Consider the following 71,193-nt stretch of genomic DNA (forward strand, 5'->3'; position numbering starts at 1 on the left):
GATATTTGTCCCCACCCAAATCTCATGGAAATATAATCCCCAGTGTTGCAGGTGGGGCCTGGTGGGGTGTTTGGGTTATGGGGCAGATCCCTCATGGCTTGGTGCTGTCCTCTCCATAGTGAGTGCTTACAGAGCTGGTTGTTGTAAAGTGTGGCATCTCCTCCCTGCACTCACTATCTTGCTCACTCTGTGATGTGGGATGCCTGCTCCTGCTTCACCTTCTGCCATGAGTAAAAGCTCCTTGAGGTCTCTCAAAAGATGAACAATGTCAGATGTCTTGCTTGTATAGCCTGCAGAACTGTGAACCAATTAAACCTCTTTTCTTATATATTACCCAGTCTCAGGTATTTCATAATAGCAATGCAAGAACGACCTAATATAGGAGTGAACCATGAACTGGTCATTCCCTGGTAGACAAAACAAAGGCATGCTAGTGAAGGCAGAAACTAATATTATTCATCTGCTATCCAAACTCCAAAGAGGTTAATTCAGTAACAAAAATTTCTCAAAACTCACAGCTATTTAGTATTCACTACACTTAGCCTCATACTTGAATGCTGTTACTATTTTTTTTTTTTGAGATAGCATCTCCCTCTGTTGCCCAGGATGGAGTGCAGTGGCATAATTTCGGCTCACTGCAACCTCTGCCTCCTGGGTTCAAGCAATTCTCCTGCCTAAGCCTCCCGAGTAGCTGGGACTACAGGCACGCACCAACATGCCTGGCGTTTTTTTTTTTTATTTTTTTATTTTTAGTAGAGATGGGGTTTCACCATATTGGCCAGGTTGGTTTTGAACTCCTGACCTTGTGACCCACCCACCTTGGCCTCCCAAAGTGTTGGGATAACAGGTGTGAGCCACTGCGCATGGCCGAATGCTGATACTATTTATTGACATCAAAACAAAACAAGCTGAGACTAAAAGTTGCTATTTAACAGCAACAGACATCGGTACAGTTTCCTTCCTGGAGAGGGTAGGCACTCAGATCATGAGCCCTGAGATAAAACAAACTGGATTGTCAATAGTCAAACAAGGACTACATTTTACCTCTTAACAGAAAAAATCCTGGAGATAAAATGAGATATTTCACAATATTTTTATCCTAAGCTCATGTAAGTAAACAAAAAACTAAAACTAATCCAGAAACTTTAGGACATTGGACACAGAAGTACCATGACTATTTACATGTTTGTAGCAGGCAGGCACGGTGGCTCACGCCTGTAATCTCAGCATTTTGGGAGACCTAGGCGGGCGGATCACCTAAGGTCAGGAGTTTGAGACCAGCCTGGCCAACATGGTGAAACCCCAACTCTACTAAAAATACAAAAATTATCTGGGTATGGTGGCAGGTGCCTGTAATCCCAGTTACTTGGGAGACTGAGACAGGAGAATTGCTTGAACCCGGGAGGCAGAGGTTGCAGTGAGCCGAGATTGCACCACTGCACTCCAGCCTGGGTGACAAGAATGAAACTCCATCTCAATATAAATGAATGAATGAATGAATGAATGTTTGCCTTAACAAAAATTTGTTCTATCCTTCACCATACTTGTACTACAATGACATGCTTGTTGCTTCTACACTAAACAAAGTCAACAGTTATCATCAACAATGCAATATAAGAAGATTGGAACAAGGCTTCAAAGTGACTCTACTCCACCCAAATTTAGAAAATTCAATTCAGGATGAACAAGAGCTTTTGATTTTAGAACCAGCTCTTACTTTTCTCTCGGTCATATGTGATGAAGTCCTCACTTGACATTTCCCCCTGCAAATTGCAATGCATGTCCTCACCATCAGCTTTTTCTGACACTTTAAATTGTAGACCGGCTGGGATCAGTGGCTCATGCCTGTAATCCCGGCACTTTGGGAGGCTGAGGCGGGCAGATCATCTGAGGTTGGGAGTCCGAGACCAGCCTGACCAACATGGAGAAACCTCATCTCTACTAAAAAATACAAAATTAGCCAGGCGTGGTGGTGCATGCCTGTAATCCCAGCTACTCAGAAGGCTGAGACAGGAGAATCGCTTGAACCCAGGAGGCAGAGGTTGCGGTGAGCTGAGATCATGCCATTGCACTCCAGCCTGGGCAGCAAGAGCAAAACTGCCTCAAAATAAATAAATAAATAAATAAATAAATAAATAAATAAATAAATAAATAAATAAATATTAAATTGTAAAATTGCAAAAACAATGAAATAGTACTTCCAATTCTGAACCTCTGATCAGATTCCCGCTTTGACACAAAACTTCTCTGCAGTATACCCCACCAGCACAGCCTTTATCTCTATTCCTTTGCCCTCTGGATTGCTTAACATGCTCTTTGGCTGTCTAGACAGTCAGGACACCTAAGGCCATCTGGACTTATCACTCTTCTCCTCCTTCTTTTCTAAGATTAATACCACTTTCCTGGTTTCTTTCTACTGCTGAATCTCTAGACTTGTCAACAGGGTGCCAGAGTCGACCTTGGCCTCGAGCTCCTGGATGGTAACGCTGCATCCATGGACAATCCTGAAGTACAATGAAATATGTTACTGTTACAACAATGCTACTAAGCTTTTACATGAGATTTTCAGGTTATACCTTATATATTAATATATACTAAAGCCCAGTCATTTAAGACCAAATATATGAGTGCATGGTAAATGACAACTTGCCCACCACTTCTCTCCATCTCCAAAGAAAAGCAACCATTTCATAATTATTATTTTATATGGTTTCTTTGGAGATAGGGTCTCACTGTGTCAGCCAGGCTGCAGTGCAAGTGGCATGATCCAGCCTCGACATTCCAGACTCAAGGAATCCTACCACCTCAGCTCCCTAGTAGCTGGGATTGCAGGCCTGTGCTGCCACATTGGGTTAAGTTTTTAAATTTTGGCTGAGACGGGGTTGCCCTATGTTGCCCAGGCTGTTCTCAAACTCCTGAAGTTAAGTGATCCTCCTACCTTGGCCTCCCAAATGCTAGGGTTACCTGCAGGAGCCATCACGCCTGGCCCACTTCTTTTCTTTTTTTTTGAGACAGAGTCTCGCTCTGTTGCCCAGGCTGGAGTGCAGTGGCACCATCTCGGCTCACTGCAAGCTCTGCCTCCCAGGTTCATTCCATTCTCCTGCCTCAGCCTCCCGAGTGGCTGGGACTACAGGCGCCCGCCACCACGCCCGGCTAATTTTTTGTATTTTTAGTAGAGACGGGGTTTCACTGTGTTAGCCAGGATGGTCTCGATCTCCTGACCTCGTGATCCGCCCGTCTCGGCCTCCCAAAGTGCTGGGATTACAGGCGTGAGCCACCACGCCCAGCCTTATTTTTTTTTTCTTGTCTGAGATAGAGTCTTGCTTTGTCCACCAGACTGGAGTACAGTGGTGTGATCTCAGCTCGCTGCAACTTCTGCTTCCCCAGTTCAAGTGATTCTCCTGCCTCAGCCTCCCAAGTAGCTGGGACTACAGGCATGCACCACCATACCTGGCTAATTTTTGTATTTTTAGTTGAGACAGGGTTTTACCATGTTTTTCAGGCTGATCTCACACTCCTGACCTCAAGTGATCTGCTCACATTGACCTCCCAAAGTGCTGGGATTATAGGCATGAGCTACCAACACTAGCCCCAGGCTTGTCTTGAATTCCTGGCCTCAAAGTGATCCTCTCGTCTTGGCTTCCCAAAGTGCTAGGATTACAAGCATGAGTCACGGTGCCTGGTCTATAGTTATTAAGGACATGAAATTACACTTTATGATGAACTGGTCCTCACCCTCGCTCCCTACAACACAAGAAAGGAGAGGAAGGGGGCAAACTAGAAGAAGAAAGGTGGTATTGGGGGAAAGGATATCAATTAAAGATGGATTTTAAAAATTGCTTAACATGAGGGAGGGCCCTCCTGTGGTTTCACCAGTTGATCTGGCTGAGGGATTTTCTCCAGCAACACTTGCAGCTTAGGGGCAGGAGGCTCCCACAACACTCTGTGCTACTACAACCCTTCTGACATTGTGCATCATGATCTGATTATGGCTATTTGTCTCTTGCCAATACGGAACCATGAGTTCAACACAGACAAGGACTTATTTGAATCCTTGACCCCAGGGCCTGGCGCACAGTCAGTGATTGGTACATGTTTGCTAAATGAATGAGCAAATGGAAGAAATTTAAGAGGGTGGAGTGGGGATGGGTGGTTTATCCAGAGCTGGACAGGCAAGGCAAGTAGAACAAAAGAGGGAGGTGCTGATATGAAAACGCCCTTGAGATGGCTGGCAACAGGCTAGACAAAGAGGCAAGGGATGTCAACTCATGCCTGGTGGTTCAGGAGCGTTGCTTCTCCTAGGGCCAACTCCTCTAACTTCTACCTTGGCTTCCATTTACACCTGCCTTTGCAAGAAGCCTACAGTATTCGTTGTCTCTTTCTCTTGTGTGTTCATCCTTCTAGAGCTTTCCTTTTGGCTTTTAAACATACTTTCTCATATTTAAAATAAAGCTTCATTAGCACCATTAACCTATGTATCTCCATTTATTTATTTTTTCTCTTTTTTTTTTGAAAGAGTCTTGCTCTGTCACCCAGGCTGAAGTGCAATAGCGTGATCTCCACTCACTGCAACGTCTGCCTCCTGGGTTCCAGCAGTTCTCCTGCGTCAGCCCCTTGAGTAGCTGGGACTACAGGTGTGCATCACCACGCCCAGCTAATTTTCCTATTTTTGGTAGAGACGGGGTTTCTTTTTTTTTTTTTTTTTTTGAGACAGAGTCTCGCTCTGTCTCCCAGGCTGGAGTGCAGTGGCCGGATCTGGGCTCACTGCAAGCTCCGCCTCCCAGGTTTAGGCCATTCTCCTGCCTCAGCCTCCCGAGTAGCTGGGACTACAGGCACCTGCCACCTCGCCCGGCTAGTTTTTTTGTATTTTTTAGTAGAGACGGGGTTTCACCGTGTTAGCCAGGATGGTCTCGATCTCCTGACTTCGTGATCCGCCCGTCTCGGCCTCCCAAAGTGCTGGGATTACAGGCTTGAGCCACCGCACCCGGCCGAGACGGGGTTTCACCATGTTGGCCGTTCTGGTCTCAAACTTCTGACCTCAGGTGATCCACCAGCCTTGGCTTCCCAAAGTGCTAGGATTACAGGTGTGAGTCACTGCGCCCGGCTGTATCTCCATTTCTTTCACAGGTGTATTAGTCCGTTTTCACACTGGTAGAAAGAGATACCTGAGTGTGGGTAATTTATAAAGAAAAGAGGTTTAACTGACTCACAGTTCCACATGGCTGGGGGATCCTCAGGAAACATATAATCATGGCAAAAGGGGAAGCGGGCATGTCTTACATGGCAGCAGACTAGAGGTGAAGTGCGAGCATAGGAAAAACTGCCTCATATGAAACCATCAGATCTTGTGAGACTTACTATCATGAGATCAGCATGTAGGAGACTGTCCCCATAATCCAGGTTCCTCCCTAGACACATGAGGATTACAATTCAAGATGAGATTTGGGTGGGTATACAGAGCCAAACTGTATCAACAGCCATATCAGAAGTCTTTAAAAGTCCATGGAAATTGTGTATTATGAAAAACTATGCATGGATTTCAAAATCTTTTTATAAAAACTCATTATAAAATATCTTGACAGGATCTAGTTTGAGGCACTAAAAAAGGAGAAGTCATCAGTTTGAAAAGAGCCCCTATCAGAGCAAAATGAATTCTGCTAAAATTGAAGCAAGAACAAACATCAAATTTAGGGTGAAGCTTGGGTGGAAGAATGGTAAAATCACTGATGCTTTACCAAAAGTTTATGGGGACAATGCACCTTAAAAAATCAGCAGTTTACAAATGGATAATTGTAACAAGGGAAAAGATGACATTAAAGATGAAGGCTGCAGCAGCAGGACATCAATTTGCAAGGAAAAAAAATTAATCCTCTTTGTGCCCTAACTGAAAAGAATCAGCCAGGTGTGGTAGCTCATGCCTGTAATAACCGCACTTTGGGAGGTCAAGGCAAGTGGATCCCCTGAGGTCCAGAGTTTGAGACCAGACCGGCCAAGCTGGTGAAATCCCTTCTCTACTGAAAAAATACAAAAATTAGCCGTGCATGGTGGTGCGCGCCTATAGTCCCAGCTATTCGGGAGGCTGAGGCAGGAGAATCTGTTTGTGTCCGGGAGGCGGAGGTTGCAGTGAGCTGAGATCGTGCCGCTGCACTCCAGCTTGGATAACAGAGTGAGACTGTCTCAAAAAAAGAAAAGGACCAATGATTAACAGCAGAAACACGGCCAGGTGCGGTGGCTCACGCCTGTAATCCCAGCACTTTGGGAGGCCGAGGAGGGTGGAACTGAGGTCAGGAGTTCGAGGCCAGCCTCGCCAACATGGCAAAACCCCATCTCTACTGAAAATACAAAAACTAGCCAGGCGTGGTGGTGCATCCCTGTAATCCCAGGTACTAGGGGATGCTGAGGCAGGAGAATAGCTTGAACCCGGGAGGCAGAGGTCACAGTGAGTAGAGATTTACCCACTGCACTCCAGCCTGGGCGACAGGGCGCAACCTTGTCTCAAAAAAAAAAAAAAAAAAAAAAACCCAGCAGAAACAACAGCCAACACCACAGACATCTCAATTGGTTCAGCTTACACAGTTCTGACTGAAAAAGTAAAAGCTGAGCAAACTTTCCACTTGATGGGTGCTGAAACCAGATCAGCTGCAAAGCACAGAGATTTCAATGGAAATTGTAAACAAGTGGGATCTATCAGGTTGCTGCAAAATTAATTATTATATTTGCCATCTAAAGGAATGTCAAAAACAGCAATGACTTTTGCTCCAACCGATAGATCATGAAGCCATCTATTGGGAAAGTGTAACGGGAAGTGATACGTGGCTTTCCCAGTATGACTCTGAAAACAAAGCACAGTCAAAGCAATGACTCCAAAGAGGTTAAAGTGATCCAGTCAAAGTGAAATGGACTGGCCAAGAGCAAAGGTCATGGCAATAGCTTTTCGAACTGCTTGAGGAATTTTGCTTGTTGACTTTCTGGAGGGCCAAATAATAATAATATCTGATTATGAGAGTGTCTTGAGAAAGTTAGCTAACTCTTTAGCAGAAAACTGCCCAGGAAAGTTTCACCAGAGTCCTTTTCTACCACGGCAATGCTCCTGGCTTGTGCCTCTCACCAAACAAGAGCAATTTTGAGAGTTTCCATGGAAAACCATTAGGCATCCACTTTACAGTCAGGATTTAGTACCCTCTGACTTCTTTTTGTTTCCTAATCTTAAAAAATCTGTAAAGGGCACCCATTTCTCTTCAGTAAATAATGCAAAAAAAGATTGCATTGATGTGGTTAAATCACCACGATCTCCAATTCCTTGGGGATGGATGAAATGGCTAGTATCTAGGTGCTGCAAGCAAGAGACAAAAATAAATAAATAAATGGCTAGTATCATTGCTTACAAAGTGTCTTGACCTTGGTGGAGTTTATGATGAGAAATATATATATACACACACACATATATACACACACACACACATATACACACACACACACACACACACACACACACACACACACACACACACATATATTTTCGAGACAGACTCTCACTCTGTCACCCAGGCTGGAGTGCAGTGGCTGGGTTCAAGCGACTCTCCTGCCTCAGCCTCCTGAGTAGCTGGGACTACAGGCGTGCCACCACGCCAATTTCTGTATTTTTAATAGAGACAGGGTTTCACCATGTTGGCCAGGATAGTCTCGATCTTTCGACCTCGTGATCCGTATGCCTCGGCCTCCCAAAGTGCTGGGATTATAGGTGCAAGCCACCGCGCTCGGCCTTTTATTTCTATTTTCCACACACTTTTGGGTTTTTCTTTTTTTTTTGAGATGGAATCTCACAGTATCACCCAGGCTGGAGTGCAGCAGTGCGATCTCAGTTCACTGCAACCTTCGCTTCCTGTGTTCAAGCGATTCTCTCACCTCAGCCTCCCAAGTAGCTGGGATTACAGGCACCCACCATCATGCTCGGCTACTTTTTTTTTTTTTTTTTTTTTTTGTATTTTAGTAGAGACGAGGTTTCACCATGTTGGCCAGGTTGGTCTGGAACTCCTGAGCTCAGATGATCCGCCTGCCTCAGCCTCCCAAAGTTCTGGGATTACAGGCGTGACACTGTGCCCAACCTTTTCTTTCTTTTTTCACATTTTCTCTTCTTCTTTTTTTGAGACAGAGTCTTGCTCTGTTGCCCAGGCTAGAGTGCAGTGGCTCAATATTGGCTCACTGCAACTTCTGCCTCCCAGGTTCAAGCGATTCTCCTGACTCAGCCTTCCAAGTAGTTGGAGTTGGAAGGAAAGGCACACACCACCATGCCTCACTAAATTTTTTTTGTAGTTTTTAGTAGAGACCAGGTTTTACCATGTTGGCCAGGCTGGTCTCGAACTCCTGACCTCAGGTGATCCACCTTGCCTTGGCCTCCCAAAGGACTGTGATTACAGGCATGAGCCATCGCGCCTGGCCTCTGTTCTTTTGAAAATCCACATGAAGCCGGGCACAGTGGCTCATACGAGCCTGTAATCCCAGCACTTTGGGAGGCTAAGGTGGGCAGATTGCTTGATCCCAGGAGTTTGAGACCAGCCTGGGCAACATGGGAAAACCCTCTCTCTACAAAAAATACAAAAAGTAGCTGAGTGTGGTGTCACATGCCTATAATCTCAGCTACTCAAGAGGCTGCGGTGGGAGAATCATCTGAGCCCTGAATGTCAAGGCTGCAGTGAGCCGCGATTGTGCCACTGCACTCCAGCTTGGGTAACAGAGGGAGTCCTTACTTAAAAAAAAAAAAAATCCTTATAGGAACTTACTGCATGTCATGATTCTTTCCTCCTCTTTTTGAGATGGAGTTTTGCTCTTGTCACCTGGGCTGGAGTACAGTGGTGCAAACTTGGCTCACTGCAACCTCTGCCTCCTGGGTTCAAGCAATTCTCCTGCCTCAGCCTCTCGAGTAGCTGGGATTACAGGTGCCCACCACCACACCTAGCTAATTTTTGTAGTTTTAGTAGAGACAGGGTTTCACCATGTTGGCCATTCTGGTCTTGAACTCCTGACTTCAGGTGATACATCTGCCTCTGCCTCCCAAAGTGCTGGGATTACAGGCGTGAGCCACCATGCCTAGCCAATTCTTTTTTTTCTGAGATGGAGTCTCGCTCTGTCTCCCAGGCTGGAGTGCAGTGGCGTAATCTCAGCTTACTGCAACGTCCGCCTCCCGGGTTTCAAGCGATTCTTCTGCCTCAGCTCCCGAGTAGCTGGGACTACAGGCGTGCGCCACCACACTTGGCTAATTTTTGTATTTTTAGTACAGACAGGGTTTCACCATATTGGCCAGGCTGGTCTCAAACTCCTGACCTTGTGATCTGCCCGCCTTGGCCTCCCAAAGCGCTGGGATTACAGGCGTCAGCTGCCCTGCCTGGCAATTCTTTCTTATAATTATACTTTGATATGTTCAGAAGAATGTGAAGGAGGCCTCAGGGTAGAACTAAGGGTCCACAGACTTTTGAAGTTTCCTTGTACTTCTCTAAAAAGTTGTATATATTGTTTCCTTTCTCAACCCAATCTGGCTTCCCTGTCCCATAATTGTAGGTCATCAATGATTTGCAAGTCACTGAATGCCATGGCCTTTGTCAGGCATCGTATTTGACCATTCAGCAGCATCCAACCCTACTGGCCACTCCTCTTCCTTGAAACTTTTCTCTGGGTTACTTTGGATTAAGTAACCCAGAGTCTTCTGGTTTCCTATTCTCTGGCTAGTCCTTCTCTGTCTTTGTAGATACATTTTCTTACCTCTATGTAACGTTAGCATTGTTCAAGACTGGGGCCTAGGTCTGCTTCTGTTCTTTTCTCTCTCCCCCTAAAGTGACAGAATCCATAGCCATGACTTCAATGACCACCTAAATAAAAATGCATGAATTCCAAATCCATACATCCATTTTCCACCTGCCATTCACCCCTCACTGTAAACATGGTTCCTGTCTCTTTTAGGTCATCAGTTTCATTAGTTCACTAATGAAATCACGACGGCCAAATCCAATGAACACTTCCATTTCTTGTCTTCCTTAACCTCTCTGTGGCATGGGACACTGTCAGCCAATCTTGAAATTTTCCCTTCCCTTAATCCTCTCTCCCAGTTGAGTCATTCACTTTCAATCATTATTGGGGGCTCTTCTACATGCCTCTTGGGCTACTTGTTTCTAAAAGCTGAGGAAACATAAAGTGATGATTTAGAAAGTAAAGGCAAACTGATGCCATGTTAGGAAGGGCTGGCAGAATGAATGAAAATCAGGCAAAAGCTCAAGGATGCTGTCTAAACATTTTGTTCTTACAGGACCAGAATAGTTGATGTGGTTTGGATATTTGTCCCCACCCAAATCTCATGGAAATATAATCCCCAGTGTTGCAGGTGGGGCCTGGTGGGGTGTTTGGGTTATGGGGCAGATCCCTCATGGCTTGGTGCTGTCCTCTCCATAGTGAGTGCTTACAGAGCTGGTTGTTGTAAAGTGTGGCATCTCCTCCCCGCACTCACTATCTTGCTCACTCTGTGACGTGAGATGCCTGCTCCTGCTTCACCTTCTGGCATTAGTAAAAGCTCCCTGAGGCCTCCTAGAAGCTGAGAGATGTCAGATGCCATGCTTGTACAGCCTGCAGAACTGTGAACCAATTAAACCTCTTTTCTTATAAACTAACAAGTCTTGGACATTTCTTTATAGCAATGCAAGAATGGCCTAATATAGTAGTGAACCATGAATTGATTTTTCCCTGGTGGAAAAAACCAAGGTAAGCTAGTGAAGGCAGAAACTAATATCGTTCATCTCCTTTCAATACTTCCAAGAGGTGAACTCAGTACTCTGTCTCAAAAATAAATGTTTGCATCAACGAAAGTTTGTTCTATCCTTCCCTGCACTTGTACTATGAGGACATGCTTCTTGCTTCTACACTACACAAAGTCAACAGTTACCATCAACAATGCAACAGAAGGAGATCGGAACAAGACTTCAAAGAGACTCTACGCCACCCAAATTAAGAAAATTCAATTCAGGATGAACAACAGCTTTTGATTTTAGAAACAGCTTTTACTTTTCTCTCATGTCATATGTGATGAAGTCCTCATTTGACATTTCCCTCCTGCAAACTGCAATGCATGTCCTCACCATCAGCTTTTTCTGACAATAATTTGTAGAAATTGCAAAAACAATGAAATTGTACTCCCAATTCGGAACCTCTGACCAGATTCCCGCTTTGACATAAAATTTACTCCTCTGCAGTGTACCCCACCAGCACAGTGACCCCCTTTCTCTCTATTCTTTTGCCCTGAAGGCACTTTTGGATGGCTTACCATGTGTCCTTTGGCTGCCTAGACAGTCAGGACACCTATGGCATCAGGACTTATCACACACCTCTCCTCCTCCTTTTTTTTTTCATTTGTTTGTTTGAGATGGAGTCTTACTTTGTTGCTCAGGCTGGAGTGCAATGGCGCAATCTTGGCTCACTGCAACCTCCACCTCCTGGGTTCAAGCAATTCTGCCGCAGCCTCCCCAGTAGCTGGGACTACAGGCACCTGCCCCGACACCTGACAGATTTTTGTATTTTTAGTAGAGACTGGGTTTCACCATGTTGGCCAGGCTGGTCTCAAAGTCCTGACCTCAAGAGATCTGCCCGCCTCCGCCTCCCAAAGTGCTGGGATTACAGGTGTGAGCCATCACGCCTGGCCTCCTCCTTCTTTTCTATGGCTAATACTACTTTCCTGCTTTTCTTCTACTGGTGAGTATCTATAGTTGGTGCTGTCATCAGGAAAATAGTGTTGATAGTGGCTTTGAGCTCCTGGATGGTAAGACTGCATCCCTGGACGATCCTGAAGTACAATGAAATATGTTACTGTTACAACAATGCTACTAAGCTTTTACATGGGATTTTCTGAATCATAAATTATATATTAATATATCCTAAAGCCCAGTTATTTAAGACCATAAATATGAGGGCATGGTAAATGACAACTTCTCTACTTCCTCTTTCCATCTCCAAGGAAAAGCAACCATTTTGTAATTATTATTTTATAAGCCTAGGTAGATTTCCTTTACAGGGTCTCACTGTGTCACCCAGGTTGAAGTGCAAGTAGCACAATTGCGGCTCACTGCAGCCTCGACATTCCAGATACAGGTGATCCTCCCACCTCAGTTCCCTAATAGCTGGGATTACAGGCACACTCTCCCACACTGGGCTAAGTTTTTAAATTTTTAGTAGAGATGGGGTCTCCCTATGTTGCCCAGGCTGGTCTCAAATTCCTAAAGTTAAGTGATCCTCTTGCCTTGGCCTCCTAAATGCTAGGATTACCTGTATGAGCCATCACACCTGGCCCATTTCATTCCTTTTTTTGAGAGGGAGTCTCGCTCTGCTGCCCAGGCTGGATTGCAGTGGCACGATCTTGGCTCACTGCAATCTCTGCCTCCCAGGTTCAAGCAATTCTTATGCCTCAGCCTCCCGAGTAGCTGGGATAACAGGTGCCCACCACCACACCTGGATTTTTGTATTTTTAGTAGAGATGGGGTTTTGCCATGTTGGCCAGACTGGTCTCAAACTCCTGACCCCATGTGATCCACCCACCATGGCTTTCCTAAGTGCTGGGATTACATGCGTGAGCCACCATGCCTGGCCTTTTGTGAGATTTCTAAGGACGACTAATCCTACGTATATAGCTGTCAGCATATACTTTCCAAGAATTCACCAAGTGTAATCTTGGCTACCTTGAATAATAATACAATTAGTATAATAAATTTTTGTCGTATAAAGGACAGCCCAGAGGCAGTAAAGAAAAATCTAGGCAGCCTGCCCCCACCCTGCCATCAAAAACATGTAACATACAGGACTCTTTATACCAACAAAAAGTTATAAAACCTCCTTAATTAACCTTTCTCCTATGGAATTAAAGATAACATCTGTGAATACCATAGAAAGTTACATCTTAATTTTATAATCAAAGCTTAATTACTGTCTCCGGACTACCTTATGCATGCATGCTGTGGAAGGTGGTCCAGTTTCAGTTCCTCCAGATTTTGAAGGCATTAAAGCTTCATGAATGCCCAAGTCATCCTTTTTCACTGCCCTGGAACTAGTTACCCCCACTGCCCTCACCCTTTCAATTTTTCCTGCCTCTTTCCCTTAGCATCACTTCTCTCCACCAGAGCAGCTAACTCCCCATGGCTATAAGCATCGTGAGAAAGCAACCACGTTGTGTTCACTACCATAGTGTCAATGTCAACACATACTGAGGTGCTCAATTATTGTTTAGATAGCCAGGGTTTGAGTTGTCTCCATCCTACCTTTATTTCCAAAGAAATCAAACATGTATCTGAAGAAAAGGAGGCAGAAAATGAACAAACACTTGCTCTCCTATTGTTTCTAACAGTTTATATTTATTTGTTTTTTTTTTGTTTGTTTTTTGTTTTTTTTTTTTGAGACGGAGTCTCGCTCTGTCACCCAGGCTGGAGTGCAGTGGCCAGATCTCAGCTCACTGCAAGCTCCGCCTCCCGGGTTCACGCCATTCTCCTGCCTCAGCCTCCCGAGTAGCTGGGACTACAGGCGCCGCCACCTCGTCCGGCTAGTTTTTTGTATTTTTAGTAGAGACGGGGTTTCACCGTGTTAGCCAGGATGGTCTCGATCTCCTGACCTCGTGATCCGCCCGTCTCGGCCTCCCAAAGTGCTGGGATTTCAGGCTTGAGCCACCGCGCCCGGCCATATTTATTTGTAAATTATAATTTAAAAAAATTTTTTGAGGCAGGGTCTCACTCTGTAACCAAGGCCGGAGTGCACTGGTGTGATCATGGCTCACTGCAGCCTTGACTTCCCAGACTGAAGTGATCCTCCAGTTTCAGCCTCCTGAGTAGCTGGGGCTACAGGTGCACACCACCATGCCCAGCTAATTTTTAAAAATTATTTTAGAGATGGGGTCTTGCTCTGTTGCCCTGGCTGGAGTGCAGAGGCACGATCTTGACTCACTGCAACCTCTACCTCCCAGGCTCAAGCAATTCTTGTGCCTCAGCCTCCCAAGTAGCTGGGATTACAGGTGCCCGCCACCACGTCCAGATAATTTTATACTTTTAGTAGAGATGGGGTTTCACCATGTTGGCCAGGGTGGTCTCAAACTCCTGACCTCAAGTGATCCGCCCACCTAGGCCTCCCAAAATGCTGTGATTACAGGCGTGAGCCACTGCGTCCAGCCTATTTTGTTTAAATTAATAGACTTTTATTTGTAGAGAAGTTTTGGGTGAGATGACTGCTCCTGCCACCTTCTGCCATGAGTTCAAGCTCCCTTTGGCCTCGCCAGAAGGTAAGTGATGTCAGATGTCAAAAATTTAATTTCTCAAAACTCATAGCTATTTAGTAAAGTTAATAAACACACTTAGCTTCACACTTGAATGCTGTTACTATTTATTGACATCAAAACAAAAGCTGAGACTAAAAGTTGCTATTTAACAGGAATAGACATTGGTGCAGTTTCCTTCCTGGAGAGGGTATGCACTCAGATCATGAGACCTAAGATCAAACACACACTGGATTGTCAAGAATCAAACAAGGACTACATTTCACCTCTTAATAGAAAAAATGCTGAAGACAAAACATGATGTTTAAAAATATTCTTTATGCTAAGCTCATATAAGCAAACAAAAAACTAAAACTGATCCTAAAACTTTAGGACACTGGATACAGAAGTAACATAACTATTTAAATTTTTGCATCAATGAAAGTGTGATCTATCCTTCACTGTACTTGTACTACAAGGACATGCTTGTTGCTTCTACACTACCCAAAGTCAACACTTATCATCAACAATGCAATAGAACTAGATCGGAACAAGGCTTCAAAGCGACTCTGCTCTACCCAAATTCAGAAAATTCAATTCAGGATGAACAACAGCTTTTGATTTTAGAACCAGCTCTTACTTTTCTCTCGTGTCATATGTGATGAAGTCTTCCTTGACAATTCCCCCTGCAAATTGCAATGCATGTCCTCGCTGTCACCTTTTTCTGACACTTTAAAATTAATTGTAGAAATTGCAAAAGCAATGAAATTGTACTTCCAATTCTGAACCTCAGATCAGATTCCTGCTTTGACACAAGACTTACTCCTCTGCAGTGTACCCCACCAGCACAGCGACTCCCTTTCTCTCTATTCCTTTGCCCTGAAGGCACTTCTGGATTGCTTAACGTGTGCTCTTTGGCTGCCTAGACAGTCAGGACACCTAAGGCCATCTGGACTTATCACTCCTCTCCTCCTTCTTTTCTATGGCTAATACCACTTTCCTGCTTCCTTTCTGCTGCTGAATCTCCAGACTTGGTGCTGTCATCAGGGGGACAGAGTCGATTTCGGCTTCGAGCTCCTGGTTGGTAAAGCTGCATCGCTGGACGATCCTGAAGTACAATAAAATATGTTACTGTTACAACAATGCTATTAAGCTTTTATATGGGATTTTAAAGAGTCATAGTTATGTATGAATATATACTCAAGTGAAGTCATTTAAGACCAAAAATGTGAGGGCATGGTAAATGACAACTTGCCTACTTCCTCTCTCCATCTCCAAAGAAAAGCAACCATTTTGTAATTACTATTTTATATGCTTGGGTAAATTATTTTTTGGAGATAGGGCCTTACCCTGTCACCCAGGCTGAAGAGCAAGTGGGACGATCATGGCTTACTGCAGCCTCAACATTCCACACTCAAATGATCCTCCCACCTCAGGTCCCTAGTAGTTGGGATTATAGGCACGTGCTACCACGCTGGGCTGTGTTCTTACATTGTTAGTACAAACGGGTTCTCCCTATGTTGCCCTGGCTGGTTTCCAACTCTTGGGCTCAAGTGATCCTCCTGACTTGGCCTCCCAAACTGTTGGGATTACAGGCATAAGCCATCATGCCAGGCCCTAAGTGCCAGTTTTAGAGGAAGCACAGAAGATAGAGGAACATGTTAACACCACAGGGATGTAATCTGCCAATTCAGAACAGGAAAAGCCCTACAAGACAAATTGGTTTCTGCAACAAATGGTAGGAAAACAAGAGAAGGGGAAATTGTTTAGATTAAAAGAAAACTTGGCTGGGTGCAGGGCTCACACCTGTATTCCCAATACTTTGGGAGGATCGGTTGAGCTCAAAAGTTTGACACCAGCCTGAGCAACATAGGGAGACTTCATCTCTACAAAAAAACTTAAAAATTAGCTGGGCATGGTGATACATGCCTGTAGTCTCAGGTATTCTGGAGGCTGAGGTGGGGGGGATCGCTTAAGCCCAGGAGGTTGAGGCTACAGTGAGCTGAGATTATGCCACCGCACTCCAGCCTGGGTGACACAGCAAGACTGTCTCAAAAAATACATTAAAAACAAAAGAGAACTGAAGGAGACATTTCAAGCAAGTATAATTAGTGGAATTTGTTTAGGTCCTATTAAAAAAAGACATTAGGCTGGGCACGGTGGTTCACGCCTGTAATCCCAGCACTTTGGGAGGCTAAGACAGGAGAATCACCTGAGGTCAGGAGTTCGAGACCAGCCTGGCCAACATGGTGAAACCCCGTCTCTACTAAAAATACAAAAATTAGCCAGGCATGGTGGCTCGCACCTGTAGTCCCAGCTATTCGGGAGGCTGAGGCAGGAGAATCACCTGAACCCCGGAGGTGGAGGTTGTGGTGAGCCAAGATTGTGCCACTGCACTCCAGCCTGCATGAGCTGAGATTACAGGTGTACACCACCACATCCAGCTGATGTTTGTATTTTTTTTTTTTTTTGTATTTTTTTTAGTAGAGACGGGGTTTCACTGTGTTAGCCAGGATGGTCTCGATCTCCTGACCTAGTGATCCGCCCGTCTCGGCCTCCCAAAGTGCTGGGATTACAGGCTTGAGCCACCGCGCCCGGCCATGTTTGTATTTTTAGTAGAGACGGGGTTTCACCATGTTGGCCAGTCTGGTCTAGAACTCCTAGGCTCTAGCAATCCACCCACCTCAGCTTCCCAAAGTGCTGGGATTACAAGTGTAAGCCACTGCGCCTGGCCCATCATACTATTCTCTATTCTACTTTTGTGTATGTTTACAATTTCGATAGTAAGTTAATAAAAGCCCAGCCAAGACTGAAAAAAAGTTGGCCAGGCATGGTGGCTCATGCTGTAATCCCAGCACTTTGGGAGGCCGAGGCAGGCAGATCACGAGGTCAGGAGATCAAGACCATCCTGGCTAACACGGTGAAACCCCGACTCTACTATAAACACACAAAAAAATTAGCCAGGCATGGTGGTAGGTGCCTGTAGTCCCAGCTACTCGGGAGGCTGAAGCAGGAGAATGGCGTGAACCCAGGAGGCGGAGCTTGCAGTGAGCGAGATTGCGCCACTGCAGTCCAGCTTGGGCAACACAGCAAGACTCCGTCTCAAAAAAAAAAAAAGAAAAACAAAAACTTGCAGATTATTAAAGTTCCCCTTTAAAAAATTCTATAACAACAGTGAACTAGCCCTTTCTTTACACTTGCAGGAAAGGGGAAAAAAAAAACCCTCATAAACAAGTTTAATGACAATCAGCACCTTGTTTCTTATTCGATCTCTCTTGACCACTTCTTCTTTCTTTTCAGTTTTTTCTGAGCTGCCTATTGATTCTGTACTTTCAGCCTTCTTTCCTTTATCCCGAAGTGTGTCTTTCTCTTTTTTCATTTCTTCTTCTTTTCTCTTAAAAGTCTTCTCTTTCTCATAGCGCTCCTTCTGCCTACGGCGCTCTTCTTCTTGCCGCTTCAGCCTCTCTCTTTCTCGAAGAATGCGCTCCTGATCTCGTTCATATTCCCGTTCCCTCTCCCTGTAGTCTCTGCCACTCTCATCTTCAGGTCTGCATGAAAAACAACTCTGAGACAGAACCCTGAAAGATCTTGTAATCACAAATGCAGAACACTGTGATTCTGATTTGGCCCCTGCAATGAGGTTGCACTTTTAGAGCAGAGTGAAAAATACTAGTGTTTTAAAAAGGAACAAAACCCCAAAACCATTCACTCAGATCAAGATACAAGGATACATCTGAAACCGTTCCTCCTCATCCCCCTGCCCTGCATAAAACAGCTTATCTTAATTCAGGTACATGCCTAGGACATAGCAGCAAAACTAGCATGTATAAATCAAACATAACAAAGAGTCCTTGACTACTGACCTCTTTGGTTTTTCATCTTTAAGTTCACTATCAGAACGCTTGGGCAATGTACAACTTTGCCCACTGGCTCTTTCATCACTGAGATTCTCTTTGTCCAATTTCTTGGCTTTTTCTCTTTTGTCCAATTCTTTTTCATCTCCTTTTTCTGGCTTCTTGAGCAGCTTTAAAAAGAAAATGTTTATTTTTATTTTGAAGGCTGGGACACTATCTTCTGATTCTATTAAAAACCCAGTATACCAAATATTTAAAATTTAGACTAGACAAGGCCCCCTATCTCTGCAGGTGCGCTTAACCTTTCAGGTGAACAACTAGTGCACGAGAGCAGTAATTTACTAAAAGGATGCTATTAAAGTGTTATCCACTTGAACTAAGTGGTTTAATCACTTTGTGGCAATAGGATCAAGACTCCTTTGGCTTTTATTCTGAGGCAGGGTCTCGCTCTGTTGCCCATGCTGGAGTGCAGTGGCATGAACATGGCTCACTGCAACCTTGACCTCCTGGGCTCAAGTGATCCTCCTGCCTCAGCCTCTTGAGTAGCTGGGCCAACAGGTGCACGCCACTACATCTGGCTAATTTTTAAATTTTTTTGTAGAGACAGGGTCTCACCATGTTGCCCAGGTTGGTCTCAAACTCCTGGGCTCACACCATCCTTCTGTCTCCACCTCCCACAGTGCTGGGATTACAGGTGTGAGCCACTGTGCCCGGCCTCCTTTGGCTTTAAGTGGGTCAACCTTTAAGTGAACCAATGCATACTTCGAAGTATGCTTCTGTAGCAAACCAGCATTTTGACATAACTTGATGGGAAATAGCCCACAAATTTTAAGTGCTAGGCAGATCATTTCTGTTGGGACTGTTTTTATGTAGTGCTTGGAATGACAAATATCTTGGTCACCAAAGGAGAGATCCATTGCAGGAATAATTTTGCCTTGAGCCTGAGAATAACATACTTATGATGGTACAATTATCTTGCCATTAGAGATGAACAACAAGAATTATTTGGCATTTGATTTAAAAATCTAAATGCCTTATACAACCAAATAGTGAAGTTCCATCTCTACTGAGTAGGAACTCTGTATTCAATGCCATAGATACTGACACATGTTCAAAAATGCCATTGTTTCTCACATCCCTGCTATAAATCTCTCGAGAATACCTCCAAGTGTTGGATAATCAGAGAGATTCTTAGGCAAAACAGAAGAATTTCAAGTCTCAGAGTGAAGGCATCATACAAGGTTCATCTCAGGGTGAAGGCATCACATAAATTACTAAGCAAAAGGCAAAGCACCACAAGATATAAGCACAAAGCACTTTGGCACGCAGACAGCCACTGCAAATGGTGAGTCCAAAATGCATACTGAGAAGCACCAGTGTGAAGTGAGGATACCATGTACAGATTTCATTGGAAGTGCTCTTATTTCTCCAATGAACATCCTTATTAGAAACCAAGGTGTTCATTACTCTAATAAGAACATTAATGAATGTCTCTAGCATGGCTGGCTCTACCTTCTGCCTTGCTGATTGTTAGGAATAGCAAGTCAAGTCACTTGTGGCATAGCAGACAGAGAGATTGCTGGAAAGAATTAAGATGAGAAACTCCGTCCTCCCCCAAGCCCCTCATCACCAGTAATGAGCCCCGTAGAGACTTAGGGAACCCTTACTACATAAACTGCTGAGTTTTCAGGAAATAAAATAAGGAGACCCTGCCACCCTCTCTGTGAGATTTTCTTTGACTTTATCTGAAGTACTAGGTACTAGTACTTCTCCAGGAAATATGTTGAAACAAGGGCTACCCAAGCCATGCCCTCAGAAGGGAAGTGGCAAGGTTGGGATCTTTCTGCAGATTTTCTTCTTCCCAAATGCAATGCATGAATCCGAATCTGCTGCTCACAGATTCCCAGCTATATGCAGGAAAATACTATGGGAGTCATATGAGAGGGAAAGGCACATAATGCAGGGTATTTATCCCTAGTCCTCCCACAAGGCAGCCAGTTATGAGAAGCGTATAAGAAGATGAGGCATGGTTGTCCTCCATCTGTATATCAATGAAGCTTCTGGGAACACAGCAGAGCATCAGGAAGTCACCTGGGCTTCCTTTTAAAGTAGAAATTTATAATAAAATAGTTCAGCTTTTAAGAAGACTCAAGTCAATCTGAAGGGGTTTTCAACAAGTAACACTACCACCACCACCACCAAAAGGACTTATTAGCTAAGACCTGTGTGTGTGACATGATACTAGATGCTCTGTATCATGTACTTGGTCCTTACATTTTTCTGATTCACAGCTTGTAACAGAAACCTGTGTACCTGAAGACAGTGGAAAACAAACAAATGAGGTAACTTCATGTATCAATTATGAAGGAAAAGCTGAATAAAACCCATAAATCATGCCAGCCAGCCCTAAGCCCTCATTTACTATGAATTTAGAGGACAGTAGTCTACAAATCAAACATTTTCAATGACAAAAATAGCACAGATCTGCACCGAAGAAATAATATACTACTAAATCCTTTTAAATGATCTTAAATTTAAAAACTAATACTATTAGCATTACAGGAAAGATTTTTATTGGATCACTTCCCCCCAAAAGAGCAAAAACAAAACAAAAAATTCATTTACACCAACACAAGACACATGCATATTTAAAGAAGTAGACACATGCAATTTTTAGCAACATGCAGTCAGTTTCAGTACTCTTATACCTTAATCTTTGGTTCATCCTTTAATTTGTCCCTTTCTGGAATTCTGTCTATCTTCTTTAACTTTTCTATATCTTTCCTTTTTCGTTTCTCTTCTTCTTTCCATTTCCTCCTCTCTTCTTCTCTTTGTCTTTTTCTTTCTATTTCTCTCCTCCTTCTTTCTTCTCTCTTTTCTTCTCTCATTCTCTAGAAAGAAACATCAACACAAGTCTTCAAATAATCATCACCAAAACCCTAATCAATCCCGAAGGCATGGTAGACCCCCGACTGAATAATCTTTCCTTCCTACTTTCTACAAAGTGGTATTCTATCACTGTTACCCCCACTCCACCCAGAAAACGAAAGGCAATGAAGACCAGGACCTGCTAATATTAGTCTTCCACTGCTGCCTTACTATCTCTCCAGAGGCTTTCAGAATATCAAAAGAGTGTCTCTGGCACAACCTAAGAACATTCTAGGTTTGTAGAGTGAACTCCTGGTCCAACAACCAGAGTGAAGGAGAGGGCCAGAAAGTGAGACCAACAAGGCAAATCCTTAAAGAGTAATGGTGGAAAAAGAAGCTATTTATCCTCTAGAAACCCAATGCTCTTAAAATGTCTATAGAATGCAAAGCAATGAAATTAAAGTACTGAGAGAACTATAAAGACAAAAGATTTACCTGCTTGTTTTTCAGGAAGCTCAAAAGTGGGGTTGTCTTTTTAGCTACATAAATGTAAACAGATTATTAATAATACTTATCAACCCCTAGAAAGGATTCCATTTCTGACATTCCCTGCCAACCACCCAAGGTGGGAAAATGTGTACACCCCTTATGCAGAAAGATCACAATTGTAATATCAGAAAGAAGTTTTACAGCATTCGATTTCAACAATATGGGATTAAAATACCTTTTAAAAAGTGAAGAAATTCAAATTAAAACAACAAAATAATTTCTTAAAAGAGTTATTCCCAATTGATGAGAATTAAGTACTTAGGACATTCTCTTGTTTTACTGAGCATAAGTAAACTTGTTCAACTGGAAGAAGTTGGGGGGAAGGGGCTAAAAATATCTAATCCTTTTGACCCCATAATTTCACTTCTGGGAATTTATTCTAAGAAAGTTACCAGAAATGGGCTTATACTATGTATCCATTAATAAAAGTCAAGTTTTGGAAGAATATTTTTCATTTTCAACATTCTGAATAAGCTATTAGCCTTACAGCCATTTTTTAAAACACATATTCCTGGCCGGGCACAGTGGCTCATGCCTGTAATCCCAGCACTTTTGGAGGCCAAGGCTGGCAGATCACTTGAGGTCAGGAGTTCGAGATCAGCCTGGCCAACATGGTGAAAACCCCGGTTCTACTAAAAACACAAAATTGGCCAGGTGTAGTGGCGGGTGCCTGTACTTCCAGCTGCTTGGGAGAATCCAGATACTGCAGCAGAATCGCCTGAACCCGGGAGGCAGAAGTTGCAGTGAGCCGAGATTGTGCCACTGCACTCCAGCCTGGGCGACAGAGCAAGACTCATCACACACACACACACACACAGAGAGAGAGAGAGAGAGAGAGAGACAGAGAGAGAGAGGGAAAGAGAAAAAGAGAGAGAAAGCAAACAACAACAACAACAACAAAACACAAAAAAACCCCACATATTCCTTAGGATAAATTCCTGAGTGGAAATCCTGGGTCAAAGATTATGCTCATGTTTATAGCTACTGATACAGTAGTGACAGCCTATTACTGAGAACCAACATCCAAGCTAGAATTCCTCAAGCAGTTTTCAATTTTGCAGTAACTAATTTCATTTTTCAGTATTTTCAAGTTAAAATTTTTTCAGGAATATGAACTTATTACTAGGAAATACCAATTGACCTTCAAAGGCTTACCACTGTCTAAACGTTCCTTATCAGCCATCAAACTTTTTGTATTGATATTACATTTGTGTGACACTAAATAGGTCGAAGAATTTTTCCCACCTTATTAATGAATTCTCATAATGCTGTGAGGCAGGTATTACCATCCGCATTTTACAGTAACAGTCTCAGAGAAGCTAGTAACTTCCCCAAAGTCACACAGCTAGCAACTGATGGAGGTAGGAGACAGACTTAGGTACTGTGATGAAAAGGCTGTTGCCCTAATTCCTTTTGCCCACTTACCTATTAATTCTCTATTTTTTGCTTCTATTTCCTCTAGCAGTGTCTCCGGAGTAGATGTCATTTTCTCATTATCTGTGGCATAACTTTCCAAAAACTTTCTATATTCTGGATCTAAATAATCATTTAAGGAAACAGAAAACATCATAGACTTTAAGCAAAAAAGAAGACATTATCTAGGATACTGATTTATCAAATACGATAATTTTTTACTTCATGGAAGATGAAAAAAAAACCAAACCATACCCACAAGGTAGACTATTTAGAGCTTAATTGGTCATTTGCTCTCAGAACTCCTATAACTGATACTCACTATAGGAATCTGGTATAACACGGAGGTCAGGAAAAATGAGACACCATGCATTATAACAGAACCACTAGGGGTATTATATAGTTTGCTTTTAAAAGTCACTGTCCTACTAAGTTAGATGTTCCAAAAAGATAAATTAGAGAGAAGTCCTAGGTGTGGCACTTGAGGTGATGGTAATTCCTGGAGTTCTCTCCTAGACCTCTGACATCAGAAAGGGTGACACATCTAAGTCACTATATTGCTTGTTTCTATATGTCACTTGATCAAGTCTTCCAGATCTAAATCTGTAATAAAACCAATATCACAGCTATGTGTTATTGAGTCTTTACTGTGTTTTTTTTTTTATAAAATACCTGTAATACTAACAAATGATGGAAATTAAACTAGATGATTCTAAAACATCAATCTGATATAAAATATGGGCCTAAGTCCTTATCCAACATAAAGAGTTGTATAACAGCTATCTAACATAACATTACAGAGGTCTCAAAACCTGGAGCCAGTATACCTTAAATGGCAATTATTTTGGTTTTTCAGTTATTGTATTTCTTTCTTTTTTTTTTTTTTTTGAGACAGAGTTTTGCTCGTTGCCCAGACTGGAGTGCAATGGCGTGGTCTCGGCTCAATGCAACCTCCGCCTCCTGGGTTCAAGCAATTCTTCTTCCTCAGCAGCCTCCCAAGTAGGTGGGATTACAGGTGCCTGCCACCATGCCTAGATAATTTTTGTGTTTTTAGTAGAGATGGGGTGTGTCACCATGTTGGCCAGGCTGGTCTCGAACTCCTGACCTCAGCTAATCTGCTTTGGCCTCCCAAAGTGCTGGGATTACAGGTGTGAGCCACCGCACCTGGTCTCAGTTCTTCTATTCCTGTTCAACCTAATACTATGTGTGTAGCTAACTGTATATTCAAAGACCAGAAAATAGGAGGGACAACTTCAGCTACTTTATATAAAGTTACCTGGGTATGGAAATTTTCCTACGACAGTTCAAACCTTCTTCTTTATAAATGGAAACCAAAAGTCAAATAAATAATCATAAAAATGGTGAGGCCTCAAGAAGCACCTGCTAAACTTTGAAACCTGATTTTTTGTCCACTATTTTCTTTTTCTTTTTTTTTTATTTGAGACGGAGTTTCGCTCTTGTTGCCCAGGTTGGAGTGCAAAGGCACGATCTCAGCTCACTGCAGCCTCTGCCTCCCGGGTTCAAGCAATTCTCCTGCCTCAGCCTCCCAAATAGCTGGGATTACAGGCATGTGCCACCATACCCGGCTAATTTTATATTTTTAGTAGAGACAGAGTTTCTCCATGTTGGTCAGGCTGATCTTGAACTCCTGATCTCAGGTAATCCGTCTGCCTTGGCCTCCCAAAGTACTGGGATTACACGCGTGAGCCACCACGTCCGGCCTTTCCACTATTTTCTAATCAATAAACCTATGATGATTTGTTAGTCAATAGTCAACATTATATTGTTCAATGGTTGAAGAATGAAACGCCCTAGCCAAAGAGAGCAGAAATTCTGTGCAAGAAACCCTCTCTATTCTAACAATTAAGCAAAGCTTCCATCGGCAGATAACATTTCTCACTTACTTTATTTTGTATATTTTCTAATTTAAAATTTTGGGGTCGAATTAACTCTCGCAAAGATATTATTTTTCAAAACCCCACAGCAATAACATTATATAATTAGAGCTATACTATACCATCATCGATAGTCCCGACTTTGGTATCTCTTTTCTTAGTCTTCTTTTTTGCAGCTTTTTGAAAAGGTGCAAATTCTACTATAGCAGGATATTCCTGACCTGTTTAGAAAAAAAATACCACACTTGCTATAACAAAGAAAATGTCAAAAGTGGATATAAGGGAATCAACCCATTGCTTTCTAGGACTTTTTTGATGGCAGTCTTCTGAAGAGGGTCTCCCAAAGGCATAAAGCACACTGGCACAACCATAATCAACACAGTACAAAAGGAGCCACAAATTCACACTGATAACATAATGAAACAATACGGCATGGAAGTAAAATATTCATTTAAATTCAACTTATAAAATGTGATATTTTAATGTGAAAAAGACCCTACAAACTAATTTTCATTTAAAAATGTTAGAAATCTCAAAAATAGGCAAATCTATAGAGACGGAACGTAGATTAGTAGCTGCCTGAAGTTTGGGGTAGAAGTGGTGAGAAGAATGAGGAGTGACAACTAATGGGTGGGGTTTCTCTGAGGGGTGATGAACATGTTCTAAATTTAGATTGTGGTGATAGGCTCACAAGTCTATGGATATACTAAAATTCACTGAACTGTATACTTTAAAGGGTGAATATTTCAGGCATGTGAATTATATCTCAATAAAGCTGTTATTTTTAAAAAGTGTAACTATGTGAGGTGATGTGTTATGTGAGGTGATGAATGTGTTAACTTGATTGTGGTAATCATTTCACAATGTATACATATATAAAATAATCACGTTGGGCCACGCACAGTGGCTCACGCCTATAATCCCAGCATTTTGGGAGGCCGAGGTGACGGGATGATCACTTGAGGTCAGGAGTTTGATACCAGCCTGGCCAACATGGTGAAACACTGTCTCTACTAAAAACACAAAAATTAGCTGGACATGGTGGCACGCACCTGCAATCCCAGCTACTCCGGAGGCTGAGGCATGACAACCGCTTGAACTCGGGAGGCAAAGATTGCAGTGAGCCGAGATCACGCCACTGCACTCCAGCCTGGGCGACAGAGTGAGACTCCATCTCAAAAAAATAAGTAAATAAAAATAAAAATAAATAAAAATACAAAAATTAGCCAGGCGTGGTAGTGCATGCCTGTAATCCCAGCTACTTGGGAGGCTGAAGCAGGAGAATCGTTTGAACCCGGGAGGCAGAGGTTGCAGTAAGCTGAGATTGTGCCACTGTACCCCAGCCTGGTAAAAAAAAAAAAAAAAAAAAAAAAAAAAAAAAAGGCCGGGCACGGTGGCTCAAGCCTGTAATCCCAGCACTTTGGGAGGCCGAGACGGGCGGATCACGAGGTCAGGAGATCGAGACCATCCTGGCTAACACGGTGAAACCCCATCTCTACTAAAAAATACAAAAAACTAGCCGGGCGAGGTGGCTGGCGCCTGTAGTCCCAGCTACTCGGGAGGCTGAGGCAGGAGAATGGCGTAAACCCGGGAGGCGGAGCTTGCAGTGAGCTGAGATCCAGCCACTGCACTCCAGCCTGGACGACAGAGCGAGACTCCATCTCAAAAACAAAACAAAACAAAACAAAACAAAACAATTATCACACAGTAAAATTTAAATATATATTATTTTATTTGTCAATTATAGCTCAATAAAGCTGGGGAAAAATCTATTAACACTTAAAAAAAATACACCAGGTCACCAAAAGCACAGCCAACAAAAGTAAAAATACAGAGGGCAGATCTCATGTTAAGTGTTCTTACCGCAATAAAACAAAAATATAAAGTATATCTCTTATTTAAAAAAAGTAAAAAATAGATAAATTGGACTATGTCAAAATTAGAAACTTCTGTGCATCAAAAGACACAATCAACAGAGTGAAAGGGCAACCCATGGAATGGGAGAAATATTTGTAAACCATATTATCTGATAAGGGGTAATATCTAGAATATATAAAGAACTCCTGTAACTCAACAACAAAAAACCAAATAACCCAATTTAAAAAATGGTCAAAACACTTGAATGACATTTCTTCAAAGACAGTATACAAATGGCTAACAAGCATATGGAAATACGTTCAACATTACTAGTCATTAGGGAAATGCAAATCAAAACCACAATGAGGTATCATCTCACGCCTATTAGGAGGACTACTATCAAAAAAGCAGGAAATAACAAGTGTTGGCAAAGATGTGCAGAAACTGGAACACTCATGTATTGGTGGGAATGTACAATGATGCAGCTGCCATGGAAAACAGTATGGCAGTTCCATAAAACATTAAAAATAGAATTACCGGGCCAGCCTGACCAACATGGTAAAACCCCATCTCTACTAAAAGTACAAAAATTAGCTGGGTGTGGTGGTGGGCACCTGTAATCCCAGCTACTCAGGAGGCTGAGGCAGGACAATCGCTTGAACCCAGGAGGTGGAGGTTGCAATGAGGGAAGATCGCACCATTGTACTTACTCCAGCCTGGGCAACAAGGGTGAAACTCCATCTCAAAAAAACAAAAAACAAAGCAAAAAACAAAAAAGAATTACCGGCAGGGCGCAGAGGCTCACACCTGTAATCCCAGCACTTTGGGAGGCCGAGGCCGGCAGATCACCTGAGGTCAGGAGTTTGAGACCAGCCTGGCCAACATGGTGAAACTCCATCTCTACCACAAATATAAAAAATTAGCAGGGTGTAGTGGCCTGTGCCTGTAATCCCAGATACTCAGGAGGCTGAGGCAGGAGAATTGCTTGAACCTGGGAGGTGGAGGTTGCAGTGAGCCGAAATCGTGCCACTGTATTCCAGCCTGTGTGACACAGATAGACTCCGTCTCAAAATAAACAAATAAATAAATAATAAAATAAAAATAGAATTATCAAATGACCCCAGAAATTCCACTTCTCGGTATATATCCAAAAGAAGTGAGAGCAGGGACTCGAATATTTGCACATCTGTGTTCATAACAATATTGTTCACAATAGCCAAGAGTGGAAGCAACTCGAATACCCCTTGACAGATGAATGGATACACAAAATGTGGTATATATATATATAATGGAATATTAGTCTTAAAAATGAGGCTGGGGGCAGTGGCTCATGCCTGTAATTCCTAGCATTTTGGGAGGCTGAGGCAGGCAGATCACTTGAGGTCAGGAGTTCGAAACAAGCCTGGCCAACACAGTGAAACCCCGTCTTTACCAAAAATACAAAAAAAATTAGCCAGGCGTGGTGGTGGGCACCTGTAATCCCAGCTACTTGGGAGGCTGAGGCTAGAGAATTGCTTGAACCCAGGAGGCGGAGGTTGCAGTGAGCTGAGATCGCACCACTGCACTCCAGCCTGGGAAACAGAGCCAGACTCCATCTCAAAAAAAAAAAAAAAAAAAAAAAGAAAAGAAAATTCTGACACATGCTACAACATGGATACACCTTGAGAATATTATGCTAAATGAAATAAGCCAGACAGACACTGTATGTTTCCACCTATATGTGGTACCTAGAGTAGTCAAACTCATAGAGACACAAAGTATAATGGTGGTTGCCAGGGGCTGGAGGAAAGGAAATAAGTTGTTTAATGGGTAAAGAGTTTCAGTTTTGAAAGACGAAAAAGTTCCCAAGATTGTTGCACAACAGTGTGAATATACTTTAATGCTACTGAACTGTACACTTAAAATGGTTAAGATGGTAAATTTTATGTTATGTGTATTTTACAATTTTTAAAAATGCAGAAGGAAGGCTGGGCGCAGTGGCTCACGCCTGTAATCCCAGCACTTTGGGAGGCCGAGGCGGGCGGATCACGAGGTCAGGAGATCGAGATCATCCTGGCTAACACGGTGAAACCCCATCTCTACTAAAAATACATAAAAAAAAAAAAAAAAAATTAGCCGGGCGTGGTGGCGGGTGCCTGTAGTCCCAGCTACACGGGAGGCTGAGACAGGAAAATGGCGTGAAACCGGGGGGCAGAGCTTGCAGTGAGCCGAGATCGCACCACTGCACTCCAGCCTGGGCTACAGAGCGAGACTCCGTTAAAAAAAAAAATGCAGAAGGAATGAGGTAATGACATGTTATATGTTACAACATGGATGGACCTTGAAAACATTGTGCTAGGTAAAAAAAGCCAGTCAGAAAAGACCACATATTGTATGATTACATTTACATGAAATGGAGGGAAATCATAGATACATAAAGTAGATTAGTGGTTGCCAGGGGCTGGAGGGAGAGAATGGGAGGTAACTACTAATAGATATGGGTTTCTTTTTGGAGGGATGAAAACATTCTGGAATTAGTACTGATGGTTGTACTACTTTGTGAATATATCAGAAACCACTGAATTGTACGCTTTAAGAGGATGAATTTTACTATAGGTGAGTTATATTTTAATATAAAACCCTCAAGTGACTAATGGGAAAAAAAATTCACAAGCACCCTGTCACAGAATGTCAAAAACAAGGTATCCTATCCTTAAATCATTGGCATATAGACATAAGCAAAAATAAATAAATAAATAGAATTGACCAGAAGGCATTGCAAAGCAGTCATGGAGGAAAAATTATGTTGAGAATCCCAGTGAGTACAGAATCAGATTAGCTTCAAAACTGTGATATATCAGGCCAGGCATGGTAGCTCACGCCTGTAATTCCAGCACTTTGGGAGGCTGAGGCGAGTGGATTGCTTGAGGCCAGAAGTTCGAGACCAGCCTGGTCAACATGGTAAAACCCCATCCCTACTAAAATTACAAAAATTAGCTGGGCGTAGTGGCACATACCTGTAATCCCAGCTAAGTCGACAGGCTGAGGAACGAGAATTGCTTGAACCCAGAAGGCGGAGGTTGTAATGAGCCAAGATTGTGCCACTGTACTCCAGCCTGGGTGACAGAGTAAGGCTCTGTCTCAAAAAAAAAAAAAAAAGAAAAAAAAAAAAAGAAAAAAGAAAAGAAAAGAAAAAAAGAAAAGAAAATGAAAAAAACAAAAATACAAACCAAAAACCAAAATATATTTGAGAAGGAATAGATAAACCAGACTGAAACAGAGGGAAATTGTGGAAGACAGGCTGAAGAAACAGAAGTGAGGCCAGAATATGGAGGACCCTGACTACCAGGCTAAGGAGTTTGGACTTTTTTCCCCCAACCGTTAATTTAAATCATTATTTTCAAAAAGATTAATTTCATGGCAATATAATTATACAAGAATGGCAAAATGGAAAATCCTGTAAGTTTAGAGACAGTGGTTGTCTAGACATTAAGTGATGAGAACATAAAGGGTGACTGTAAGTCTAGGTGAACAAAATATTAAAAAAACAATAAAATCCAGCCTGGGCAATATAAGCAGACCTTGTCTCTAAGATTTAAAAACAAAACAAAACAAACAAACAAACAAAAACCACAATGGGGAAAAGATAGTTTCTTTAATAAGTGGTGTTGGGCTGGGTACGGTGGCCTGCACCTGTAATCCCAGCACTTTGGGAGGCTGAGGTGGGGGGATCACTTGAACCCAGGAGTTCAAGACTAGCCTGGGTAACATAGCAAGACCCCATCCCTATAAAAAAATTTAAAGAAAATTAGCCAGGCATGGTGACATGCATCTGTAGTCCCAGCTACTCAGGTGGCTGAGGTGGGAGGGTTGCTTGAGTCCACGAATTCCAGGCTGCAGTGGGCTGTGATTGTGGCACAGCACTCCAACCTGGGTGGAGACCCTGTCTCAAAAGATAAACAATAAATTGACAAGATTCATAACTTACATGTAAGAGATTTTAAAAAAGGAAAAAATTAAACACAACTCAGATTTCCAGGCTAAGTAACTAGAATCTAGTTATATATCTACTGGAATAAAATAGTGGCAGTGGAAAAATAGCTGGCTTGGGGAGATTAATAAAAGTTGGACAAACACTGGCAATCCTTCAATTTTTACTGGCATAGTCCCTGACAAAAATTTAATTTTTACCAACTTTGAAGGAATATTGAAAAAATCAAAACTAAACAAGAAGACACACTATTTACCTATAATTGCAAACCAAAAAGAAAAGTGGCAAATGGCAGCTTAGACATTCTCTGGCTAAATGTTGTAGGTAGCATATAATAGAGTGTTAAAGCAGAAATGTGTCTTGCCTATAGACTGGACCTTTCTAGATATAAAGTAAGAGAAGTATCAAGTTTTTTTTTTTTTTGAGACAGAGTCTGGCTCTCTTGCCAGTCTGGAGTGCAGTGGCGTGATCTCGGCTCACTGCAACCTCTGCCTCCTGGGTTCAAGCGATTCTTCTGCCTCAGCCTCCTGAGTAGCTGGGATTACAGGCGCCGTGTTTGGCTAATTTTTTTTAGTATTTTTAGTAGAGACGGGGTTTCACCATGTTGACCAGGCTGGTCTCGATCTCCTGACCTCGTGATCCACTTGCCTCGGCATCCCAAAGTGCTGGGATTACAGGCGAGATGTATCAAGTTTCTTCTTCTTTTTTTTTTTTTTGGAACGGAGTCTTGCTCTGTCGCCCAGGCTGGAGTGCAGTGGCGCGATCTCGGCTCACTGCAAGCTCCGCCTCCTGGGTTCACGCCATTCTCCTGCTTCAGCCTCCCGAGTAGCTGGGACTGCAGGCACCCGCCACCACGCCCGGCTAATTTTTTGTATTTTTAGTACAGACGGGGTTTCACCGTGTTAGCCAGGATGGTCTCGATCTCCTGACCTTGTGATCCGCCCGCCTTGGCCTCCCAAAGTGCTGGGATTACAGGCCTGAGCCACCGCCTCGGCCAATGTATCAAGTTTCACGTTTTAATTATGTACAACTTTGTGAGAATGTTCAACAGTATCCCAACTGGGAACTGTTGGCTTAATGGATGTGAATTAAATAAATGTTTGTCTTTGAAGCAAAATAAGAAGTAAATATTTAAAACTTATCAAACAAGTTTAAGAGTCACTTATCAGTACTGCAGCTGAAACTCTATAGTCAAAACAGCAGGTTTAAGCCAGGGCAAAAAATTTGTCACACGAGGAGAAAATAGTTGCAATTTCACTCAGTTGATCAAATTTAAAAAATAGTAAGTTAATAACAATAACCAAGGACTGTGAAAAGTCACATGTCTATTTATAAGACTGCAACGAGCTTATCAACTGTGTAAAACTCTTTACTTAAATGTTGCACATTTTATCACCTAGGAAGCAACGCAATGCACACATTGTCTTAAACATACAAATGACAAAGAAATTCCCTTTTTATTTCAGTTACCAGAACTCACCTTTATTGTCAAGGAATACATAACCATCAAAGCGATCCCTGAACAAAATAATGTCCTCTTGGTTTTTAAAGTTGATGTATGCTCTGGCATACATATGAGGATACAAACTGCAGAGAGGAAAGCAATTATGTAAATGTACTTGCAGGTGTCTGGCCCAATTACAAGTATGCATATATTAAAGACAAGCTCAAAAATTAAATGGAAAACAGTAGAATAAAAAGAGTGAAAGAAACCTTTTTCATTTACCCCTTTCCTCTTTTTTTTTTTTTTTTTTTTTTTTTTTTTTTACCTCGTATCATTAGAAAAAAACTCAAAATAATCATGCTCAGGCATAGGTTGAAGATGTTCCTGGAGCTGCTCCTTGGTCAAAGTGGGAGGTAATCTTCGAATTACCACCTTAAGAAATGCATAAGGAAAATAAAATTAGTAAAAATCAATTTTCTCTCATACCTGAAAGAATCACAGTTCCTGAAGAAGGCTGGGCTTTTTAAAATATGAAATCACTTGTGAAAACCCAGGAGAAAATATTCTGCAGCCCAATGCTCAGAATTAGTCAAACATAATAGTAACGCGGTTTTAAAAAAAAAGCTTGGAAATGAGAACCACCTGGAGCAGGGAAAAATCTCAGGTTTTGCTCTTTACAGCAGCCCTGCAGTTTACCAGGTTTGTGCATCATTTTCGATCACCCATTTTTTAACAGATCTAGTGGCAAGAAATTAGTAAGCCAACCCTGGTCTTTGTGGGTGCCACGAACTCTTGATTTAGTAACAAGTTTCTCCCACGTCCAACACATCTTAAAACAAAATCCTTGCCCATTGAACTTAAGAATTCAAAACTCTAACGAATACAAAAAATCCACCCATTGCTCTCAAAATAGGATGCTCTCGATCTACCCTCCTGTACCATTAATCACCCTGAATCTCCCCCAACTCGCCTCCATGAATAATATTCCCATCCCTCATGTCTCCTTCAGTATTTAACATTTCTCCCCAATTACACCTTTAGTTCCTCATTCTTTATACCGTCGCTCTCTCCTCCCATTATCATCTCACAGCTCTGACCTAAACCCTTCCCGTTTGGGGAGTCCCCCCTTTTTCTCGCCCCTACCCAGGATTTGGCTGGGAGGGGCTCTCCCCATTTCGGGAGAAAGGATAAACCAGGATGGTGCGACTTCCATTCAGGCGAAGAGAAGAAGGGGAACCTGAGAGAGAAAGGGGCCAGCCCCATTCCCAGCCATCCTCCCCGCGCTGCGGACCCGTCCCGCCCTCTCCCGGGCCAGCGGCCGACCGGGCACCTTGCTCAGCGCTTCTTTCTTCTCCTTGTTGCGATCCTGCTTATCTTCCCCCTTGGAGCTGTCCCCCGAGGTCCCACCACCACTGCCTGTGGCCCCGGCGGGGGTTAACAGGGTTACTCGCTTCTCCTTAGGCCTGTGCTCCTTCTCTTCCTTCATGGCTACGTCCCCCGCTGAAGCGGCTCGGCCGGAACGGGGCTCCCCCGGGCACCAACTGCTCCAGGGAAGCACCCGTCAAAGCTCCGCCCCCAACAAATGCCCCTTATGATCAGTCGGGCCCCATATTCCACTGAGGCCTGCCAAGCTCTCGCGAGACTTGGGCCTTACCCAGTGCAAAGGTTTTAACACCTGGTTTTTACTTCCCGCCCGCCAAGTTCCTGCACCACCCAATCCCCTCGCGGCGCAGACTCCCTCTGGGCCCGCCCCTTCGCGCGTCATTAGCAACTCCGCCATCTTGAAGTGACTCTGTCGGGGACTACAAGTCCCGGCATGCAAAGCAGCTGCCCGCTTTTGCTGGGCGTTCAGGAGCCAGAGGTGTCTCAGGGTCCCTGTTTGTAAGTAAATCGAATCCTTTCATCTTCAGAGTTTTTCAGGTCGAAAGATAGGTTCTGCACGCTTAGTTTCCATCGGATAAACTCAATGCCGTCCAAATTTTGCCTCACTAGGGGAGCGACTTGTATTTTTTGTCTTTGAATTCAGAGGCTTTAGAATTTATTTTCCTACAACTCAAAGAGCCTAACATTAAAAAAAATTTATTTTCCTTATATTGATTAGGATTTACAGATACTTAGTAAACACTACAATATTAGCCGAGTTCAGTGGCGCGCGCCTGTATTCCCATCTGCTCGGGAAGGCTGAGAAAGGAGGATCTTGAGCCCAGGAATTCGAGGCTGCAGTGAGCCATGTTCGCGCCACTGCACTCCAGCCTGGGCGGCAGAGCGAGACCCTGTATCTAAAAAAGAAGGATAATAATAAATAAACACAAGATACTGATATTTAAAGGAGTAATATGACCAAAATATACGAGATTTGTTTTCATCACCTTATTTTACAAAAGGATCCTTCTCCCCAGGTACTGGTGTCCCACAGGGAGGGGAATAAAAATAAAACCCAATTTGATTTAGTTGTGATCACCCTCTTCACTTAAAAAGGGCAAATTTTACATTATTTATAATAACTCCAAACTGGAAACAATCCAAATGTTCTCAACAGGCAAAGGGATAAACAAAATATGGTACATCCATAGAATGAAATACTACTCAGCAATAAAAATGAACTATTGATACACGCATCAACATAAGTGAATCTCACAGTGATTGTGTTGAGTGACAGAGTCCAGACACAAAGAGACTACATGTTGTACAATTCCATTTATATGAAATTTTAGAAAAGGTAAAACCACAATGATAGAAAGCACTTCAGTCGGCCGGGTGTGGTGGCTCACGCCTATAATCCCAGCAATTTAGGAGGCCAAGGCAGGTGGATCACCTGAAGTCAGGAGTTCGAGACCAGCCTGGCTAACATGGCGAAACCCCGTCTCTACTAAAAACACAAAAAATTAGCTGGGCGTGGTGGCTCATGCCTGTAATCCTAGCACTTTGGGAGGCCGAGGCGGGCAGATCACCTGAGATCAGGAGTTCAAGACCAGCCTGACCAACTTGGTGAAACCCTGTCTCTACTAAAATACAAAAATTAGCTGGGCATGGTGGCAGGCGCCTGTAGTCCCAGTTATTTGGGAGGCTGAAGCAGGAGAGTCACTTGAACCCGGGAGGCGGAGGTTGCAGTGAGCCGAGGTAGCGCCACTGGACTCCAACCTGGGTGACAGAGTGAGACTCCATCTCAAAAAAAAAAAGAGAGAGAAAGAGAGACAGACAGACACCCATAGAGGACAAAAACTAAAGTAAAGATGCAATAAGAGCCCAAGGCAGAAAGCTGCCTCAGGGCCAACTCCCATTTTTGCTGACCCCTAGAATATATTCCCCTGACTCTGCACTTAAATTTTTTCACTCCAATTGTCCAGCCTATTTTTGGATTCCTATTCCTGTGGCCAAAACTGTTTCCCTGTATTTGGGATCTGTTACTCTTGCTTTCAGTACCTGGCCGTTCTTATGAGCCTTGGAAATCATCAGAGTCATGTATCCAACTGCCTATTTAACGTCTCCACTTAAGACGTCTAACGTGTTCAGCCACTGAATGCATCCAAAACTGAACACTTGATCTTCCCCCCCCACCAACTGTATTAGCTTCCTATTCCTGCTGTAACATTACCACAAATGTAATGGGTTTAAATAATGCAAGTGTGTTATCTTACAGTTCTGTAGGTTAAAAGTCCAACAAGGTTTTAACTTTGTCCCATGAGGGGGCAAAAAAAATAGTAAGGCTGAGCGCGGTGGCTCACACCTGCAATCCCAGCACTTTGGGAGGCCGAGGTGGGGGATCACGAGGTCAGGAGATCAAGACCGTCCTGGCTAACACGGTGAAACCCCGTGTCTACTAAAAATACAAAAAACTAGCCGGGCGAGGTGGCGGGCGCCTGCAGTCCCAGCTACTCAGGAGGCTGAGGCAGGAGAATGGTGTAAACCCGGGAGGTGGAGCTTGCAGTGAGCTGAGATCCGGCCACTGCACTCCAGCCTGGGCGACAGAGCCAGACTCTGTCTCAAAAAAAAAAAAAAAAAGTAAAAATAAATAAATAAATAAATAAATAAGCAGTCCAATATGGGTCTCACTAGGCTAAAATCAAGGTGTTGGCAGGACTGAGTTCCTTCCTGGAGGCTCTAGGAGATAATTGATTTCCTTGTCTTTTTCAGATTCTTGAGGCGGCCCATATTTCTTGGCTTGTGAACCTTTTGTCTTCAAAGCCAGCAGCATAGCGTCTCTCTCTGACCCTGCCCCTACTTCTGTCTATTGTCTGTATCTCTTTTACTCTCTGCCTTGCCATTCCAAGCTTTTTTTTTTTTTTTTCAGGGTCACAGGTCACTGAAGCCTTAAACTCCTGAGCTGAAGTGATCCTCCTGCCTTAGCCTCCCAAATAGCTGGGACTACAGGTGCATGCCATCATGCCCAGCTAATTTATTTTTATTTTTGTAAAGAAGGGGTCTCACTGTGTTGCCCAGGCTGGTCTCCAACTCCTGGCCTCCCCACTTTCCCCTTTCACTTTTAAGGACTCCTGTGTTTACATTGTGTCCGCCTGTAAAATCCAGGATAATCTCCCTATTTTAAGGACCGCTGATTAGCAACCTTAATTTCCTTTTGCTGTATAACCTAACATAGTCTTGGGTTCTGGGGATTAGGATGTGTACAACTTTGGGGGGATATTATTCTACCTAACACATACTGTAGACTTCCTTTTTAATGAAACTTTTAAATGCAGTGTAACACATGTACAGACAAGTGCACTAAAAGTAAGTATCCAGCTTGCTGAATTTTCACAAAGTGAACACACTTATGTAACCAGCATGCAGATCAAGACACAAAACATTGCCGGCACTCCAGATGCTCTCTTCCTGCTTGTTCCCAGTCATTTTCACCACCAAGAAAATCGCTATCCTTTTTGCTTCTTCTTTTTTAGCAGCTACATCCTTCTATGAATGACTTCTAATACTATTGAGTTTGTCTGCTTTGAACTTTATGTAAACTGAATCATACAGCATGTATTCTTTTATGTTAGTCTCCTTTCTCTCAACATTTATGACTGAGATTTATTTATTTATTTATTTATTTATTTATTTATTTATTTAGAGACGGAATCTCGCTTTGTCACCCAGGCTGAAGTGCAGTGGCACCATCTTGGCTCACATCTTGACTCACTGCAACCTCCACCTCCCGGGTTCAAGCAATTCTTCTGCCTCAGCCTCCCCAGTAGCTGGGACTACAGGCGTGTGCCACCACACCCGGCTAATTTTTGTATTTTTAGTAGAGACGGGGTTTCACCATATTGGCTGTTGGATACAGTGAGTTCTAGATTTCTCTTCAAAGAATCGGTATGTCAGTATGTTCAGTTCTTTGTCCTCCATTGTAAAGTTTAACGTCCTCGTAGTTTCAGTAAACAACCTTTTCCACCCGTTTTAATCAGTAGCTCACATCTGTTCCCCTGGTCACCTGCTCGTTCCTGACTTACCCTGGTCATCCGCTTTGACCTGAGTCACCCCTGGTCACCTGCTCTGACCTAAGCCACCTTTAGTTACCTGTTCCTAACCGTCCTTCCCGGCAAACTACTCACCCCGCCACTCTGTCTCATACCCCTGCTCTCTTTAAAGTAGCCAATCGGAATTAGCTTAGACTGTGTGGTCCAACCCTAGCCAATAGGGGAATGACACAGCAGTAGGGGCTACCTGTGTCAGGAATAAGAGCCCCTTTCCCTCCCTTGTTCAGGTGAGCTCTTGCCGTTACTCCATTCGCGAGTTGCACCCTTCTATAGAAGTAAAAATTGTCTTGCTGAGAAAATTAAATTTATGTTTAATTTAAATTTTAAAAAAAGTGCTATTTCTTTGTGGCACCGAGGAACAAGCATTTTGTTTCTAACATTGGCCAAGCTGGTCTTGAACTCCTGACCTAGTGATCCACCTGCCCTGGCCTCCCAAAGTGCTGGGATTACAGGCGTGAGCCACCACACCCGACTCATTTATGTTATATGTAGCTGTGGATTATTCCTTTTCACTGTTACATATTATTCCATTGTATGAGTCTACTACAATTTATCCCACTCTTAGGGGCTAATACTCATAGTGCCACTGGGAACATTTTAGAACATATTGTTTGATGATTCATGTCAGATACATACCTAGGAGTGGAATTGCTGGATCACAGAGTAAGCATATGCTCAACTTTAGTAGATACTACCATAGAGTTTTCCAACAGGGTTGTACCAATTTACACTTATCAGCAGTGTGTGAGATTGCTTCATACTCTTCCCAGCATTTGGTATTGTCTGGTAGGTGTGTAGGAGTAGCTTATTGTAGTTTCACTTTGCATTTCTCTGATTAAGTTGAGCACCTTTTCATATATTTTTTCGCTGTGTGCCTTTCTATTCTTTTGGTAATTGCGCCATGTTATTGTATTATTTATTCCAGAGCAAAAGAAACAAAACAAAACAGGGATGGTGATATGGCTCCTTTCCACCAAGTAAGGGGGAGAGCAAGAGTAAGTGTGTGCGTGTGTGTGAGAGAGAGGGAGAAAGAGAGCTGTCCCTAAAGTTCCTCGCACCACTGATTCTCTTAGGGGCTCCAAGTTTCCTCTTCCCACTTCTGATGATGAGCAGTATCATGTTTGGGACCCCACTGTAGAAAAGTAGAAGGAGGCTCTGCCTGTAATCCCAACACTTTGAGAGGCTGAGGTGGGAGGATTACTTGAGCTCAGGAGTTCGAAATCAGCCTGGGTAACATGGTGAACCCCATCTCCACAAAAACTTTAAAAATTAGCCGAGTGTGGTGGCACACACCTGTGGTCTCAGCTACTCAGGAGGCTGAGGCGGGAGGATAGCTTGAGCCCGGGGGTTAGGCTGCAGTGAGCTGTGATCGCGCCACTGCACTCCAACCTGGGCGACAGAACAATACCCTGTCTCAAAACAAAACAAAAACCAAAACCCAGAAAGAAAATATCTGTACACAAATGGAAGAACCTTACTTTAAAACATCTTCCCTGCCCTTCATGGAACAGGCTACTTTTAATAAATTTTCTTGCCCCTTCTTTATTCATTCCTTTCACAAATAAAACTCCTTGTGGAAATCTTGTGGAATTGCCTGGTGTTCAGCTCCCCCTAGCTTAAAGGTGGTTTAGCATCCAATTTCAAGATCAAATTGACTTTTATTTAAATGTTGTATTCATTGTTGTTTTTAATTAATTCTTGACCCAGATCAGCTCTGAAATTATCCAAATTCTAAACAGACAATTAGGAAAGGAGTTGGATAATTTGTACAGTACAAAAAATTATTTCACATGAGCGCCTGCTGATCCTAATATTACCTATGAAAGAAAGGGTAATATTTTATGAATTAGCCAAGTTAAAAATATGTATGAGAACGTTGGACTCCTTCCCAGTCAGTGCATAAAGGAGGCTTACATAGTATAATCATTTGAAGTACCTTCCCACAGTTTAAGGATTATAACAAAAGATGTTAAACAACTATTCCCGATGTCTACTGATGACATAAAACAGGAGGAGTTGGCCGGGCACAGTGGCTTAGTAATCCCAGCACTTTGGGAGACCAAGGCGGGCAGATCACTTGAGGTCAGGAGTTTGAGACCAGCCTGGCCAACATGGTGAAACCCTGTCTCTACTAAAAATACAAAAATTAGCTGGAAGTGGTGGTGAGTGCCTGTTATCCCAGCTACTTGGGAGGCTGAGGCAGGAAAATCACTTGAACCCAGGAGGCGGAGGTTGTAGTGAGCAAGACTGTGCCACTGCACTCCACCCTGGGTGACAGAGTGAGACTCCGTCTCAAAACAGGAGGAGGTAATGAACAATATAAGAAATTTAGTCACATGGGAAACAGAGATGAATTTCTCAATTAAGAAAAGTTTTTAGTTTAAAATCGGTAGCTGAGCCTTGGAGGAGTGACATTAGATTCTGAGGGAGACTACAAGTTGAGTATGCCTTATCTGAAATGCTTCAGGCCAGAAGTGTTTTGGATTTCAGAAGTGTTTCGAATTTTGGAACATTTGCATATATGTAATGAGATAACTTGGGGATGGGACCCAAGTCTCAACATGAAATTCATTTGTTTCATATGCCCCTTATACACAGAGCCTGAAGGTAATTTTATTTTTTTCCTTGGAGACACTGAATAAACTGCATGTCGCGTGCCTGTGTTTTGACTGTGGCCTGTCACACAAGGTCAGGTGTGGAATTTTCCACTTGTGATATCATGTCAATGCTCAAAAAGTTTCGGATTTTGGAGCATTTCAGGTTTAGGATGCTCAAACTGTACCACACATGTAAACTTTATTTATTTACTTATTTATTTTTGAGATAGAGTCTCGCTCTGTTACCCAGGCTGTAGTGCAGTGGCATAATCTTGGCTTACTGCAGCCTCCGCCTCCCAGGTTCAAGCTATTCTCCTGCCTCAGCTGGGAGTAGCTGGGATTACAGGCGCCGGGCATGGGGCTAATTTTTGTATTTTTAGTAGAGACGGGATTTCACCATGTTAGTCAGGCTGTTCTCAGACTCCTAAGCTCAAGTGATTCTCCCGCTTTGGCCTCCCGAAGTGCTGGGATTACAGGCATGAGCCACTGCACCCAGCCGCACCCATGTAAACTTGTAAGTAAATCTAGTAAGCTTTAAAAATCCTGAAGATGTGTAAATTTCTTGGGAATAATTTTACAGGTATAAGAGTAGAAAATTATCAGTTAATTCTATTTCTGTAATGTAGACTTAGAAAAATCCTACGTACTGAGAGTGAGATGAAATTTGGACAAAAGGAGACTTACAGACTTTCACAACAATGAAATAATCATGATCAAAGCTTATTTTTGCCCTGTGCCGGGCACTTTGTGTGCGTTAACTTGGTTAGTCCTCACACCAGCCCTATGAATTGGGTACTGTTGTTTTCCCTATTTTGCAGTGAGTGAAATGAAGACATTTGGTGGCTCAACCCAAAATTACATGGCTAGAAAGTAATACAGCTGATTCATAAACCTAAATTACATCTCCAAGGCTGGTAGTTAAAAAAACAAAACAAAACGAAACAAAAATGCTAAATCCTATAAGTTTGTGTAGGGGCTATTAAAAAAATACTAGAAAAAATTATAGAGTTATCTTAAAAATACTGGTAAATTCTCAGATGTAAAAGTAATGTTAATAAAATTAATAAAATGTTTGTTACATTACGAAAATATGAAGAGATTATTTATGTCAAATGTTAAATGCAGTAACACATTATATGGATATGAAAGTAAGGAGGCCGGGCGTGGTGGCTCATGCCTGTAAATCCCAGCACTTTGGGAGGATGAGGCGGGTGGATCACTTGAGGTCAGGAGTTCAGGACCAGCCTGGCCAACAGAGTGAAACCCCATCTCTACTAAAAATACAAAAATTAGCCAGATGTGGTGGCACGCACCTGTAATCCCAGCTACTTGGTAGGCTGAGGCAGGAGAATTGCTCAAACCTAGGAGGCGGAGGTTGCAGTGAGCCAAGACCGTGCCATTGCACTCCAGCCTGGGCGACAGATTGAGACTCCATCTCAAAAAAAAAAAAAAAAAAAGAAAAGAAAAGAAAAAAAGAAAGTAAGGGAAGGTAATTAGAGAAATAATGGAACTTTTACACATTCAGGTTTGAGGAATTTCAGGCTATAAAAAGCCTCCAAAGAAAAAACACATCAGGCCGGGTGTGCTGGCTCACACCTGTAATCCCAGCACTTTGGGAGGCCGAGGCAGGTGGATTACCTGAGGTCGGGAGTTCAAGACCAGCCTGACCAACATGGCGAAACCTCGTTTGTACTAAAAATACAAAAATTAGTCAGGCGTGGTGGTTCCAGCTACTTGGGAGGCTGAGGCATGAGAATCACTTGAACCCGTGAGGCAGAGGTTGCAGTGAGCTGAGATTGCGCCACTGCACTCCAGATGAGAGGAAGACTCCATCTCAAAACAAACAATCAAACAAAAAACAAAAAACAAAAAAAAGAAAACAAAACACATCAAAGAAGAATATATAAGAAAAAAGATTGAAATCAGAAACATTTCTCCTTTATGTATGGCAAATAATTTTCTTTTTTTTTTTTTTTTTTTTGAGACAGGGTCTTGCTCTGTGGCCCAGGCTGGATGTGATCATAGCTCACTGCATCCTTGAACTCCTTCTGCCTCAGCCTCATGCTGCTGCGCCCAGCTGGTAAACAACTAAACAGCAACTTATAAGGCTAAAGGGAAAAATGGTGCAAAATGAATACTTTTGGTCTGGAGCAGTGGCTCATGCCTGTAATCCCAGCACTTTGGGAGGCCGAGGTGGGTGGATCACTTGAGGTCAGGAGTTCAAGACCAGCCTGGCCAACATGGCGAAACCCAGTCTCTACTAAAAATACAAAAATTAGCCGGGTGTGGTGGCGCATGCCTATAGTCCCAGCTACTTGGGAGGCTGAGCCATGAGAATCGCTTGAACCCAGGAGGTGGAGGTTGCAGTAAGCCGAGATTGTACCATTGCACTCCAGCCTGGGCGACAGAGCCAGACTCTGTCTCAAAAAACAAACAAAAAAACCCTGAAGTTAGAGAATATTTAAGACCCAGTTAGCTATGTAAGAAACTTTTTTTACATGTTTCTGAGGAGGATTAAATTGGACTATGCTTTATTCTTTATCATTAGCTATAGCGGTCCTCTCTATTATGCTTTCCCAGTTTTCAGTATAAGGAGCCAAGGACTCTTACCATAATGTTTTTACCAAAGAACCTATCTTTACCTATCCAGTATTAAGCCTTGTATTAGCTCCAATAGCTTGTAAAACATGTTTTGTAGAATTTCGAGACATCAAAAACAGATCTACTATAGAAAATAGTGCTAGCGGCTGGGCATGGTGGCTCACGCCTGTAACCCCAACATTTTGGGAGGCCTAGGCAGGCTGATGGCTCGAGCTCAGGAGTTTGAGACTAGCCTGGCCAACATGGTGAAACCCTGTCTCTGCTAAAAATAAAAAATACAAAAATTAGCCGGGCCTGGTGGCAGGCGCCTGTAATCCCAGCTACTTGGGAGGCTGAGGCAGGAGAATCGCTTGAACCCAGAAGATAGGCTGCAGTGAGCCGAGATCGCGCCACTGCACTCCACCCTGGGCAACAGAGGGAGACCCTGTCTCAAAATAATAATAATAACAATAATAATAATAAACTATAAATGCTGATTAAAAAAATAGTGCTAGCTCGGAAATTGTGTCTGTTATTAATTACTTAAGTTGCAGCGGGCTGGCAAACCACAAGTAAATAAAAATTGTACTTCTAACAGGATTTATTTGCAGTGCAAACTCTTGCTCTCCCATATAGTTTCCCTTACTCCATCTTTATTATTTAGGGTTTTTTTTGGTTGTTATTTTTTTGAAATGGAGTTTTGCTCTTGTTGCCCAGGCTGGAGTATAGTGGTGCAATCTCGGCTTACCGCAACCTCTGCCTCCTGGATTCAAGTGATTCTCCTGCCTCAGCCTCCAGAGTAGCTGGGATTACAGGCATGCGCCACCACTCCCGGGTAATTTTGTAATTTTTTGTTTTGTTTTGTTTTGTTTTTAGTAGAAATAGGGTTTCTCCATGTTGGCCAGGCTGGTCTCAAACTCCCGACCTCAGGTAATCTGCCTGCCTTGGCCTTCCAAAGTGCTGGGATTACAGGCATGAGCCACAGTGCCCGGCCTAGTTATATTTTTAAATTAAATCATAATTCAGTGTTAACATTATGACTTACATATTGTTCATAGCTGAAACACATGCATTTATACCGTTATTATGCTTCCTTCCTTTTTTTTTTTTTGACACAGTGTCTTGCTTTGTTGCCCAGGATGGAGTGCAGTGGTGCAATCATGGCTCACTGCAGCCTTGATTTTCTGGGCTCAAGAGATTCTCCCACCTCAGCCTCCTGAGTAGCTGGGACTACAAGTGTGCGACACCCCACCTGGCTAATTTTTAAAAATATTTTTTGTGGAGATGAGGTCTAGCCATGTTGCCCCAGCTGGTCTTGAACTCCTTGGCTCAAGAGATCCACCCACCTTGGCCTCCCAAAGTGCTGGGATTACAGGCATGAGCCACTCACCCGGCCTTTATGCTTTCTTCTTATATGACATTTTTTTTTTCTCCTGGAGTTAATAATTACTTTGGTTATTTTATTTGTTCTATTGATTTGTTTCCTTTTACCTATTATGATTTACTCCATCAAACTCCTGCAAAGAAGTGGATGTGGTGGTGGTGTGCACCTGTAGTCCCAACTACTTGAGAGGCTGAGGTGGGAGTTTCCCATGAGCCCAGGAGTTTGAATCCAGCCTGGGCAGCATAAGAAGACCCCATTTCAATAAATAAATAAATACATACATACATAAATACATAAATAAATAAATACTCCTCCAGAGATGTAAAACCCTACTCTATAAGGTCAGATGTATCAGGTAATTTATTAATTTATTGTTCTATTTGGAGGCATCTTTTTCCTCCTGGCATCTCCCCTCCTACTCCTCAATTGCTTACTTGATCGGCCTGCTACACAGGTGTTGTCCTGGGAATTCACGTTGCCTTTCTTGGATTCCCCTGTTTACTGGATGTCATTCTACCATTTTTGACCATTTCGGTTGTTTCTAATTTTGGACTAATATATAATATTGCTATGTACATTCTTGTGCATGCTTCTCCATGTGTGCATTTCTGTTGGATATATACCTAAAGATAGAATTGCTGGGTCAGAAGTTGTGCATATGGGCTGGGCATGGTGGCTCCTGCCTGTAATCCCAGCACTTTGAGCTTGGGAGGCAGAGGTTGCAGTGAGCCAAGGTTGCACCAGCCTGGACAACAGAGCGAGACTCTCTCTCTCAAAAAAAGAAAGAAGTTGAGCATATGTTTAACATGTGAACTTGGATGGAAAAACCTACATCTCTATTTTTACTAACCATTAACTGAAATTTAGCATTTCCTTCTATAACGAATGTAGGCAACACACCATACCAGTATTATCAGTACTTGTGATTTTGACTGATGGAAATAATAGATATTTTCTTAGCACATTACAGTTGTTGCAGATAATGTGAAATACTGGTAATGTTGATGCTTTCAGTTCCTGAGCTTTTCTGGGTTTCTGCAGCACAAACTGGCTTGTGTCCTGTTGGCTTCCCCCTGTGCATGTGTTTAGGTTTCACAATTTCTCCATTCAGCTAAACAAGCTTTACATCTTTCTGGGTCCATATCTTTTATAATTCTCTATTATCACTTTAATGGGATTTCAGGGTGTTGTGAAGATGAAATTACGTTCGGCCAGGTGCAGTGGCTCACGCATGTAACCTCAGCACTTTGGGAGGCTGAGGTGCGCAGATCACCTAAGGTCAGGGGTTCTAGACTAGGCTGGCCAATATGGTGAAACCCGGTCTCTACTAAAAATACAAAAAATTAGCCGAGCGTGGTGGCGTGCGCCTGTGATCCCAGCTACTCAGGAGGCTGAGGCAGGAGAATCCCTTGAACCTGGGAGGCAGAGGTTGCAGTGAGCCGAGATCGTGCCACTGCACTCCAGCCCAGGCAACAGAGTGAGACTCTACCTCAAAAAAAAAAAAAAGAAAATCAAGAAAATTAGCCAGGTGTGGTGGCACGCGCCTGAAGTCCCAGCTACTTGGGAGGCTAACTCAGGAGGATTGCTTGAGCCCAGGAGGTTGAGGCTGCAGTGAACCGTGATCACACCACTGCACTCCAGCCTGGGTAACAGAGTGAAACCCTTTCTCTCAAAAAAAAATTTTAAATTGAATCTGTAGTTATGTCTCCTTTAAAAATATTTTTGGCTGGGCGCGGTGGCTCACACCTGTCATCCCAGCACTTTGGGAGGCTGAGGCGGTTGAATCATGAGGTCAGGAGATCGAGACCATCCTGGCTAACACGGTGAAACCTCATCTCTACTGAAAATACAAAACATTAGGCGCGGGTATAGTGGTGGGTGCCTGTAGTCCCAGCTACTCAGGAGGCTGAGGCAGGAGAATGGTGTGAACCTGGGAGGCGGAGCTTGCAGTGAGCGGAGATCATGCCACTACATTCCAGCCTGGGCAACAGAGCAAGACTCCATCTCAAAATAAATAAATAAATAAATAAATAAATAAATAAATAAATAAATAAATAAAATTATGTATACTCCTGATTTTTTTTTTTTTTTAAGAGGCATGAACACAGCTCACTGCAGCCTTGAATGCCTGAGCTCAAGTGATCTTCCCACCTCAGCCTCTGGAGTTGCTGGGACCACAGGTGTGCACCAGTGCACAGGTGTGCGCCAACACACCCAGCTAAATTTTTTTTACTTTTTTTTGAGACAACGTCTTGCTCTGTCACCCAGGCTGGAGTGCAGTGGTGCCATCACAACTCACAGCAGCCTTGACCTCCTGAGCTCGAGCAATCTTCCTGCCTCAGCCTCCTAAGTAGCTGGGATCACAAATGCACACCACCACACCTAGTTAATTTTTTTTATTTTTAATAGAGACGAGGTCTCACTGTGTTGCCCGGTCTGGTCTTGAACTCCTGGGCTTGAGCGATCCTCTGGCCTCAACCTCTCGAAGTGCTGGGATTATAGGCATGAGCCACCTTGTCCAGCCCCAAACCACTTATTGACGAGACTATCCTTTCCCCATTGTTTATTCTTGGCACCTTAATTCAGTAAAGATGTAGAATACAAAATCAGCATAGAAAAATCAGTTGTGGCCAGGCACGGTGGATCACGCCTGTAATCCCAGCACTTTGGGAGACTAAGGCGGGTGGATCATTTGAGATCAGGAGTTTGAGACTAGCCTGGCCAACGTGGTGAAACCCTGTCTCTACTAAAAATACAAAAAAATTAGCCGGGCATGGTGGTGCATACTTGTAGTCCCAGCTACTTGGGAGGCTGAGGCAGGAGAATGACTTGGACCCAGAAGTTGGAGGTTGCAGTGAGTGCAGATCGCACCACTGCACTACAGCCTGGGTAACAGAGTGAGACTTGGTCTCAAAAAATTAATTAAATACATAAAAATAATGCCAGGCACGGTGGCTCATGCCTGTAATCCCAGCACTTTGGGAGGCTGAGGCAGGTAAATCACTTGAGGTCAGGAGTTCAAGACCAGCCTGGGCCAACATAGTGAAACCCCATCTCTACTAAAAATACAAAAAACTGGCCAGGTACAGTGGCTCACGCCTGTAATCCCAGCACTTTGGGAGGCCGAGGTGGGCAGATCACAAGGTCAGGAATTCGAGACCCGCCTGGCCAACACAGTGAAACCCCGTCTCTACTAAAAATACAAAAAAAATTAGCTGGGCATGGTGGCGCACACCTGTAGTCCCAGCTACTCGGGAGGCTGAGGCTGGAGAATCACTCGAACCCGGGAGGTGGAGGTTGCAGTGAGCTGAGATCATGCCACTGCACTCCAGCCTGGGCAATAGAGCAAGACTCCATCTAAAAAAAAAAAAAAGCCAGGTGTCGTGGTGCACGCCTGGAATCCCAGCTACAAGGGAGGCTGAGACAGGAGAATTGCTTGAACCCGGGAGGCATAGGTTGCAGTGAGCCGAGGTCTTGCCATTGCACTTCAGCCTGGGTGACAGAGTGAGACTTCGTCTTAAAAAAAAAAAATTAAAACAAAAGAAACGAATTAGTTTAAAGAAAACTCTGATATATAGAGCTCTTAAATCCCTCAGAATTTCCTGGGTCATAGTAGCATCTTTTGTTTTAATGAGGTGACTCTTGGTGGGATCCTGGATAGCCTCCGGATGGGGGCTGATTGCCAGGGGAACCAATCATGTCATTAGAGGATTGGAACTTTCAACCCCACATCGCCCCACAAACCTAGACCTCTGGGGAGGGGAGAAGGGCTGAAGGTTGAGTTGATCACCAATGGCCAGTGATGTAATCAATCATGCCTATGTAATGAAGCCTCCATAAAAGTCGAGAAGGACTGGGTTCTGAGAGCTTCTGGCTAGCTGGACATGAGTTACCTTGAGGGTGGTTCTCTGAGAGAGAGAGCATGGAAGCTCTGGGCCCCTTCTCACATGCCTTGCCCTATGCAGCTCTTCTATCTGACTATTCATCTATATGCTTAGTAATATCCTTTATAATAAATCAGTAAATTTAAGTAAAGTGTTTCCCTGAATTCTGTGAGCTACTCTAGCAAATTAATGGAACCTGAGGAGAGGGTAGTGGGAACTCCTGATTTATAGCTGGTGGGTCAGAAGTATAGATGACAACCTACTACTTACTATTGGCATTTGAGGTGGGGGGCAGCCTCGTAGGACTGAGCCCCAAATCTCTGTATAGGATCTATGGGATCTGATGCTATCTGCAGGTCGGTGGTGTTGGAATTGAATTGATTTGGAGGCGATCCAGCTGATGTCGCCTGGAGAATTGCTTGGTTGGTGTATGTGTGTATTTCCCCACACATTTTGGTGACCACAGGTGAAGTGTTCTGCGTTTCCTTGAGTGTGAGAGTAGGAAAAACACTTTGTTTTGTTTTCCTATCTTTAAAACATCCAAAAATCAGTTACTGTAATAGACCATGTCAGTAGAATAAAAAGCAAAAACCACATAATCATCTTAATAGATGCAGAAAAAGCATTTGCCCCAAATCCAACTCCTTTTCATGATAACAACACTCAACAAACTAGGAATACAGGCAACTTTTCTCAACTCAAAAAAGAGCATCTACAAAAAACTCGCAGCTAATAACATGCTTAGTGGTGATAGACTGGATGTTTTCCTCCTAAGATCAGGAACAAGAGAAGAATGTCTAATCTCACCACTTCTATTCAACATTGTCCTGGAAGCTCCATCGATGGCAATTGGGCAAGACAATGAAATAAAATGTATTCAGATTGGAAAGGAAGAACTAAAACTTTATTGGCAGATGACATAGTCATGGATTTCATGTACACAGAATATTGTGGTCATGTACATAGAAAACCCTAAGGAATCCAGTAAAAAACAACTTGCTAGGACCAATAAATGAGTTCAGCATGGTTCCAGTATATAAGATCAATATTGGAAAAAAATCAGTTTTATTTCTATATACTGTTGATGAATAATCTAAAAATGAAATTAAGAAAATTATTCAATTTGCAATAGCATCAAGAACAAAATATTAGGAATATATTTGACAAAGGAAGTGCAATACTTATTCTGTAAATACTATAAAACATTGTCAAAAGAAGTAAAAGATTTATCTGGGCACAGTGGCTCATGCCTGTAATCCCAGCACTTTGGGAGGCTGAGGTGGGCGGATCACTTGAGGCCAGGAGTTCGAGACCAGACTGGCCAACAAGATGAAACCCCGTCTCTACTAAAAATACAAAAACTAGCCAGGCATGGTGGCAGGTGCCTGTAATCCCAGCTACTTAGGAGGCTGAGGCAGGAGAATCCCTTGAACCGGGGAGGCGGAGGTTGCAGTGAGCCGAGATCATACCACTGCACTCCAGCCTGGGTGACAGAGCCAGACTCCATCTCAACAACAACAACAACAACAACAAATAATAATAATAATTAGCCAGGCATGGCGTTGTGCACCTGTAGTTCTAGCTCCTCGGGAGGCTGAGGTAGGAGGATCATTTGAGTCCAAGAGTGTGAGGCTTCAGTGAACTATGATCTGGCCACTGCACTCTAGCCTGAGTGACAGAGCAAGACCCTATCTCTCTCTCTCTCTCTCTCTCTCTCTCTCTGTCTGTCTCTCTATCTATATATATATATAAAGTTAAGCATAGACTTACCATATGACCCAGCAACTACACTCCTAAGTATATACCCAAAGGAATTGAAAACAGACATTCAAACAAATACATGTACACCCATAGTCACAGCTAAAAGGTAAATGCACAAATATCCATCAACAGATGATTGGATAATAAGCAAACTGTGTTCTATGCATACAATGAAATACTGTTTAGCCATAGAAAGGAAGTACTGATACATACTACAATGTGGATGAACCTTGAAAACGAAATGAAAGAATCCAGACACAAAAGATTACATATTGCGATTCAATTTATAGGAAATATCTAACATAGGCCAGGCGCGGTGACTTACGCCTGTAATCCCAGCACTTTGAGAGGCCGAGACGGGCAGATCACAAGGTCAGGAGTTCGAGACTAGCCTGGTCAACATGGTGAAAACCTGTCTCTACTAAAAATACAAAAATTAGCAGGGCGCGGTGGCGTGTGCCTGTAATCCCAGCTACTTGGGAGGCCGAGGCAGGAGAATTGCTTGAACCTGGGAGGCAGAGTTTGCAATGAGCTGAGATCACTCCACTGTATTCCAGCCTAGGTGACAGAGCAAGACTCTGTCTCAGAAAAAAAAAAAAGAAAGAAATATACAACATAATTAAATCCACAGAGAATGCAGATTGGTGGTTGCCAGGGATTGGGGGGGTTGGCGGAGGGGAGGAGGGAGTGAGGAACAGTTGCTTAATGGGCATGGGGTTTTCTTTTAGGGTGATGAAAACAATGTTTCGGAACTATATAGAGGTGGTAGTTGCACAACATTGGAAATGTGTTAAATACCACCAAATTGTTTGCTTTAAACTGGTTAATTTTATGTTATGTAAATTTCACCTTAGCAAATAAAAAAGTGTTTACAGAAAGGTTCAACAGCCAAGCGTGGTAGCTCACATCTGTAATCCCAGCACTTTGGGAGGCTGAGGGATGAGGATTGCTTGAGCCCAGGAGTTCCAGAGCAGCCTAGGCAACATAGGGAGACCCCCGTCTCTACCAAAAAAAAAAAAAAAAAAAAAGAAAAGCCAGGTGTGATGGCCCACACCTGTAGTTCCAGCTACTCAGGAGGCTGAGGTGGGAGGATCACTTGAACCTGGGAGGCGGAGGTTGCAGTGAGCTGAGATCGCGCCACTGCACTCCAGCCTGGGTGACAGAGTGAGACTGCATCTCCAAAAAAAAAAAAAAAAGTCAATATAGTGATTACCTGAGGGTGTGATCTGGAGGGGATCCTTGAGGGGCTTCTTCAGTGTTTTCAGTTTTGTAGTTCTTGACCCAGGTAGTGGTTATGCAGGTGTTCTTCTATAATTATTGGTTCTATTACAAAGTTGTGTTTTACGCACTTTCCTGCCTCAGGCCTTTGTACTAGGTGTTCTCTGTCTGGAATGCTCTTCTCCCCATATCTGTTTCATGTAGGTCTCTGCCCAAATGTCACCTTATCAGAAGAGGCCCCTCCCTGACTACCATATATTAAATAGCATTCCCCTACTCTTAGCCCTTTACCTTGCTTTATTGTTTTTCATAGCACTCATCGCAATCTGATATATATATATATATATATATATATATATATATATATATATCACTGTCTCTCATGTAAATTCTTTTTTTTTTTGAGATGGGTTATCTGTCACCCAGGCTAGAGTGCAGTGGCATGATCACATCTCACTGCAACCTCAAACTCTCAGGCTGAAGGGATCTTCCTGCCTAAGCCTCCTGATTAGCTAGGACTACAGGCACATGCCACCATCCCTTGCTAAGCTTTTTATTTTTTATTTTTTGTAGAGATGGGGTCTCACTTTGTTGTCCAGGCTGGTCTCCAATTCTTGGCCTCAGGTGATCCTCCTGCCTCAGCCTCCTAAAGTGCTGGGATTACAAGTGTGAGCCACTGTGCTCACTTCATGTAAGTTCTATGAGAGCAGGGACCTGTGTGCTTTTGTCATGGCTGTATCTCCAGTGCTTAATGCCTGTCATGTAGTGGGTGATCAATACAAATTTATTAAATGAATGTTCACAGCTACCAGTCTATTCCAGCCTACCATCATCTCACTTGGACCAGTGCACCACCCCCATAACTGATCTCCCTGTTTCATGTCTGGCTGCCTTCAATCCATTCCCCACTCTTCAGAATTATCTTTTTGAAATTCAGATCTGATCATTTCATTTTCCTTCTTAAAACCATTAAAAAAAATTTTGTTTTGGGACGAAGTCTCGCTCTGTCACCCAGGCTGGAGTGCAGTGGCGCGATCTTGGCTCACTGCAACTTCCGCCCCACCCCCCGCCCCGGGTTCAAGCAATTCTGCCTCAGTCTTCTGAGTAGCTGGAATTACAGGCACGCGCCACTACGCCTGGCTAATTTTTGTATCTTTTTTTTTTTTTTTTTTTTTTTTTTGAGACGGAGTCTGCCCAGGCTGGAGTACGGTGGCACTATCTCGGCTCACTGCAAGCTCCGCCTCCCGGGTTCACGCCATTCTCCTGCCTCAGCCTCCTGAGTAGCTGGGACTACAGGGGCCCGCCACCTCGCCTGGCTAATTTTTTGTATTTTGAGTGGAGATGGAGTTTCACCGTGTTAGCCAGGATGGTCTCGATCTCCTGACCTCGTGATCCGCCTGCCTCGGCCTCCCAAAGTGCTGGGATTACAGGCGTGAGCCACTGCGCCCGGCCTTTTTGCATCTTTAGTACAGACAGGGTTTCATCATGTTGGTCAGGCTGGTCTTGAATTCCTGACCTTGTGATCTGCCTGCCTCAGACTCTCAAAGTGCTGGGATTACAGGTGTGAGCCACTGCACCCAGCTCCCCACTTTTTTTTTTTTTTTTTTTTGAGACAGAGTCTTGCTCTGTCTCCCAGGCTGGAGTGCAGTGACGCAATCTCGGCTCACTGCAACCTCCGCCTCCCAGGTTCAAGGGATTCTCCTGCCTCAGCCTCCTGAGTAGCTGGGATTAAAGGTGCCTGCCACCACGCCCAGCTAATTTTTTGTATTTTTACTAGATACGGGGTTTCACCATGTTGGCCAGGCAGGTCGCGAACTCCTGACCTCAAGTAATCTGCCCAGCTCGGCCTCCCAAAGTGCTGGGATTACAGGTGTGAGCCACTGCGTCCGGCCCTTAAAATGCTTTGATGGAGCATTTTTGCCCTTCAGATAAAGTCCAAAGTCCTTAACATGACGTGCAAGGTGTCTGCTCTTTGGCCCTGACTACCTTGTCTCTTTTCCCCAGCCACCTTAGACTGCCTTGAGTTTTTAGATGGAGACAGTCTCTCATATTAAGGCCTTAGTATATACTTGTCCCTGTACCTGAGATACTCTTTCTCTAACTCACCTTTCAGGTCTCAGTTTGAGGCTCATTTCCTAGGAGAGACGTAGGTGCCCTGACCTCTCAAACTAGGTAAGCTCCTTTAGGGTCCAGCTGCAACCTCATCTCTGCTAGAGCGCTTGTTTCCCTCTACGTATTTAGTTTCCTTTAAATTGTAAGAATAACTATTTAGTTCCCACCTATGAAATGAAGTTGTACCATTTAATTAAAGGTGATGAAAATATTCCTGACCTGTAGAAAATATAATCGTAAGCTTGTAAACATGAAAAGTACTTTGAGTACACTATTGATTTAGGTGCTTTTATGGAGTTATGGCCCCTTTTAAGAATCTGCTGAATGCTACAGACTCCCGAATAATGCTCATTTGCAAATACTTTGTATACTTTTTCAAAATTCACAGACAAGGCCGGGTGCGGTGGCTTACATCTGTAATCCCAGCACGTTGGGAGGCCAATGCGAGCAGATCACTTGAGGCCAGGAGTTCCAGACCAGCCTGGCCAACATAGTGAAACCCCATCCCTGCTAAAAATACAAAAAATTAGCTGGACGTGGTGGTGCATGCCTGTAATTCCAGCTACTTGGGAGGCTGAGGCAGGAGTATCACTTGAACCTGGGAGGCAGAGGTTGCAGTGAGCCAAGATTGCGCCACTGCACTCCAGCCTGGGTGACAGAGTGAGACCCTGTCTCAAAACCAAAAAAAAAAAAGAAAAAAAAATTCACAGACAAGTATTCAAGTATTCAAAAATGTCATGTGGAGAGTAGTGCACAAATGTCATCTTTCTCTTGCCTCTCAACTCTTTAAGACTGATTTATGCTCTTAATTCTGTCGCTTCTCTGTTCTACCTCCTGGAATTTAGTCATCAGCAGCATTCTTTCATCTTTTATCATCTGTGTTTTCTCCTGGACCTTTTCTCTGAGCTTATATAACAACTCAAAGTATATCTTTTTCCATAATGCTTTATTCTACTTTTGAATAACTTTTTTTTTATTTTTTAGAGATGGGAGTCTCGCTATGTTGCCCAGGCTGTTGTCAAACTCCTGAGCTCAAGTGATCCTCTAATCTTGGCCTCATGAAGCCCTGGGATTACAGGCATGAGCCACTGTGTCCAACCCTGAATAACTTTTTTAGTATAAATTATCAGAAATAGTAAAAAAAAAAAAAAAAAAAAAAGAACAATTTTTCTGGTTCTTTTGCTACTGATTGCTGTATTTCTTTTTTCTTTTCTTTTTTTTGAGACAGGGTCTCACTCCTGTCACTCAGGTTGGAGTGTAGTAGTGCAATCATGGCTCACTGCAGCCTTGATCTTCTGGGCTCAAGGGATCCTCCCACGTCAGCCTCCTGAGTAGCTGGGACTACAGGTCCACATCACCACACCTAGCTAAAATTTTTGCTTGTTTTTTATAGAGACGGGGGTTTCCCTATCTTGCTCAGGCTGGTCTCCAACTCCTGGCCTCAAGTGGTCCTCCCATCTCAGCTTTTAAATGTGCTGGGATTACAGGCGTGAGCCACTGTGCCTTGCCTCCACGACACTTCATTTATTTCATTTTCATCTGAAGTTTTGTGTAGGACATGACACTTTTCAAAATGCTTTCCTAGGCCAGGTATGGTGGCTCACACCTGTAATCCCAGCATGCTGGGAAACTGAGGTGAGAGGATTGCTTGAAGCCAGGAGTTTGAGACGGGCTTGGGCAACATAGGGAGATCCTATTTGAAATTAAAAAACAAAACAGGCAGGGTGCGGTGGCTTACCCCTGTAATCCCAGCACTTTGGGAGGCCCAGGCGGGTGGATCACATGAGGTCAGGAGTTCGAGATCAGCTCGGGAGGCTGAGGCAGAATTGCTTGAACCTGGGAGGTGGAGGTTACAGTGAGCTGAGATCATGCCACTGCACTCCAGCCTGGGTGGCACAGCGAGACTGTCTCAAAAACAAACAAACAGTCATTATTTAATGTCCAGCTCCATGAGGGCAGGGGCTGTGTCTGTCTTGTTCACTGCTAATATCCCCCATGCCAAGCACAGTGCCTGATAGAGTAGCTACTCAAAGAATATCTTTAGGCTGGGTGCGGTGGCTCACGCATGTAATCCCAGCACTTTGGGAGGCCGAGGCGGGCGGATCACGAGGTCAGGAGTTCAAGACCAGCCTGACCAATATGGTGAAACCCTGTCTCTACTAAAAATACAAAAATTATCTGGGTGTGGTGATGCACTTCTGTAGTCCCAGCTACTCAGGAGGCTGAGGCAGGAGAATCACTTGAACCTGGGAGGCGGAGGTTGCAATGAGCCAAGATTGTGCCACTGCACTCCAGCCTGGACGACAGAGCAAGACTCTATCTAAAAACAAAACAAAACAAAAAAAGAATGTCTTTAAACGGATTAATGAATGTGAATAAAAACCACTAACCCAGAATTTATTCTTGCATCTGTTTCTTGGGATTAGCCCAAATTCTAGCCATATCAATAAAAATTTACCAATCATTTGGCCTAACTGGCCTCCCTGCCTCTTGTCTTCCATCTCCCTTGTGATCCATCCTATAGCCGCAACCACAGTAACACTAAAACAAACAAAAAAACCCAAGTCTGATTGTGTTCTCTTCCCAAACCTCTGCTATCTCCCCTGCTGCCTACAGAATACAGTCAGTGCTCCTCAGCTTGGATTCAAGGCTTTGGCCCCAATCTCCCTTTTTAAACCTCTCTAGGCTTATTTATTAAGTGCTTATTATATGCCAAGCACTAGGCTAGTCACCGAGTTCATAAACCAGTTGGAAAGACAGGTACATTGAGTAATTTTAATAAGGTGTGATCAGCACTATTACAGAGACTGTGAGAACACAGATAGTTTCAGGTAATGGGTGATAAAATACTATGTTTTTGCCCTCTGCAGGTTCACAAGTTCAGTCTACAATAGCAATGTCCAATACAGTGGTCAGCCACATTTCAAGTGCTCAACAGTCACATGAGGCTAGTGTCTATCACACTGGATAGCTGAGCACAGATACTTTCATCATCCATGGAAGAGGGGGTTAACTATAGCTGCTTCCAAGACAGCAAGGGGGCAGGGCGCAGTGGCTCACACCTGTGATCCCAGCACTTTGGGAGGCCTAGGCGGGTGGATGCTGAGGTGGGCAGATCACGAGTTCAGGCGATCGAGACCATCCTGGCTAATATGGTGAAACCCCGTCTCCACTAAAAATACAAAAAAAAAATTAGCTGGGCGTGGTGGCACGCAGCTGTAGTCTCAGCTACACGGGAGGCTGAGGCAGGGGAATCGCTTGAACCCGGGAGGCGGAGGTTGCAGTGAGCTGAGATCGTGCCATTGCACTCCAGCCTGGACAACAGAGCGAGACTCTGTCTCAAAAATAAATAAATAAATAAATAAATAAATAAACCAAGACAGCAAGGAACATTTCCCATATGTGAAGCCTGTGGTACTAGCTATCAATTCCCCAAATGCAACCCCCTCTCCCACACCTTGGCTCCGGTATATTTTGTAGTACAGGCTCCCAAGAGAAAGAATGCATGAAAGTACTTTGTAAACTATTAAGTGATACAGAAATGTGATATAATAAACAGGCTCAGAGTTCTTTCATCATAGCTTTGGCTACTTCGAGCAAATTATAGCTCTTTTCTCAAACTACTCCCACCCCTATAATTGATGCCAAAGTGTTCTGAAAAGAAACACGGGCAAAATGGTTATCCTAGGGCTAAAAATCCTGATTATACCTACCTTGAGGTTTTTAATCCGGGACCCTACTTCACCACCCGCCTTCTCTGTCACTGTCTCTACAAAGGAAGGACACGAATTAAGACTTCCAAAAGAACAAAATATTTATTTTTTAAATTTAAGAATTATCAGAAACCTAAGTAATGGGAATTGGATCCTCATCGGGGTCTTCTGGCAAGTCGGAAGCACCACCCTCTCCTGTAGCTCGATGCTTCTCTAGTTTAGCAATCAATTCTTTCGCTGGATTGAAGACGCCATTGGTCTGCTGGTCACAGACATAGCAGCGCGGGGTGGTGCGGAAATGCTGCAGTGCACAGCTCTCGCAGAAATAATGCCTGCACTTGGTGACAACTGGGTTTTGGAAGCTCTGGCGACAGATGAAACACTTGAATGGTATTTCCTCATCATCGCTTCCCACTTCATAGTTTTCATCCTCATAGACACCATAGCGACCCTCATCAAGCTCACGTTCGATCTGCCACCCATGCTTGTAATCTGAACGGTCATGGAGGAATTTGCAGCTGTCTCCGAAGCCACAGAAGCCAGTCTCTTTGTAGTCCTTACAGATGTCGGGCTGGTAATCCCAGCGCACGGTGGCACGTAGATGCTCGGGCGCTCGGATGGGGCCCTTCCTCACCATCCCGGAAGAGGCATTGCCCATAGACGTATCCTTGGGCTTCATGTATTTCTGATAATTGTTGATTCCCCGATAGATCTTGTCATCCTCCTTGCCCCTCAGCTCCTCCTGGATCTTCTGGCTGCGCTCAAAGATGGCTTGTGCATCGCGCTCTTTCTCTGTGTCCAGCTCATAGACAGCTGTCGCCCCCATATCCTCTGGTCCCACGGGTTTCGCGGAGCGGGTGGATTTATAAACCACGCCGAGACTCTCGGTCTCATTTTCCTCCTCCTCCTCGCTGCTCAAGTCGCCGTAAGCTGCCTTCTGTTTACCACTGTCACGAGTCTTCTGTATCATTGGATTGTGGGTCGCCCGCTTCTTTTCCGGTCGAACCACAGTGCAGCCTTCGTCGCTACTGCTGCCGCTGTCTCCGGGCTCTGGGTCGCAGGCCGGGCGCTTTCTGCGTCCAGCAGCCCCTTTCCGCCCAGGCTTTTTGAAAAGGAAGGTGCACACCTGATCCGCCGTCTTCCCTGGAGAAAACTGCTCTGCCATTTTAGAGTCCCGAGCTCCGAAACGGCCGTGGCTGCCGGGGTTGCCCTTGGCCTCTGCACGTCACTCCACGTCGCGCGCTCCGCCGGGAGTTGAAGCAAAAGACACTGACGGAAGAGAACTGCGAGAGCGCGAGCGCCAGCCTCTCTTGAGCCCTGGCAGATTCCGTCGCTTCCTCCGGAGCCGTACGTGGCACCGCCCCGCTCGCGGGCGGCCGCGGGGCTTACTGGGAAGGAAGCCGATCCCGGTCACCTTTCTAGGACCCAGAAGTAGGGTTTTGGCCTAGTAACGGGGCAGAGATGTGGTTCGAGGTTCTCCCCGGACTCGCCGTCATGGGCGTGTGCTTGTTTATTCCAGGACTGGCTACTGCGTACATCCAGAGGTTCACTAACGGGGGCAAGGTAAGGCGGCTTCCTGGGCCCGGGGGCCGACTCCACTGGCTGATTTCCGAAAAGGGTGGTGGGCAGAGAGGCAGTCAGCCTGCGGACCCTCTCTCCGAGGCCGGCCCTCTGGTTTCTTCCGGTTGCCTAGAAGCCGAGGCTTGCGAAACGAAGCGCGGTAGAAACCACATCCTGCTCTAGTGAAAAACAGCGTTTCTGTATATCAAAGTGGGCCTTAGGGCAGAGTAGCGACGCGGGGGCCGGAAAGGTAGATTAGCAGAGGTGGCTCAAGCATGAGAATCGCTCACTGCAACCTCCGCCTTCCGGGTTCAAGAGATTCTCCTGGCTGGGCGCGGTGGCTCACCCCTGTAATCCCAGCACTTTGGGAGACCGAGGCGGGCGGATCACCTGAGGTCGGGAGTTCGATACCAGCCTGACCAACATGGAGAAACCCCGTCTCTACTAAAAATACAAAATTAGCCGGGCGTGGTGGCGCATGCCTGTAATCCCAGCTACTCGGGAGGCTGAGGCAGGAGAATCGCTTGAACCCAGGAGGCGGAGGTTGCAGTGAGCCGAGATCGCGACACTGCACTCCAGCCTGGACAACGAGAGCGAAACTCCGTCTCAAAAAAAAAAAAGAGAGAGATTTTCCTGCCGCACCCTCCTGAGTAGCCGGGACCACGCCCGCCTATTTATTTATTTATTTTGGTAGAGACGGAGTTTCATCATGTTGGCGGGCGAGGCTGGTCTCGAACTTCTGACCTCAGGTGATCCACCCGCCTTGACCTCCCAAAGTGCTGGGATTACAGGCGTGAGCCGCCGCTCCCGGCCACCCTTGACTTTTTTATTCCCCACTTTCTTTTGCAAGCGTTTAGGAATTTACTGCAAGGTCTTATTTTTTACATCAGGATTCATTTTCCCCTCTTAGCCCTTCACATCATCTCTAGAGTACAGAGTATAAGTTTATTTACTTTTTGAATTTGTGATTGTCCACGTGTGATCTACAGCTGTTGTTTCTTAGTGTCCCAAAAGGCAGCAACTAGATATTTCTTTTTTTTTTTTCTTTTTTTTAAAAAGGAAAAAAAATTCATGTTGGTTAAAATAGTGTAAGAAGTCACGGTCACCAACTTAATCCTAAAGTTTAGTGGTCTGATTTCATTTAGGAGATTCTGTTCTTGTACTACTAATTTGCATTTTTATTTGAATGATGATTCCATTTCTTTAGAATGTCCCTTCTAAAAATTGTAATATCCATCAATTGGGTCACTCACTTTTATAAACTGCAACAATAATTGTCTCTTATTTGAAGGAAAAAAGGATTGCTCATCTTGGGTATCACTGGCAACTGATAGAAAGAGATAGGCGCATCTCTGGAATTAATCGTTACTATGTGTCAAAGGTAAGAAGCCACTCTGATGCCAGCCTTCTGCCAGGGTTGAGGTGGGTTCTGGTAATGCCTTGCCAAGGGTCATACAGTGCTAATATATAATTAGCATTTTCTTATCTACTAGTGAGGTTGGCATCTTTTTACATATTTAATCTTTTATGTTTTTTTTTTTTTTTAGTTTTTCTTACTGCCGTATATTTCTTATTCTGTGGATTGTTGCCTATATCCTTTGCCTGTTCTATTGTTTTGTCTTTTTTCTTTTCAATCTATAGTTCTTTATGTATTCTAGACTTTAATTTTTTGTCTGTTTTATATATGACAAACGTTTTTCCCAGTCTGCTGTTTGTCTTTTTCACTTTATGATGTTTTTCATCAGGTAGTTTTAAATTTTGATATTCAATTTATCATGTTTTGTTGTTCTGGATTCTGAGTTTTTATGTCTCCCGTACAAAGGCCTTTTCTACCTAAGGTTATAAAAATACGTTAAAAAAAAAAAAAAAGAGACAGTCTTGCTGTGTTGCCCTGGCTTGCCTCAAACTCATAGGCTCAAGTGATGTTGCCTCAGCCTTCAAAGGAGCTGGGACTACAAGTGTGCCATACCTGGCTCATAAAAATAGTTTTAAAAAGTAATTTCTCCTAATATTGTTAGTTTCTTTTAAAAACATTAGTTATTTGGTCCCATCTACAGGTCATTTTGGAGTATAATGTGAAGGGAGGATTAACATTACTTTTTTTCAAGAGGTAGCTAATTATCGCAATTACCCATTTATAGAACAATTTAGTAGTCCTAGCTACTCAGAAGGCTGAGGCAGGAGGATAGCCTGAGCCCAGGGGTTCAAGGCTGTAGTGTGGTAGGATCGTACCACTGCACGCCAGCCTGGGTGAGAGAATGAGAGCCTGTCTCAAAAAAAAAAAAAAAAACCCACCAAACACCCAGTTCATTTTTATTTGTAATACCACTCTGGTATACTAAATTTCCATATACACATAGGCCTGTTTCACAGATGTGCTTTTCTGTACTCTAGGTCTGCCTGTTCCTGCAACAATACCTCATTTAAAGAATTACTATAATTTTATATTTGATTCAGTTATGGCATTGCCATTTTTGTAGGTCAAAAGCGATCAAGCAGTAGCATTTTCATAAGGTTCAACCTAACCGTATGTTTTTTTTTTTTTTTTTTTTTTTTTTTTTTTTTTTTTGAGATAAGGTCTTGCTCTGTCACCTAGTCTGGAGTGCAGTGGTGCAATCTTGGCTCACTGCAACCCCCACCTGCCAGGTTCAAGCGATTCTTGTGCCTCAGTCTCCTGAGTAGCTGGGATTACAGGCATCCGCCACCATGCCCAGCTAATTTTTTTTTGGTAGAGACGGAGTTTCACCATGTTGGCCAGGCAGGTTTCCTAACTCCTGACCTCAAGTGATCCACCCACCTCAGCCTCCCAAAGTGTTAGGATTACAGGCGTGAGCCCCTATTCCTGGCCCTAATAGTACGTTTTTATATTTTGTAAGAGTAGTTCATTCTCATAATTCTTTTAAAATGTTTACTTTTTTTTTTTTTTTTTTTCCGAGACGGAGTCTCGCTTTGTCACCCATGCTGGAGTGCAGTGGTGCGATCTCGGCTCACTGCAAGCTCTGCCTCCCGAGTTCACGCCATTCTCCTGCCTCAGCCTCCGAGTAGTTGGGACTACAGGCGCGCACCACCACGCCCGGATAATTTTTTGTATTTTTGGTAGAGACGGAGTTTCACCGTGTTAGCCAGGATGGTCTTGATCTCCTGACCTCATGATCCGCCCACCTCAGCCTCCCAAAGTGCTAGGATTACAGGCGTGAGCCACCGTGCCCAGCCAAAATGTTTACTTTTTAATATTTTCTCCTTGCTCGTTTATTCCTCACAGCAAACCTAAGTAAATAGTATTTCCATTTTATAGACAAGGGTCAGAGTGATTAAATAATATTATAGGGACTCAACCTGGGTGATACGCCTCTCAGTGGAGGGGTAGTTGAGAATCTAATCTAATGCACATGATAATAGATATCTACTTATCTGGAGCCATATTTCTCAAAGTATGGTCTAAGAATAACCATCAGAATCACCTGGCGTGTGAGACAGAATTAGGATTTCTAAGAGATGGCTCCAAGAAGATGCAATTTTAACTTCTCTTAAGGCAGTTCTTCCTGTAATAGTAAACCAAATACCTGGACTATGTTATTTAATACCTTTTAATACCTAGAAGAAGTGTCATCACTGATTAGTCTTTTTTTTTTTTTTTTGAGACGAAGTCTTGCTCTGTTGCCCAGGCTGGAGTGCAGTGGCACGAGCTCGGCACACTGCAAGCTCCACCCCCCAGGTTCAAGCGATTCTCCTGCCTCAGCCTCCCAAGTAGCTGGGATTACAGGCACGCTGTAATTTTTGTACTTTTAGTAGAGACGGGGTTTCACCATCTTGGCCAAGCTGGTCTTGAACTCCTGACCTCGTGATACACCCGCCTTGGCCTGCCAGAGTGCTGGGGTTACAGGCATGAGCCACCGTGCCCGGCCTCATCTTTTAATTTATAGCTTCTGAAGTATTTGGTTGTCAACTTAGTGAGATCCAGTAGGTATTTTGAATAGATAGTGTAGTGCTTGTCGGAGAAGGGTTCTGGAGTTGGGGTCCCTGGACTTGAATTCTGGCTCTGCTAATTCCTTATGGACTTAAGCAGGTGACTTTTAACCTCTCTGAGCCTCCATTTCCTCGTTTGTAAAAAAATGGAATGATAATAATAGTATCTACCTCATGTTGGCTGTTATTTTTTAAAACAGATTTTACCTTGTCCTCTGACTCACTGAGGTGCTTTGTAAAAGGATCCAGGTGGAGGCTGGGCACGGTGACTCACGCCTGTAATCCTAGCACTTTGGGAGGCCGAGGCAGGTGGATCACCTGAGGTCAGGAGTTCGAGATCAGCCTGGCCAACATGGCGAAACCCCTTCTCTACTAAAAATACAAAAAATCAGCTGGGCATGGTGGCGCACGCCTTTAATCCCAGCTACTTGGGAGGCTGAGGAAGGAGAATCACTTGAACCCAGGAGGTGGAGGTTGCAGTGAGGCGAGATCGCGTCACTGCACTCCAGCCTGTGTGATGGGAGTGAGACTCCATCTCAAAAAAAAAAAAAAAAGGATCCAGGTGGTAAGGAGTTGCTTGACTTTAGTTCTGATTGGGGGTGGGGGAAGGTTTGTTTCATATAAAGCAATATGCTGCTGTCAGAAAATGAAAACTAGAAATCATTACAGGTTATTCTTTAGTGATTATAAAATTTAATCCGGCCGGGCGCGGTGGCTCAAGCCTGTAATCCCAGCACTTTGGGAGGCCGAGACGGGCGGATCACGAGGTCAGGAGATCGAGACCATCCTGGCTAATATGGTGAAACCCCGTCTCTACTAAAAAATACAAAAAACTAGCCGGGCGATGAGGCAGGCGCCTGTAGTCCCAGCTACTGGGGAGGCTGAGACAGGAGAATGGCGTGAACCCGGGAGGCGGAGCTTGCAGTGAGCTGAGAGCTGGCCACTGCACTCCAGCCTGGGCGGCAGAGCAAGACTCCGTCTCAAAAAAAAAAAAAAAAAAAAAAATTTAATCCAATGTATTGTTGCAGTTAGAGAAATGTGGGATGTGGAAGCACTCTTTTTAATAACAGAATGCCATTTAGTGACACTGGAAATAAAAGTACATGGCATGTCTTTGATGGGAACAGACTTGTCACATTCTCCTTTTTAAACTGTTTTTCAGGGTTTGGAGAACATTGATTAAGGAAGCATTTTCCTGATTGATGAAAAAAATAACTCAGTTATGGCCATCTACCCCTGCTAGAAGGTTATACAGTGTATTATGTAACATGCAATGTGTTATGTAGTGCTTAATAAAAATAAAATGAAAAAAATGCATTTCTTTTTTTTTAAATATGTTACACAAAATCAAGCAATCTACCCAATGTAATCTTTATCACTGAAAAAAAACTGGAAGGCAATTGTGAGGCTTGTATAGACATAATGTACATCCATAATGTACATCAAGCATCTGTCTCTGTGCCTAGCACCTAATACTTCATAAATTGTAGTTGCTACTACTGTAGTAGACACTAGTATATTTTATTTAACTTTATTTATTTTTTATTATTTATTTATTTATTTATTTATTTTTGAGATGGAGTCTCGCTCTGTCGCCCAGGCTGGAGTGCAGTGGCCGGATCTCAGCTCACTGCAAGCTCCGCAGGTTCACGCCATTCTCCTGCCTCAGCCTCCCGAGTAGCTGGGACTACAGGCGCCCGCCACCTCGCCCGGCTAGTTTTTTGTATTTTTTAGTAGAGACGGGGTTTCACCGTGTTAGCCAGGATGGTCTTGATCTTGTGACCTCGTGATCCGCCCGTCTTGGCCTCCCAAAGTGCTGGGATTACAGGCTTGAGCCACCGCGCCCAGCCTATTTGTTTTTTAGACAGACTCTTGCTCTCTTGCCCAGGCTGGAGTGCAGTGGCTCAATCTTGGCTAATTGCAATCTCCACCTCCCAAGTTCAAGTGATTCTCCTGCCTCAGCCTCCTGAGTAGCTGGGATTACAGGCACCTGCCACTGCACCTGGCTAATTTTTGTATTTTCAGTAAAGATGGGGGTTCACCATGTTGGTCAGGCTGGTCTTGAACTCCTGACCCTATGATCCACCTGCCTCGGTCTCTCAAAGTGCTGGGATTACAGGTGTGAGCCACCGCACCTGGCCAGTTTTTATGTTTTTAGTAGAGATGGGGTTTCGCCATGTTGGCCAGGCTGGTCTTGAATTCCTGACCTCAAGTGATCCATCCGCCTTGGCATCCCAAAGTGCTGGGATTACAGGCGTGAGCCATTGTGCCCGGCTGACACTAGTAAATTTTACAAACATAGTTTCTTCAGAGATGACTGGGGAATACAGAAAAAGTATTTTTTTCTAGTTCCTTTTCTGAGTGGATCCTACAATGTTTAAAATTCCAGTTGGTTAGGTTTGAGCTGAGAGGGGTGTAAGAAAATAATTCCAGGTTGGGCGCGGTGGCGGTGTGAGACAGGAGAATGGTTTGAACCCGGGAGGCAGAGGTTACCTTGAGCTGAGATTGTGCCACTGCACCCCAGCCTGGGTGACAGAGTGAGACTCTGTCTCCAAAAAAAAAAAAAAAAAAAATTCCAGCTGGGACATGTTTAAAACAGATTGCACCTTCAACCTTCATGCATTATGTATAGTATCTAACAAATAGTATATGCTTAAGTTAATTTTCGTTTTAGTATACGGCAACAGCAATCATTTGGTTTATTAAAATGAGAGTGTACTGAGCACTTGAAATAGAGATGCATGTTCAACGTTAAAGGTAACCAAAGATGAAGATCTGAAAAGATAAAACTAAAGATGGTGATAACTCCGTGTGTATAAAGCAACACCACAGATGACGCTTCCAGGTGAGAATACTAAGTTGCTTTTCATCGCTTATCCAGTTAAACATTTGATCTGAACACGCCTGCGCTGTGTGATTGCCATTGATTTCATTTTATAGGGCAGGGTTTATAGAAGGAAGTGGCGTTTAAACTTACAGTGGTGGCTAGATTGTGCCATCCCTTGATCGGCAATGACCTTTACTTTTTACTGTATAAGGAAAGCCTGGTCATGATTACAAATTTAATACGGCCTGTATTATCATTTAGTGCTTCACAGGCCTTGGGTAATTGACTGTTAGAAAAACTATCCCTGGCCGGGCGGTGGCTCACACCTGTAATCCCAGCACTTTGGGAGGCCAAGGCGGGTGGATCACCTGACATCGGGAGTTCAAGACATGACCGATCAACATAGAGAAACCCCGTCCCTACTAAAAATACAAAATTAGCTGGGCGTGGTGGCGCATGCCTGTAATCCCAGCTACTCTGGAGGCTGAGGCAGGAGAACTGCTTGAACCTAGGAGGCAGAGGTTGCAGTGAGCCGAGATTGCGCCACCGCACTCCAGCCTGGGCGACGAGCGAAACTCTGTCTCAAAAAAAAAAAAAAAAAAAAAGTCCCTCGAAAGGACGAAAGAGGACAGGTAGTACACATAGGGAGTTGTGGATACAGATGTGTTGAAAACATGACTGATCCTATTACTACTTTTATTGATTTTTAGGTCTGTTATTTCTCCATTTTGCCTGTGGGCAGGGAGCATCCCCTGAATTTTTATGTCCTTAGATGACTGTCACGGCTGCACAGCTGTATAGTGAGGGGCTACAAAATAACAGGTAGAGTTGGTTAGGTTCACGGTTAGAGTCCAGATTCTTCACTGCCCTTTTTTGTAGCGTCTGCTGTGAAATTGAGCTTTATTTTTGTACTCTACTGCTAGGGGATGAGCCAGATTAAAGCACTCTGAAGATAGAAGATTTAACGGTGGTGTGTAGTCTAGATTTCTTTCTTTTTTTTTTTGCAAGTGCAATTAGAAGGGTTTTCTTACAGCAGCTCTAACTGATGTGGTACAGCTACTGATCTCAGATCCATCTGTCACCAGTTTTTAAGGCCTGTTAAAATGCTGCTTAGGAAACAATCCCATTTGCTCGGTTTTATTTACTATCATTAAGTTTTTAAAAAATAGATGTTATATTCAACTAGCTCAAAATCCAACAATATGAGGTATGCAGTGAAAATAGTTGCTCTAATCCCCTGCCCAGCACCTGTCAATTGTCACACCACCCCAAAGGGTTTCTTTTTACTTTATTTTTTTTTTGAGATGGTGTTTTCGCTCTTGTCACCCAGGCTGGAGTGCAGTGGCGAGATCTTAGGTCACTGCAACCACCGCTTCCTGGGCTCAAGTGATCCTCCCACTTCAGCCTCCTGAGTAGCTGGGACCACAAGCACTTACTCCACACCTGGCTAATTGTATTTTTCATAGAGACAGGGTTTTGCCATATTGCCCAGGCTGGTTTCGAACTCCTGGGCTCGAGAGATCCGCCAGCCTCGGCCAGGCATGAGCCACCACACCTGGCCAATAGGGTTTCTTTATGCACATACAAATACAAACGGGCTCTTCTGTCTTGTATGCAATGGTAGTGTCTGACACATACTATTCTCACTTCTTTGGAAGTTTGGAAGAATGGTTCTTGTTTGAAATTACATCTACCAGGTTGTTACTTGTAGGGTCAAATAAAGTAGTCAATAGGAAGAGACTGAAAAAAGATAGAGGAAGCCATATATATTCAGAAGGAAGAGGAAGAGAATGGCGCTGCCTTTTCCTTGGGAACCAAATGATCATTTAGCCAGTGGCAGAGCTGGGACTGGAATCCTGATGTTTTGACTCCCAACCTAGTGTATTGTTCTTTGTGGCTTACTTCACTAAACACTGATTGAGTAAATGCTACATGCCAGGTGCTGTACCTCAGATTTGAATATGACACCACAGGCCGGGTGCGGTGGTTCACGCCTGTAATCCCAACACTTTGGGAGGCTGAGGTGGGCAGATCACTTGAGGCCAGGAGTTCGAGACCAGCCTGGCCAACATAGTGAAACTCCATCTCTACCAAATCATAAAATGACTTAAAATAAATGAATGTGACACAGAACTGCTCTGCAGGAACTTAGTCAGTGGGAGTGACAGACAATTATGTGAAGGATAAGTGCTGTGACAGAAGTTTGCAGAAGGTGCTGTGGGAGCACAGAGGTGGGGTAACCCAGCCTTGGGTTGAGGGGAAAGGAAAGAGCTTAGGGATACGTTTCCAGAGGATGTCTACACTAAGCTGTCTGGAAGGCTGGATAGGATTTATGAGACAGAACTGAGGGGAGCACATTCCAAGCAGAGAGAACAGCATGAGGGTGGGGACACAAATAGCATGGCTATGTGGGAAACTCTACAAGCAGTTCTGCAGAGCAAAGAGTGCGAGGCAGAAGAGAGGGACTAGAGAGGTTGGCAGGGCCCAGAACCTGAATGTCTACCACTGGGTGTTGGAATTCCTCCTGAGGGCGACTGGGGAGTCTAGCAGGAAGCAGGAGAGTGATGCGACTTGTGCACATCTGCCTGGCTGCTCTGCACAGGGTGGGTTTAAAGCAGTGGTTCTCAGCTGGGTGAGTTTGCCTCCCAGGGCATATTGGAACATTTGCAGACATTATTCCTGGAGGCAACAGGTATGAGTGGGGAGGTGTTGCTGCCATCTAGTGGGTAGAAGCCAGAGATGCTTTTAATCATCCTAAATTGTACAGGACAGTCCCACATGACAGTTTCCGGTAGCCTTAAGTGTCAATAGTGCCAAGATTGAGAAACTCTGAAAACAGTAGCAGGGTCTCCATTAAGGAACACAGTAGGAAGTATTTTTTAAAAAATTCTGCCTGGGCACAGTGGCTCACACTTGTAATCCCAGCACTTTGGATGGTTGAGACAGGAGAACTGCTTGAGCCCAGGAGTTCAAGACCAGCCTGAGCAACAGCGAAACTCCTTATCTGTTTTGAAAAAAGTATTAAAGAGTCCAGGCGCAGTGGTTCACACCTGTAATCCCAGCACTTTGGGAGGCCAAAGTGGGTGGACCACTTGAGGCCAGGAGTTTGAGACCAGCCTGGCCAACATGGTGAAACCTCATCTCTACTAAAAATACAAAAATTAGGCCAGGCGTGGTGGCTCACACCTGTAATCCCGGCACTTTGAGAGGTCGAGGCAGGTAGATCACCTGAGGTCAGGAGTTCGAGACCAGCCTGGCCCTGGCCAACATGGTGAAACCCCATCTGTACCAAAAATTACAAAAATTAGGCGTGGTGGTGTGCACCTGTAATCCCAGCTACTTGGGAGGCTGAGGCAGGAGAATCACTTGAAGCCGGGAGGTGAAGGTTGCAGTGAGCCGAGATCAAGCCACTGCACTCCATCCTGGGTGACAGAGGGAGATAAATAAAATCAAAAATTGTTGGGCCTTATGCCGGGCACCTGTAATCCCAGCTACTAGAGAGGTTGCAGCACAAGAACTACTTGAACCCAGGAGGCAGAGGTTGCAGTGAACTGAGATGGCGCCACTGCACTCCAGCCTGGGTGACAGAGTGAGACTCCCTCTCAAAAAAAAAAAAAAAAAAAAAAAAAAAAAAAAAACCCATTACAGAGAGAAAAAAGTTTTAAAAATTCCTAATTATTTGGAAACGTATGGGAGCAATTTCCCTTCTCCCTCCCTCTCCTGGTTCTTTTTTTGATCCAGATCTCTGTTGGCTCATCTGTAAACTTGAACCATATCCTTCCCCTGGAAGCCTTTGTTTTTCCAAGGAAGTATCCTAATGTACTTTTTTTCTTTCTTTCTTTTCTTTTCTTTTTTTTTTTTTTTTTTTTGAGATGGAGTTTTGCTCTTGTTGCTCAGGCTGGAGTGCAATGGCGCAGTCTCGGCTCACTGCAACCTCTACCCCCAGGGTTCAAGCAGTTCTCCTGCCTCAGCCTCCCAAATAGTTGGGATTACAGTCATGTGCCACCACACCCAGCTAATTTTTTGTATTTTTAGTAGATACAAATCTGCTTAGCCAGGCTGGTCTCAAACTCCTGACTTCAGGTGATCCACCTGCCTCGGCCTCTCAAAGTGCTGGGATTACAGGCGTAAGCCACCATGCCTGGCCTCCCAATGTACTGTCAGTGATGTGCCTCAGCTTGAGAAGGCACAGAACAACATGTTTCTTTTCCAAATAGATGATATAAGATGTGGCGACACAGAATGTTGGGAGTAACTTCACGTCAGGAAGCTGCACCACCTGTGGGTTGTGTGGCCTTTGGTCGGTCACATCACCGATCTTAGCTTCAGTTCTCCCATCTCTCAAGTGAGGACAGTATGTGCTCTGCATACATCCCTGGGTAGCTGAGAAGATCTCACAAAATCGTGTATGTGAAGTAGTTTGTAAGTGTACAGCCTTGTGCATGTGGAATGGACCATTGCTGCATTTTGAGTACCCCTTTAACAGCTCTCCAGCCGACCCCCAAATCTCTCAGGCACTTACACAAAAGTGATGTTGGGAGGACCCTCAGGCCAGGTCTTTGGTCCCCTGTTAGAGTGGTCACAGCTAGGGAATCTCAGAGCACTGCAAGGACAACAGACAGTAGGAACTTTGATGAAGACACTAATTGTTTGGAAGGTGTTTTCTGAAAGCAGAGGTAAAAACGCAGTTTCATGCCACTGTGAGAACTGAGTGCCTAGTTACCTCTCTAAACTCTTGCTACTTGCTCTGCTCTAAGGGAAGGTGCTGAATGGACTTAGGACTGAAGCTGACCATTCTTACCAAGAAGCTTCTGGTTGAGGGTAAGGGATGGAGGATGAGAGTTAAACATCAGTTGGTTTTCAAGATTCCATATCACTCTGATACTTCTGTGAACTGAGAAATTATTCTCCTGTACTTCTGTGGGAAACAAGGCTCATGGTACAATTTTAGGGTTTTTTTTTTTTTCTATACCAAGTGTATAGATGTGGATTTTAGATATCGAAAGAGACTGTCATTCAGCGTATTGGTTTGGGTCTGTGTGTGCTTGTGTAATGCTCCCTCTGTCATCTCATCCATATCCTCCAGGCCAAATATTTTATCTCTGAGGTTTGAATACTCTAGAATATTCCTTTTTTTTTTTTTTTTTTTGAGATGGAATCTCACTGTGTCACCCAGGCTGGAGTGCAATGGCATGAGTGGTGGAGTGCTTGGCTCACTGCAACCTCCGCCTCCTGGGTTCAAGTGATTCTCCTGCCTCCGCCTCCAAGTAGCTGGGATTACAGGCACCTCCCACCACGCCTGGCTAATTTTGTACTTTTAGTAGAGACGGGGTTTCACCATGTTGGCCAAGCTGGTCTTGAACTCCTGACCTCAAGTGATCAACCCGTCTCGGCCTCCCAAAGTGCTAGGGTTACAAATGTGAGCCACCACATATGGCCAATTGTCACATTTTGATGCAGTTTTGATAAAAGGCAGGGAAAAAAATTCCTATAAAGAATAAATCCTGTTATGTTTACATAATCTTTAATTATTAAGTTTTTTGGCATATTTCTGTACCCTATATGTCTTATGCTGTTGTCTGTAATACTCCTTCGTCCAACCCCAAATACTCTTCTGCAACAAAAATCCAAATAATTGCTTTTAGGATTTCCACAAATCTTGATTCACCGTTAGACACATAATTGTTCTTTACAGGGCACCACTGAGAAAATGGCCCAGCAGATATTACTTGTATAAACTCAAGTAACTCTTGCTTTATTAGTTTGAACACATTTGGTATCATCTGTTGTTTTGGTTCTTGGTAGGTGCCTTCCTCGGTTCCAGCAAACATGGAGAGACCAATTATTATATTTGGGCTGGAGAGTGGTCAGGCAATAAAATTTATAAACAACCATGCAATTTTAATTATGACCCCAAATAACTATAATCCCAAAGGCAACAGAAAGAAGGTAGGGAGAACACTGGGAACACTGAGCATTACTGCCCCAAGAAAACAAAGATATT

General features: G+C 43.8%; 3 protein-coding genes across 6 annotated transcripts; 1 reads left to right on the forward strand and 2 right to left on the reverse strand.

Annotated features, from left to right (window-relative positions):
- Window positions 1-11,629: 11,629 nt before the first annotated feature.
- Window positions 11,630-33,768, reverse strand: UPF3B (UPF3B regulator of nonsense mediated mRNA decay). Of its 4 annotated transcripts, XM_030934537.1 has the most exons (12): window positions 33,447-33,768; window positions 32,442-32,548; window positions 32,153-32,259; window positions 24,968-25,066; window positions 22,963-23,073; window positions 21,484-21,527; window positions 20,829-21,011; window positions 20,395-20,433; window positions 18,130-18,290; window positions 17,520-17,814; window positions 15,267-15,374; window positions 11,630-11,821 (listed from the first exon to the last, which is right to left on the reverse strand). In XM_030934537.1, the coding sequence occupies exons 1-12, from the start codon at window positions 33,600-33,602 to the stop codon at window positions 11,669-11,671; spliced, it is 1,563 nt and encodes a 520-aa protein (XP_030790397.1). In that variant the 5' UTR covers window positions 33,603-33,768; the 3' UTR covers window positions 11,630-11,668. The 4 variants fall into 4 exon arrangements, with proteins under 4 accessions (XP_030790397.1, XP_030790398.1, XP_010373348.1 ...); XM_030934538.1 differs by lacking the exon at window positions 20,395-20,433 and having other exon boundaries at window positions 33,447-33,766; XM_010375046.2 differs by lacking the exon at window positions 11,630-11,821 and having other exon boundaries at window positions 14,371-15,374; window positions 33,447-33,766.
- Window positions 33,769-56,919: 23,151 nt separating this feature from the next.
- RNF113A (ring finger protein 113A) lies at window positions 56,920-58,209 on the reverse strand. Its single transcript, XM_010375059.2, has one exon. The coding sequence runs from the start codon at window positions 57,999-58,001 to the stop codon at window positions 56,970-56,972; it is 1,032 nt and encodes a 343-aa protein (XP_010373361.1). The 5' UTR covers window positions 58,002-58,209; the 3' UTR covers window positions 56,920-56,969.
- Window positions 58,210-58,266: 57 nt separating this feature from the next.
- NDUFA1 (NADH:ubiquinone oxidoreductase subunit A1) lies at window positions 58,267-63,679 on the forward strand. Its single transcript, XM_030934494.1, has 3 exons — window positions 58,267-58,399; window positions 59,688-59,777; window positions 63,525-63,679. The coding sequence occupies exons 1-3, from the start codon at window positions 58,298-58,300 to the stop codon at window positions 63,543-63,545; spliced, it is 213 nt and encodes a 70-aa protein (XP_030790354.1). The 5' UTR covers window positions 58,267-58,297; the 3' UTR covers window positions 63,546-63,679.
- Window positions 63,680-71,193: the final 7,514 nt, after the last annotated feature.

Source organism: Rhinopithecus roxellana, chromosome 7 (assembly GCF_007565055.1).
Source record: "Rhinopithecus roxellana isolate Shanxi Qingling chromosome 7, ASM756505v1, whole genome shotgun sequence".
NCBI classification, from domain to species: Eukaryota; Metazoa; Chordata; class Mammalia; order Primates; family Cercopithecidae; genus Rhinopithecus; species Rhinopithecus roxellana.

Coding starts and splice junctions, on each gene's coding strand:
- NDUFA1 (XM_030934494.1), top strand. CDS start 58,298: ATGTGGTTCGAGGTTCTCCCCGGACTCGCCGTCATGGGCGTGTGCTTG. Junction 58,400..59,687: donor GGTTCACTAACGGGGGCAAG/GTAAGGCGGCTT, acceptor TCTTATTTGAAG/GAAAAAAGGATTGCTCATCT. Junction 59,778..63,524: donor ATCGTTACTATGTGTCAAAG/GTAAGAAGCCAC, acceptor ACTGTTTTTCAG/GGTTTGGAGAACATTGATTA.
- UPF3B (XM_030934537.1), bottom strand. CDS start 33,602: ATGAAGGAAGAGAAGGAGCACAGGCCTAAGGAGAAGCGAGTAACCCTG. Junction 23,074..24,967: donor AGTCGGGACTATCGATGATG/GTATAGTATAGC, acceptor ATGATTATTTAG/ATCCAGAATATAGAAAGTTT. Junction 21,528..22,962: donor AAAAAATAGAGAATTAATAG/GTAAGTGGGCAA, acceptor ACATTTATGTAG/CTAAAAAGACAACCCCACTT.
- RNF113A (XM_010375059.2), bottom strand. CDS start 58,001: ATGGCAGAGCAGTTTTCTCCAGGGAAGACGGCGGATCAGGTGTGCACC.